This window comes from Pelophylax lessonae (assembly GCF_965119305.1).
Source record: "Pelophylax lessonae genome assembly, chromosome: 3".
Taxonomy (NCBI): Eukaryota; Metazoa; Chordata; class Amphibia; order Anura; family Ranidae; genus Pelophylax; species Pelophylax lessonae.
The window spans coordinates 103,424,716-103,485,663 of record NC_138770.1 but is presented as its reverse complement, the minus strand read 5'-3'; the positions used below and the strand labels follow the sequence as shown (position 1 = coordinate 103,485,663).

At 46.6% G+C, this 60,948-nt stretch overlaps 1 pseudogene across 1 annotated transcript; it reads left to right on the top strand.

The window, feature by feature from the left end:
* The first annotated feature begins 2,379 nt into the window (after positions 1–2,379).
* LOC309550397 (piggyBac transposable element-derived protein 4-like) lies at positions 2,380–44,273 on the top strand (annotated as a pseudogene). The gene is made up of 3 exons: positions 2,380–2,640; positions 39,645–40,179; positions 44,156–44,273. The product of its transcript is annotated as a piggyBac transposable element-derived protein 4-like (transcript).
* The last annotated feature ends 16,675 nt before the right edge of the window (positions 44,274–60,948 follow it).

Sequence of the window (60,948 nt, the reverse complement as noted above, 5' to 3'; positions counted from 1 at the left end):
GGACAGAACCTTACAGCTCCAAGCTAGCAAACAGTAGTTCGAGTCCCAACGGTCTCCAGGATATTAGCACCTGCAAAACAGGGGTAGAACAGGGGAAGGAAAAAACAAAAACAGGGGGTAGCAGGAGAGAGGAAAAAAATCACAGGTACTTCCATCTCCAGGCCGGGGGCAGAGCCCCCCAAACAGCATCCACCGGGTCATCATCGCAAAAGGGCACCTGAGAAGAATCCTCAGGCCACACCATCTTCCGGAGGCATCTGACGAGGACGAAGGGAATGCTCATTGTGGTCAATCCACGAGGAAGCTTCCGACGGATCCTCAAAGAAATGATGTTGACCCCCAGCAATAATACGGAGCTTCGCAGGATACAGCATGGCATAAGAGGCATGTAGTTTCTGCAGACGCTGTTTGACCGCGAAGAATTTCGCCCTGCTCCTCTGCACTTCAGCGGAGAAATCCGGGTAAAACGAGACCCTCACCCCATTGTACTGTATATCCCGCCGCTCTCTCGCCAGTCTCAGGATAGTCTCTTTGTCTCTATAATTAAGCAAGCGGGCAAGCATGGTCCTCGGCGGGCGGCCCGGTTGCAGGGGACGAGGGGGAACCCTGTGGGCCCTCTCAACGGCATAAAGAGGGGAGAAGGCATCCCCACATCCCCAAAAGGTTTCTTTGAGCCAAGAGTCCACAAAGTCCGTGGGGTCTCTCCCCTCCACTTTCTCAGGCAGACCCACAATGCGGACATTGTTCCGCCGAAGGCGGTTCTCAACATCCTCAGCCCGCTGTTCTAGGGCCCTGGTCATGCCAGCAGTATGGCGGGACTCCCTGGTCAGGGGGGGTAGCTGGTCCTCCAAGTCACTCACTCTCCCCTCCACAGCCGTGGTGCGCTCCCTGACCTTCTGGAGGTCTTGCCGAAGAAGGGACACCGCTTCTGTCAGGCCCCCAAATTGCTTTTTGAGGTGGTCTACATTGTTGTTGCATCTGTTTACTGCCCGCAGGATATCTGCAAGTGTGGGCTGCTCCTCCACTTCCCCGTCACCCTGCTCCATCTCCTCCTCACCCTCAACAGCACAGTCTTCCACTCCAGAGCCACCCACACCCGGGCTGACAGGGCCAGAAGCACCCGCACTGGTACTGGCATCTGGGGGTCTCCCTTTCCCCACCGAGCCAGGGGACTTCTGTGCATAGTAGCGCATATCGCGCTGCGGCTCTTTGGGTGGGTGTTTCGGGGGCTTGGTGGACTTACTGGAGGTGGCGGGCTTCTCGGATCCTCTCGTCCGCTGCGGCAGGCCGTGCGCGGCGCCATCTTGGGGCCCAGACATCCCGGAGTTCTCCCGCAATTTGCGGCGGAGCATCGCCCGAAGGCCAGCCGGAGGGAGCACAGGTGTGTGCCCGACGGTACAAGGATGCTGTCGGTACCCGGTGAGCAGCTTTGGAGACCGGGGAAAGGATCGGTGTTCGGATCAGAGCGGGAGCTCAGTGAGATGCGTCCTCTCACATGCCGTTCCTGGCCACGCCCCCCCAGCACCTTATTTTGAATGCATTAATGGACTTATAACTTTGGACTGCACTTTACTTTGCACAAAATCACTTTAACACTTAGCATCTTGATTATAGCACTTTCTATTGTGATATATATTAATTTTTATCGTCATATTTTAGCACTAAGCATATTGCACTTTATATTGTGATATATATTAATTATTTATTGTCATATTTTATCATCAAGTGCACTTTATATTGATCACTATTGGAGAATTATATTTAAATTATCTATCACTTTCCTGGTAGCGCTGTCATATAACATTTTCATTTTATCTTGGTTTTTTACCTAAGTGGGCAGCAGCTTCAGGTAGCACTATTTTATACAATATCATTTTTAGCGCGGGTTTTAAGTTTATGTTTACACATATCAAGGGGGTGAATAAGGTTCAGGACTCAGGGCAGATTTTTATTATGAATCCAAAATCAAGTACACAGGTACATGACCTCCAAACTAGTTGAGGAAAGCTTAAAATGAATCTTAACCTCCCTAGCGGTATTCCTGAGTGTGGCTCGGGGTAAATTTACAGTGCCAAAAGCAGTAACCCCGAGCCACACTTGGGATTACCCCACAACACAATTAAATTTACCCGCTGTGTGCTTGGCCGATGCCGTCACCTGTCTTCCGCTTCCCTTCCCTGCGAGCTCCGCGACGCAGGGGGGTGGCACCGGCGGGAGATTCAAAAAAATAAAATAAAACAAATGACATGATGCAGTGTAATCTGTTAGGATTACAACTTTGTATCATGCCATTTCAACACAGGTTTTCACCTAGTGGTTTTTCCAGTGCCCTGCCCGTACTTTTTGCTGTACTTTGTGCCTGGAATATTGAGAACGTCCATGGCGTCCAAAAAGCTTTCTTTTAGCTCAAAAGCGCTTTAGGACGAACTGGAAAACAGCGACCGTGAATCGGAATTATTTGAAGAAATAAGCGATTGCGATTCTTGGGAAAATTCGTCATCAGATACTAAAAGTGACGACAGCGATGATTCTGCAACTGAGCTCAGAGATGTGTGAACTTGGTGCTCTATTGACTGCGGTACGTATCAGGCAGTGCCCCCAAGATTCCCATTTACTGGAGCACCTGGTATGAAAGTTGACGTTAACCATAACAACCCCTTGGCATACCTACAATTATTTCTGACCGTTGAGGTTATTGAAAAAATAGTTACTGAGACAAACCGGTACAAAGAGCAACAATTGGCTACACATCGGAAGTTTGCAAGATGCAGAAAGTGGGAACCAGTGACCAAAGAGGACATTTGGAAATTTCTGGGCCTAATAATTTTTCAGGGAGTGGTGGAGAAACCCCTGTAGAAGTGGTATTTGACAACCAATACATTACTTGTCACTCCATTCTTTGGCACGGTCATGTCAGAGTACAGATTCTCCCTCATAATGAAATATCTCAACTTCGAAAACAATGAAGAATTTGATGAAATTTATTATTATTATATTATAACTTGATTGAGTGTTTCAAACTTTATCATACCCGGGATGTCTACTGGACTCTTGTTTGGACAGATTTAAGTGAGTTACTCCTAAGAATTACAGGCCTAAAATATAAAACAACATATTTCCATGCAAAAACAATGTACCGCTTTTAGCACACAAATTCTGACATAATCAGACACCGCCAGGGAGGTAAAAAGTAAGGGTAGTTGAAATTTGGGAAAAACTTCCAACAAAGTAGTGGGCCATATATATATATATATATATATATATATATATATATACAGTACATATATATATATATGTATATATATTTATGTATATATATATATACAGTATCTCACAAAAGTGAGTACACCCCTCACATTTTTGTAAATATTTTATTATATCTTTTCATGTGACAACACTGAAGAAATGACACTTTGCTACAATGTAAAGTAGTGAGTGTACAGCTTGTATAACAGTGTAAATTTGCTGCCCCCTCAAAATACCTCAACACACAGCCATTAAGGTCTAGACTGCTGGCATCAAAAGTTAGTACACCCCTAAGTGAAGGTGTCCAAATTGGGCCCAAAGTGTCGATATTTTGTGTGCTCACCACTGCCTTAATCCTCTTGGGCATGGAGTTAACCAGAGCTTAACAGGTTGCCACTGGAGTCCTCTTCCACTCCTCCATGATGACATCACAGCACTGGTGGATGCTAGAGACCTTGCGCTCCTACACCTTCTGTTTGAGGATGCCCCACAGATGCTCAATAGGGTTTAGGTCTGAGGACATGCATGGCCAGTCCATCACCTTTACCCTCAGCTTCTTTAGCAAGGCAGTGGTCACCTTGGAGGTGTGTTTGGGGTCATTATCATGTTGGAATACTGCCCTGTGGCCCAGTCTCTGGAGGGATGGGATCATGCTCTGCTTCAGTATTTCACAGTACATGTTGTAATTCATGGTTCCCTCAATAAACTGAAGCTCCCCAGTGCCGGCAGCACTCATGCAGCCCCAGACCTTGTCTTTGTACTCCTCACCTGGTTGTCGCAACACACGCTTGACACCATCTTAACCAAATACGTTTATCTTGGTCTCATCAGACCACAGTACATGGTTCCAGTAATCCATGTCCTTAGTATAAACTTGCCTGCATGCGGCTTTGTGGCCCATGTGGGTTCCTATGCAGTGAGGTCACCACTGGAATAAGCATTCCAATTTCCAGCTCTCTGTTCCTGGGTTTGGCCAAGATACATGGGATGTCAGAACTTTTTTTATATCCTAAGAACTTCCCATGCAATTGGAGTAGTATTAAATTTCTTCTGCCAGAGAAAATGAGGATCTGTGATTTCAGAGGCTCTTTGAGCATTCATTTTTCCATAGTACCTTCAGCTGCAGAAGTCAGTTAGGACTTGTTTTTAAAGCTCTTTAAGCCCCCGTTCACACTGGTCGCCGTAGGTCGCCTGCCATACAGAAGCTATGGACCCGTTCTAATAGGAGCGACACAAGTCGCTCCGACTTAGAAAAAGGGTCCGGAGCTTCTTTGGGGCGACCCGGAGCGACCTGCATAGACTTCAATGTTATGAAGTCCGTGCCGGCTGCTCCGAGGTCGCGGGGCGAGCAGCGCGCCGCGACCTGTGAGGTTGCTCGGCAAAGTCGGGTCGCTGCAATGTGAACGGGGCCTTACTGATTGGTAACATATGTAAATACTTTACTGTACATGTTTACTTTAAGGGTAAATATTCAAAACTAAAGCACTTAATCTTTCTCTCCTTCTCCCTACTCAGGTGCATTGGACAGTTGAATTAAGCACTTTCCGGGTCCCCATCAGGAGGTGTTTGCAGACTATGAGCATGTGAAATCTTTCATCAGTGAAGAAATTAACTCTTACAGGAGATCCCTAGATCCAGATTCCCCCTGAGACTTCATAGACAGCTTCCTCATTCAGGCCAACAAGGTAATGGGATGTATACATGAGGCTTTTGCGTAAAGTATCAATAAATACTCTAATACTGATGGCCCATTTAGGCTTTTACTTTGTGATAATGTGCAGTACAATAAACATAATCTGCTGCACATTGTTGTGCCATTTGTTTAGAATGGTACCCAAACACACAACTACGATTTTCAAGAGAAAAATAAGGTGAAACTCCAGCCAAGAATTTTAGTTCATAAATATCTCACCCAATACCTATTACCATCTTGCTCAAGTTCGATAATATATCTGCAAAGGTATCTAGAATGCACACATAAAGTATAATACAGAGGTGGTTGTTAGAGGTAAAGAGCAGTGCTTCAGTGATCCATCTATTCTATTCTGAGACCCATCCAGACACTTTTTTGTAGATGTACATTTAGGTCAACCAAAGGGGTGACAAATATAGAAACTTGAAAAGATAATCTGTTTCTGCCCTATACAACAATAAAACTTCATACTAGGAAAACTAGTGAATAATAGTGGATATTCAAACTTCAAACCAGATCAATTTACTCAACCTGATTATGAAATTAAATGGTCCCACTCTTCCTGGTATATATTTTAACTATGGAGAATGCAGAAGGAGAAGTGGGAACACCGAAAACATCAACATGGTTGGAAAAAGAGCCAGTAATTATGGCATAGAGTGCTTGCTGCTGGAATCCCCAAGAGGTATGAAGTGGATGTAAACTCAGAATCTATTTTTCAATATGTTTTGACATCATGTTTAATAAGTGTGTTGTGAATGTGTTGAAAATGTTTTTACTTGAAGCTGCTGCCAGTAAAAGCATATCCTGTTGCAGACTGACATTCCTAACCAGGGAAGGACTGGGCCAGGGGGGCAATTGCCCCCTGGGCCGCTCTGATGCCCCGTAAAAATGCTGCACTGCTTCTGCCACAGACATGCCTAAATGATTCCTGGTGAAGAGAAGCAAAAAGTCCCCCCTGCTGACCTACTGAGTACAGGATGAAAGCAAGGACAGAGCACAGCCCCCCCCCCCCCCCCCAGTATGGGTGGTGTAAACTGTGTCTGAGCAGAAGCCAGTTCCATGCCCCACTGGAGATTCTGCCCCGGCCACCCCCAACCGAGCTGTCCCAGATCCCCCCAACCGCTCCCTGCTGGCCAGGTTGGGAACACAGATTTGGGCGGTGGGTAGAGAGTACCTGGAGCGGAGCTTTAGCCTGGAATGGTGGTCAGAAGGAGGCCGGGAAGAGGGAGAGTGGGAGGGGGCCGAGTCGCTGCACCATGGGCTTCTGGACTGTACTTGCCCCCTGGGCCGAAAGTTGTCAGTCAGCCCCTGTTGCTAACCACTGTCTCACAATTAGCAGCAGCATTGTCAGTCTTTCATTTTACTTCTTTAGTTGGCCCTTGGGCTGCCAATCACATCTATCAGATAGGCAGTCCAGCAGCCAAGTGAAGTAATTTCATCTGATAATCTGGGGCTCCAAAATAAAAAGAGTGAAGCGGGCAGTCATGTTTAAGGAACCCCTCAAGGGTGGTAAGGGCGTGCCCAACATCGCTACACTTCTGAGGGTGTCCTTTGCTTGCAACTGCATTCACAGTTTTTGGTGGACAGAACTTTTGACTCTGGTGGTAGCTCCATGTCCCTTTTTTTCCTCCTGCCTCTTTGGAGGCCCCTTGGATGGGACAAATTGGACAGTTTCTTCCCCTACAACTGGGGCACTCCTTGTTATTACATGGACACTTTTTAGTTTATCAAGGAGCAGGGGCTGCATAGAGTTAAGCCCGACTTGTGGAAGCCAAAAACTATCTACAAGTTGATCCGAGCCATGGACACCATGGAGACTGTTCCAGGCCTACCCTCTATTCAAAGGGACTCACCAACAGGCATGAAGATCTGGCATAGATAGCAATCCAGGGGGGGTTGCCTCTCAGTACATTTATGCATGCCAAAAACCTGTGCAGATACAGGCACTGCCCATTTTGCATCATCCAGGAGGAAACTGCTTTGCATGCTTTCTGGGAGTGCCCCTTTGCACAAAGCCACAGAACTCAAAGACTTTTTGTACCATAGTCTGCCCTCACACACTTTGGTGCGATGAACAGACTTTTTTTGGAACTTTTTCCCCAGGAGGACATTGACAACACCTTGCGGGTGGTGTACTGCTTTAAGGATGCTTTATGGTGCGCCAAAAGGCTCCTTATCCACCAGCAGGAGAGGATGTCCATTGAGGACTGTTGCAGACTGGTCCACAGTCTGCTCAGAGACTATAACCTGATGGATTTCAAGTAGAAAGAGGAGGGCTAAAGATTTCCCCTTCCCCCACTCTCCCTTGTGTGTCTTTGTCCTTTTAAAAAATCTTTGAGCCTGTGAACTCATTCCCCTCCCCTATCCCTCTTCCCTACCCCCCCCCCCCATCACACCTGTTGCCTATTAACCGGTTGCCGACCGCCGCACGACTATTTACTGCGGCTGTCAGCCCCGGGCAGGCACAGTGACGTATATATATGTCACTAGCCTGGGAGCCAATAGCAGGCGAGCGCGCGCCGCCGGAGGCGCTCTCCCGCCTTGGCTCGTTCACGGACACCTCTGTGCGTGTGACCGGCGGACCCGATGTCCGCTGGTCACTCGCGATCATCCGCTGTGAAGGGAGAAAGGCAGGCGGCTAATGTAAACAAAGCCGCCTGTCATTCTTCCCTGTGTAAAAGCACTGATCTATCGGTCCTGCTATGTAGGACCGTTGATCTGCGCTGTTAAACACACAGCCACATCCCTGCACAGTAAGAAGCATGCCCCTAGGGACACACATAGTCACTGCATCTCTAATAAAGATAACCCCTTCCCTGCCAGTGTCATTTTTACAGTAACAGTGCATATATATAGCACTGATTACTGTAGTAATATCACTGGTACCCCCAAAAGTGTCAAAAATGTCAGTCAAGGGCCTGATCTGTCCGCTGCAATGTCGCAGTACCGCAAAAAAAAAAACGTAGATCGCGGCCATTACTCGTTAAAAAAAAAAAACAACAAAAATGACAAAAATCTTTCCCTTAGTTAGTAAACGCAATAACTTTTGCGCAAACCAATCAAAATACGCTTATTGTGATTTTTTTTTACCAAACATAGATAGCAGAAAACAAATTGGCCAAAAATTTTTAAAAAATTTGATTTTTACATTTTTTTGGGGGGGAATTTCATATAAAAAAAATGTGAAAAATATTGTTATTTTTGCTAAATTGCCGCTCTTTTTTTGATTATAGCGCATGATCAAAAAATCCCACAAGTGATCAAATACCACCAAAAGAAAGCTCTATTTGTGGGAAAAAAAGGACGTCAAATTCCTTTAGGTACAGCGTCGCACGATCGCGCAATTGTCCGTTAAAGTCACGCAGTGCCGAATCGCAAAATACCCCCTGGTCAGTAAGGGGGTAAAATCTTCCGGGGCTTAAGTGGTTAAACAGTATTATGTTTAAAAAGATGCATGCCTTGATGTGTACCTAGTAATGTGTTTCTAGTAAATGCTTTCGGGGTAAGCAGCGTCATGCGTGATGTGATGGTTCGGGGTAATTTTACTCCGCACAACACATTAGGTATCATACCGCAGAGTGAATGTATTTATTGTATGAGTAGAAATGTAAATGTAGTGTATTTATGCGCTGCTTTGCAGTACAGGGTAAAATGTACACCGATTTTAAGTATTTGTTTTTTTTATATTTTATTATGCAAAATAATGTATACCTTTTCAAAAAAATTCCATCTGCTAATGTTCTCCTTGTTCTAAACTTGAAAGAAAATTAAGCTCACTAGGTATTGGAAGAAACAATACAGTTACCACAGTTAGACATTATGGCAGCATTGTTTCTACTGAGCTGCAAGGTCTAGCTTCTGTCTTGCACGCTGGCATTTTTTATTAACTTTTTCTCACTTTGTATGCCACTGCACTTATTTTTGTGTCACCTTTAATGCCTGGTTCACACTGGTGAAACATACGCTCCGACGTTGGGAGCACATGTCGCATGACGTGAGAACCGTCTTAACTGGTCTGACTTGTGTCAGTTTCACTTTGAAAAAGGTTCCTGCGCTACTGTGGTCCGACTTGGGTACGATTGCAGCCCATTGATTTGAATGTAAGTCGCATCCAAGTTGAATCATCATCTTAACTGATCCGATTTATGGCATGCGACTTGTACTCTGAGGATCTTGAAGAAGAAGCCTACGCCAAAATTAAAAAAAAATAAGACAGCCCCCCTGCAGGTCAGGAAAGGGGGGGGACGAGAGAGCGCCCCTGCTGGACCATACCAGGGCACTTGCCTTTAACATGGGATGGGTGGGTGCTTTGGGGCAGGGGGGCTCTCTGCCCTCCCCCGTATCCCAAAGCACCTTGTCCCCATGTTGATGGCCTCTTACCAACATGCCTGGGCGGTGATTGTGGGGGTCTGCGGGCAGGGGGCATATTGGAATCTGGAAGCCTCCTTTACCAGGGCCGAGGAGGGGACCATGACACACCCTAGTGCACTCTTTTGGTTCATTTTGGTGTTTTATTTTTATGCATTCCACCATGGACTCGGAAAACAATGTCCTTTGTCCAGGCTTTTTTCCCCCCTTTATAGTTTTTACAAACATACTGTCCTAAGGGGACAATGCTCACTCACTGTAATGCAGCATTGTCACCCAAGAACAGGAAATGTGTTAGGACTACAAACACCCCGTTCTTTTCACAATAACTTGGGGGGGGGGGGGTCCTGTAGTTAAGAGGAGAACTGAAACATTGTAAATGCTAGCAGTAAACTTCTTATGCTCTCTGTCAGCTCACAAGCTTTCTGGCAGATGAAAGTGTTTAATAGTTTTATTATGAATGTTCAGTAAAAAAAAAAAACTTTTATAATTCTGTTTGATAATATGTTGTGCCTTTAAAAGTCTTGAATGGTTAGTGTGTATAGTATAGAAATCTTGGGGATGAAGGCACAGTTATTCATCACCTCCCAGCTTGATATTTTTTCTTTTAACTTGTTCTATCATATATAATAAAACACTGTCAATGGTATTTTTAACAGACCAAACGGGAGAAAAAAAGAATGCGTTAGCGATATTTATATGTTTTAACAAGGTGAATCATTCATTGGAGGCACATAGATTTACAGTGACTTTACATACTGTAAATAAGGTCAGGATGAAGGAACTTTAAACGTTGCCTTTCTCTGCTGGATATGGGTACAAAATGTTCTAGTAAACAATTAACTTGAAAACAATTTGACCTTTTTTTAAGTATACATTTACCAGCCTATCACCAATTGGAAATGTACTGTATATCTAACCCGCAGCGAGGGAAGAACCTATAGTGTGTTTTCTGTACATGGCTATTTCTGTAGAATTTATCAGAAAGTACTCTCTTATGTTACATATTATCATAGGTTTCTGGTCCATAATTTCATGTTTTTTATCTTAACAAAAATATTGCAGATGCTTTTTAACCTCCCTGGCGGTATTCCTGAGTGTGGAGTTAACTTTCAGTACCAAAAGCAGTAACCCTGAGCCACACTCGGGATTACCCCGCAATGTTACTCACCTTAACTGCGATCCTCCCCGTCCTCCTCCCCGTCCTCCTCACTCTGTGCACAGCCGATTGCCAGCATTTGCCTTTCGGTTCCCTCCCTTGTAAGCGTTGCGACGCAGGTGGGAGGAACCGGCGGCAAATTCAAAAGTGTAAAAACACTAAATGACATGATACAAAGCTGTGATTCTAACGGATTACACTGTATCATGCCATTTCACCACAGGATTTCACCTGGTGACTTTTCCAGTGCCCTGCCTGTTCTTTTCCAGTGCTTTGTGCCTGGAAAATTTTGAACCACCATGGCGTCCAAAAAGCGTTTTTTTTTTTTGTGCAAAAGCGCTTTTAGACGAACTGGAAAACAGCAACAGCGAAACTGAGTTACTTGAAGAACTCAGCAATAGCGATTCGTGGGAAAATTCATCATCAGGTACGGAAAGTGACGACAGCGAAGATTCTGATGTCTCTTTCTGGCACATAGCTTGTGGAATTTGGGAAGTATATCAAATGATTCTTCAGAATTTCCAGTGGAGCTATGTGCCAGAAAGAGACATCAGAATCGTCGCTGTCGTCACTTTCTGTACCTGATGACGAATTTTCCCACGAATCGCTATCGCTCAGTTCTTCAAGTAACTCCGTTTCGCTGTCGCTGTTTTCCAGTTTGTCTAAAACCCCTTTTGCGCAAAAAGAATGCTTTTTGGACACCATGGTCGTTCTCTATTTTCCAGGCACAAAGAACTGGAAAAGCACAGGCAGGGCACTGGAAAAGTCACCAGGTGCAATCCTGTGGTGAAATGGCATGATGCAGTGTAATCCGTTAGGATCACAGCTTTGTATCATGACATTTAGTGTATTTACACTTTTGAATTTGCCACCAGTTCCACCCCCCTGCGTCGCAACGTGCCGGCATCGGCCGAGCACACAGCGGGAGGACAGCGGAAAGACGGCGGGGGATCGCAGGGAAAGGTGAGTTTTAAAATGTAAAACAACAGAGTTCTATGCAAAACAACGTACCGCTTTTAGCACAGAAATCTGGACATAATCAGCCCGCCAGGGAGGTTAAATATATAAACAGTATATATTACCTAGATGGATGCTGCATCTGTCCCCCAGCGCCTCTACACTGAGAACTGAGCAATCGAACACCGCTGATCGCTCAGTTCTGACAGCTCTCTGCTCTGCCCCCTCCTCGTTCAAACTGTATAAACAGTAAGAAAGCGAGGCCAGAACACATTGGCCCCATAAAAGACGACAAAGGAGATTTGGCCACAGAGGACAGGGAAAAGGCGGTAGTGTTAAATAATTTCTTCTCTTCAGTCTTCACATAAGAATTGGGGGGGCTACACTAACCCAGCTTGTAAGGTCGAACTAAACAACACACCTCAGGAAGTGCCGCCATGGCTAACAGAAGATAGACTTAGAACTAAACTAGAGAAACTTAACATAAATAAATCACCGGGACCGGATGGCTTGCACCCGAGGGTTCTTAAAGAGCTCAGCCAGGCGATTGCCAGACCATTATTCTTGATCTTTAAGGATAGTTTACAGACGGGTATGGTACCAGCTGATTGGAAAAAAGCCAACGTGGTACCAATATTTAAAAAAGGGCAGAGATATATCCCGGGTAACTATAGGCCGGTCAGCCTAACATCAGTAGTCTGCAAGATTTTTGAGGGGATGTTAAGGGACCACATACAAGACTTTAGTAATGAAAATGGTATTATTAGTAGTAATCAGCATGGATTCATGAAAAATCGTTCTTGCCAAACCAATCTATTAACCTTCTATGATGAAGTGAGCTGCCACCTAGATAAAGGTAAGCCTGTGGATGTGGTGTATCTGGACTTTGCAAAGGCCTTTGACACCATTCCCCACAAACGCTTACTGTTAAAACTAAGGAAGGTAGATATGGACCATAAGGTGAATACCTGAATAGAGAACTGGCTCCAGGGGAGAGTGCAAAGGGTGGTGATTAATGGGGAGTACTCGGATTGGGCGGGTGTGGAAAGTGGGGTCCCCCAGGGTTTATGTTATTCATAAATGATCTAGAGGAGGGGATATCTAGTACAATCTCAGCATACTAAACTAACCATGGCAATATCTTCTATACAGGATGTGGAAACCTTACAAGCGGACCTGAACAAAATAATGGGGTGGGCAACTACATGGCAGATGAGGTTTAATGTTGAAAAATGTAAAGTAATGCACTTGGGTGCCAGAAACCAGAATGCAAGCTACACACTAGGGGGGGGGGAACCTCTGGGTGAGTCTAGGATGGAATAGGACCTGGGGGTACTGGTAGACAACAGGCCGCTGCAAGCAAAGCCAACAGAATACTGGGATGTATAAAAAAGGGGATTCACTCCAGAAATAAAGAGATTATTCTCCCTCTCTACAAGACTCTGGTCCGGCCACATCTGGAGTATGCTGTCCAGTTCTGAGCACCGGTCCTCAGGAAGGATGTGCTGGAACTGGAGAGAGTCCAGAGAAGGGCAACAAAAATAATTAGGGGAATGGAGGACATCAGCTATGAGGAAAGACTACAAGCACTGAACTTATTCTCTCTGGAGAAGAGACGATTGAGGGGGGATATGATATCAATGTACAAATACTGTACTGGCGACCCTAGCATAAGGAACAAACTATTCAGAGAAAGGGAATACAATAAGACACATGGCCACTCACTAAAACTAGAGGAAAGGCGGTTTAACCTTAAAATACATAGGGGGTTCTTCACTGTAAGAGCAGTAAGGATGTGGAATTCTCTTCCGCAAACAGACCACAACATACAGGGGTATACAATGTACGGTTAACAGCAAACATACACACATACATCATAGGTTGAACTGGATGGACTGATGTCTTTTTTCAACCTCACTAACTATGTTCATTGGAACGCTGGTCTGTGGAGGGGCGGGGGAGTGGCTGGCTGCAAGTAGCTGAAAGGCTGAGCCAGGTGTCAGTCCAGGCACCTGGCTGATCCCAACGCCGTGATCATGATGATGCTGTGCCTGGACCGATATCTGTGATGTCAGTAGAGAGCGGACTTCAGCCCGCTCTCTGCTGAAAATGGGTCAAAGGAGTGCAAAACGAACTGCACTCCTGTGATCCATAGGAGATGTACAGCCAAACGAGCTTTGGCTGTACATATCCTTTATTATATCTTAGACAATTTATATTTTCTGAAAACAGAGGAATAAAGAGATAATTGGAGTTTGTTGTTGCCATATTTGTGCATACGTTTATCAAACCTTGTACTGGGCAAGTAGGCATTAGTAATGTACAGTAGAGCATACAGAGTTGCATGGACAGAAATAAAGCACACAAATTATGTAAATTAAGAATGCTTCAGAAATAGAAGTCGTATTACATTGCGTAGGCCGAGGGGGGCACAAAAAATTATCAGTGTTAGCAGTGATTTTTGCGCCCTCCGCTCAGCCTGTGCCCCCGGCGCCCCCAGGTAGCGTGCGGCTCCAATCCCAGAGCCCTGGTGCAGGCTCTCCAGAGCTCTGTCTCTGCCCACACATGAGGCCGGTCAGCGGTCACATGACAGTTACATCATTAACCACTATACGACAGGCCACCGCAGATTTACTGCGGCAGGCAGCCGCTACTGGGCAAACCAACGTAGTACTAAGTCGCTCGCTCAGGAGACTCTAGGGGGCGAGTACGCGCCGCTGGCGGTGCACTCCCGCCCCCACTCTTCAGCCGGGGAGCCAGTGCATGTGGCAGGTGGCTCCGATGGCCGCCAGCCACTCGCGATTTCCCGCAGCTGAGAGAGAAGGACAGATGGCATTCTCCCTGAAGTGATCACAGAGGCAATGTGATCCTGCTATATAGGATTGCATGTATCTGTGATGACTTCACAAACCACGCCCCCTGACCGTTAGAATCACGCCCCTAGGGACACATTTAACCCCTTGATCACCCATACTGTTAACCCCTTCCCTGCCAGTGTAATTTTTACAGTAACATTGCATAATTTTAGCACTAATTACTGTAGTAATGTCACTGGTACCCCCAAAAGTGTCAAAAATGTCAGTTAGGGGGCCGATCTGTCCGCTGTAATGTCGCAGTCCCGCAAAAAATCGCAGGTCGTTGCCATTACTAATAAAAAAATAAATAAAAATCATATAAATCTTTCCCGTAGTTAGTAAACGCAATAACTTTTGCGCAAACCAATCAAAATACGCTTATTGCGATTTTTTTTTTACCAAAAATATGTAGCAGAAAACAAATTGGCCTAAAATGTTAAAAACTTTGATTTTTAAATTTTATTTTTTTTGAGAATTTTATATAAAAGAATGTGAAAAATATTGTTTTTTTTTTTCAAAATTGTCGCTCTTTTTTTGTTTATAGCGCAAAAAATAAAAAAAATCGCACAGGTGATCAAACACCACCAAAAGAAAGCTCTATTTGTGGGAAAAAAAGGACATCGATTTCATTTGGGTACAGTGTCGCACGACCGCACAATTGTCCGTTAAAATCACGCAGTGCCGAATCGCAAAATAGGGCCTGGTCATTGAGCAGCTAAATCCTCCGGGGCTAAAGTGGTTTATTGGCTCCAGTGGTGGCAGGCTGAGGCTGGAGATTAATAATAGATAAAAATTCAGCGCAACTGTATAAAATAATATAATAGAAAGCTGCTATGCACTAAAGGATCAATAAACCAAAAGTCCCAATAACAAATATATAACAAAAAGTGCAGCGCTATCAAATATGGATTATGAAGAAGATATCGAGGAGAGCAGTCCACAGGTGAAAATTATGGTGAAGCATGCACAAGATATAAACATTCAGTGCTCTTCAATGTGCTGGTAATCCTCCACCCAGTCTCATTAGCCTCTCACCTCACACTTAGCCCCTGTGTCACCAGACGGGCTAGTAAGACAAACTTTCTCCAAGGATATCACAAATATAGATCAAATCAGTATTCCTCTTCATCAGAAGATAAGGCTCACAGGTAACAGATCACAGGTCCATAAAGCGGGTCACAGGTCCATAGGAAAACAAAGGTCCGGACATAGTGCATTACCGCAATAAATTACTTTATTGAACATAGCATAAAATCATAAAAATTACCTTGTAAAGCACTATACAAGTGCATGTGATGAGCAGATTGTATTACACACAGCGGTCTCGACCGCAATGGATGGCGGGTGACGTCACCGGCCCCTCCCCCTTCGCACGCGTTACGTCCCACTGCACGGGACTTCCTCAGCTATTGGTAAGGGAGAAGGACAGGGCTACTTATAGTCACTCATAGCCATCAGACCCGGAAGTGCAACCAAGAGAACACCTCAGACAGGAAGTGAACACCTCACACAGGAAGTGAACCCCTCACACAGGAAGTGAACCCTTCACACAGGAAGTGAACCCTTCACACAGGAAGGGATACTCTGTTGCCCCGGGGACAGCCAAAAAAACAATAAAGACGCCAGGACTCTAAATGCAAGCTACAAAGCAGATATACAGGAATCAACTGGCGGTGATCACCTTCTATGAGCACATATAAACATATTAAAATAATGGCTAATTGCATATACATAACTGATCAGACCTGCTGAATCAGATATAATATTTTAAAATTTTAAAAGCGAATTACTTTTATAAAATAGGATTTCATGGGCTGATCTCAACTGAATAGTTTTAGAAACACAACCCAGAATCTGCGGGAAAAAAGGGGCCAGGACCTCAAAACCAGCCATCCATATAACACAAATAATACACCACATACAAATCGGTAATAATGAAAAAAATAATAAATAAAATAGGATTAATATATATAAAAATAAAACAAAAACAAAAATGCAAATACAGATACTAACGGTCAGAAATAAAACAGTTTAGATCGAACTCCACGTTAAGACCTCTGGGGGCAGACACCTTAGTTTCGTGAATCCAAAAAGATTCACGTCGGCTTAACTGGCGTATAAAATTCCCTCCTCGCCAGTGAGGTTTCACGTGTTCGATGCCCCAAAATTTAAGACTACGTGGATCACGGTTGTGGACATTCCGAAAATGTCTTGACACACTGTGTGTTTTTAAACCCTTTTTGATATTACTCACGTGTTCTCGGAGCCTAACTTGTAGTTGAGGCTGGAGATTGCACTGTCTGTCAGAGGAGCCTGTACTGCCGACCAGCACCTGTCACCCCCCTCTCACTCCCTTTCACCTCCCCTCTCTCCCTGTCACCCCCTCTCTCTCCCTGTCACCCCCTCTCACTCCCTGCCACCCCCTCTGTCTCCCTGCCACCCTCACTCTCTCCTTGCCACCCACACTCTCTCCCTGTCACCCCCTCTCTCTCCCTGCCACCCCAATCTCTCCCTGTCACCCCCTGTCACCCCTCTCTCTCCCTGTCACCCCCTCTCTCTCCCTGTCACTCCCTCTCACCCCTCTCTCTCCCTGTCAGCCCCTCTCTCTCCCTGTCACCCCCTCTCTCTCCCTGCCAACCTCTCTCTCTCTCTCTCTCTCTCTCTCTCTCTCTGTCACCCCCTTCTCTCTTTCTTTCTCTGTCACCCTTCCTCTCTCTCTCTCTCTCTCTCTCTGTCACCCCCTTCTCTCTCTCTTTCTCTCTCTTTCACCTTCCTCTCTCTCTCTCTCTCTCTCTCTCTGTCACCCCCTTCTCTCTCTGTCACCCATTCTCTCTCTCTCTTTGTCATCCCATTATCTTTCTCTCTCTATCACCCCCTTCTCTCTCTGTCACCCCTTCTCTCTCTTTTTGTCATCCCATTCTCTCTCTCTCTCTCTCTCTGTCACCCCCTTCTCTCTCTCTCTCTCTCTGTCACCCCTTTCTCTCTCTCTCTCTCTGTCACCCTCTTCTCTCTCTCTGTCACCCCCCTCTCTCTGCCACCCCCTTCTTTCTCTCTGCCACCCCTTCTCTCTGTCACCCCCTCTCTCTGTCAAACCCCCCTGTCTCTCTCTCTGTCAAACCCCCTCTCCCTCTCTCTCTGTCAAACTCTCTCTCTTTCTCTCTCTCTCTCTCTCTCTGTCAAACCCTCTATCTCGCTCTCTGTCAAACCCTTTCTCTCTCAGGGGGGGGGGGCACCGATACAGCTCTTCGCCAAGGGCGCTGGAGACCCTAGGTACACCTCTGCCTGTCATCCATCCTGTATGTACCTCTGTTGACTTTTGTGAAGTCTCAATAAATGCATCTCTCTGGGAGAACTGGGTCGTTGCAAGAATAACTCGCATTATAGTAATAATTAATTAATACTACCACTACTATTATATCACTACAGAAGTGTTAATAGTTTATTATTAGGGTTGAGCGGACACCTAGATGTCCGTGTTCGACGGGTTCGGCCGAACTTTAAAAAAAAGTCCGGGTCCATGTCCCGGACTTTTACCGAACTTTTCCCGGACACCGAACCCCATTGAAGTCAATGGGGACCCGAACTTTAAGGCACTAAAATGGCTCTAAAACACCAAAGGAAAGGGCTAGAGTGCTGCAAATGGCAGCAAAACGTAATTAAGAGCATGGCAAGTGCTCTGCAAACAAATGTGGATAGGGAAATAACTTAAAACAACAAAAAAAACCAGAAAAATAAAACAATGTTCTTCTTCATCTCTGAAGGACGAGGCCCATATGGAGTAGTAGGGAGGTTGAGGTGGTGGTAGATGTGGCGGTGACATAGGCATGCGCACAGGGTGTGCCGGGTGTGCCTGGGCACACCCTAATCACCTAGGGCACATAGCATTGCCAGTGAGGAGATGGGAAAGATCTCCCTCGGACCTGCTCTGCTCTATTTCTCTTTGCCTACAGGTACATGGCCCCGATACATTACTCTCCCTGCTGGCAAACACATGCATGTGTATTTCAACTTTGGGGTGCACACCTTAATGCAATAGGCTGCGCACACCTATGGGTGGTGTAGGTGGAAGCGGCGGTGGAGGAGGACCCGGGCCGGATTAAGAGCATCATGGGCTTGGTGCTGAGGATTTTGAAGGGCCTTAAGGGCCGTGCCTTGCCATGCACCCAGAGGAGGAAGGGTGCAGCCATGCATGCCTAATTCAACATGGGATGCTGTCTCTGAAGCCCATAAACACATCCATGCATCGGCAACTGTCCCTCCTTGTCCGGCCTTCGCGCTGTGTGGGGAGGTTCTGAGGGTGCTGCCTGGGGAAGCGAGCATAGAAGCCAGACTTCTGTGTTTACAAGTGACAGAAGAGCGGTAACAGTGAATATGGCCAACCCGGGGCCTATATAAAAGGTAGGGGCCTGGAGCTGCAGCTCCAATAGCCCCTACGTTAATCTGGCCCTGAGGAGGAGGACGAGGTAGCCAACACTGCTTCTTTTCACAAATTTTAAATGAGGGTACACCCCAAAAGAGTGAGAAAGAGCAAAAATGGAACAATGGGTGGGTAAGGTCGGTATCCATTGCTATTCTGCACAAGGTACGGAAAAGTCCTGTGGGATCCATGCCTGGTTCATTTTAATGAACGTGAGCTTGTCCACATTGTCTCTGGACAGGCGGCTGCGCTTGTCTGTTATAACGCCCCCAGCCGTGCTAAATACCCGTTCAGATAATACACTGGCTGCAGGGCACGCCAGCACCTCCAAGGCGTAAAGGGCAAGCTCAGGCCATGTGCCCAATTTGGAGACCCAGAAGTTGAAGGGGTCAGACCCCTCATTCACTACATGTAGGCGCGTGCACACATACTGCTCCACCATGTTGGTAAAATGCTGCCTCCTGCTAAGACGTTCCATCTGAGCTGCTGGTGCTGCTGTTTGTTGTGGCGTGCTGACAAAGCTTTTCCACATTTCGGCCATGCTAACCCTGCCTTCTGAGGTGCTGGCGGTGCCCTGGTTGCGTTGGCGACCTCCTCCTCCTCCTCCTCCTCCTCTGCCTTGTGCTTCCACTGCGGCCCCGCTGTCAGATGGGAATGCCAGCAGCATGGCGTCTACCAGCGTGCGCTTGTACTCGCGCATCTTGCGATCGCGCTCCAGTGAGTGAATTAAAGACGGTACGTTGTCCTTGTAACGGGGATCCAGCAGCGTGGCCACCCAGTAATCAGCACAAGTTAGAATGTGGGCAACTCGGCGGTCGTTGTGGAGACACTGCAGCATGTAATCGCTCATGTGTGCCAGGCTGCCCAGAGGCAACGAAAGACTGTCCTCTGTGGGAGGTGTATCGTCCGTGTCCTCTGTATCCCCCCAGCCACGCACCAGTGATGGCCATGAGCTGGCCTGGGTGCCACCCTGCTGTGAACATGGTTCCATCTCCTCCTCCAGCTCCTCCTCCTCCTCATCCTCCTCATCCTCCAGAACTGTGCCCCTGCTGGACAATTGTGTCCCTGGCGTTTGTGTGTGCAGGAACCCACCCTCGGAGCCCCTTGCGAATGACTGCCCTGAAAGCCTTGGAAATGTTACCTCTTCATCCTCCTCCTCCTCCTCATCCTGTGCCACATCCTCTTCCATCATCGCCCGAATTGTTTTTTCAAGGAGGCATAGAAGTGGGATAGTTAAGCTGAGAACGGCGTCATTGCCACTGGCCATGTTGGTGGAGTACTCAAAACAGCGCAACAAGGCACACAGGTCTCGCATGGAGGCCCAGTTATTGGTGGTGAAGTGGTGCTGTTCCGCAGAGCGACTCACGCGTGCGTGCTGCAGCTGAAACTCCACTATGGCCTGCTGCTGCTCGCACAGTCTTTCCAGCATGTCAAGGTGGAGTTCCACCTTGTGGGCACGTCACATATGAGGCGGTGAGCGGGAAGGCCGAAGTTACGCTGCAGCGCTGCCAGGCGAGCAGCAGCAGGGTGAGAACGCCGAAAGTGCGCACAAACGGCCCGCACTTTCTGCAGCAGCTCTGACATATCGGGGTAGTTTTTAAGGAACCTCTGCACCACCAAATTCAGCACATGCGCCAGGCAAGGGATGTGCGTCAAACCGGCTAGGCCCAGAGCTGCTATGAGATTTCTCCCGTTATCGCACACCACCAGGCCGGGCTTGAGGCTCGCTGGCAGCAACCACTCATTTGTCTGCTGTTCCATGCTCCTCCACAACTCCTGCCCGGTGTGTGGTTTGTCCCCCAAACAGGCAAGTTGTAAAACTGCCTGCTGTCATTTACCCCTGGCCGTGCTGAAGTTGGTGGTGAAGGTGTTACGCTGTCCGGATGAGGAGGCGGTAGAGGATGAGGAAGCGGAGTAGGAGGAAATAGGAACAGGAGGCAAACTGAAGCGCCCTGCAATCCTCGGTGGTGGAAGGACATGCGCCAAATTGCTATCCGCCTCAGGCCCATCCGCCACTGCATTTACCCAGTGTGCCGTTAGGGAGATATAACGCCCCTGACCGTGCTTACTGGTCCACGTATCGGTAGTTAGGTGGACCTTGGCACAGATGGCGTTGCGCAGTGCACACCTGATTTTTTCCCCCACTTGGTTGTGCAGGGAAGGGATGGCTTGCCTGGAAAAGTAGTGGCGGCTGGGCACGACGTACTGTGGGACAGCCACCGACATAAGGTTTTTAAAACTGTGCGTCTCCACCAGACGGAATGACAGCATTTCAAAGGCCAATAATTTTGAAATGCTGGCATTCAGGGCCAGGGATCGCGGGTGGGTAGGGGGGTACTTCCTCTTCCTCTCAAGTGTTTGGGAGATGGTGCTGCGATGATCCTTGCATGTACTCATCTTGAGAAATAAGTGGTTGGGCATCGCTGCACTCAATCTCTTCCACTTCTGGGGCAGGGCTAGGTGGATGGCCCTGGGAAACCCTGCTGACAGAGTCATCAAAAAGAAGAAGAGACTGCTGTGTGGCTTGGGGCTCAGACTGCTTGCCTGATTTGCAAGGGGGTGAGGTGAAAGACGGTTGGACATCGGCTGCAGGTGCCAACTGTGACCTTTCTGCAGTAGACTGGGTGGGAGACAATGTGAAGGAACTGGAGGCACTGTCAGCAGCAAACCAATCTCCTATCGCCTCCACTTGTTCTGGCCTCATCACTTCTAGGGGCGTATGATGCCCTACCAAATACTGATGCAGGTTCTGTCGCCTACTCACACTTGAGGAAGGCGTTTCACTTGTGCGTGTAGCTGGCACAGATCGACCACGTCCTCTCCTTGCAACAGGAGCTCTACCAGCAGCACCACGACCCAGGCCACGGCCCTTATTTGACGGTCTCCTCATATTTCTGTAATTTAAGATCTTGCCCTAGAAAGGTTTTTATTGAATAGCGGAATAGGAAATATGATCCAAAAAAGTGTATGTATCTCGCACGTACAAAACCACACTAGGCCCCAATTACTATTGTTTCTACCCCTAAAAGGATGGATGAGGAGTAGGAGGAGTATGGAACAGACAGCACCCTCAAATCTTCAGAAGTATGAGATGAACCTCAAAAACTTGGAAAGGTGGATCTCACACGTACCGACACAGACTATCCCGCAATTCAATTGATCCTCAAAGGTTTTTATTGAATAGCGGAATAGGAAATATGATCAAAAAAAGTGTATGTATCTCGCACGTACACCACCACACTAGGCCCCAATTACTATTGTTTGTACCCCTAAAAGGATGGTTGAGCAGTAGGAGGAGGATTATGGAACAGGCAGCACCCTCAAATCTTCAGAAGTATGAGATGAACCCCAAAAACTTGGAAAGGTGGATCTCACACGTACCGACACAGACTATCACGCAATTTAATTGATCCCCAAAGGTTTTAATTGAATAGCGGAATAGAAAATATGATCAAAAAGAAAGTGTATGTATCTCACACGTACACCACCACACTAGGCCCCAATTACTATTGTTTGTACCCCTAAAAGGATGGTTGAGCAGTAGGAGGAGGAGTATGGAACAGGCAGCACCCTCAAATCTTCAGAAGTATGAGATGAACCCCTAAAACTTGGAAAGGTGGATCTCACACGTACCGACACAGACTATCACGCAATTTAATTGATCCCCAAAGGTTTTAATTGAATAGCGGAATAGAAAATATGTTAAAAAAGAAAGTGTATGTATCTCACACGTACACCACCACACTAGGCCCCAATTACTATTGTTTGTACCCCTAAAAGGATGGTTGAGGAGTAGGAGGAGGAGTATGGAACAGGCAGCACCCTCAAATCTTCAGAAGTATGAGATGAACCCCAAAAACTTGGAAAGGTGGATCTCACACGTACCAACACAGACTATCACGCAATTTAATTGATCCCCAAAGGTTTTAATTGAATAGCGGAATAGAAAATATGATCAAAAAGAAAGTGTATGTATCTCACACGTACACCACCACACTAGGCCCCAATTACTATTGTTTGTACCCCTAAAAGGATGGTTGAGGAGTAGGAGGAGGAGTATGGAACAGGCAGCACCCTCAAATCTTCAGAAGTATGAGATGAACCCCAAAAACTTGGAAAGGTGGATCTCACACGTACCGACACAATCACGCAATTTAATTGATCCCCAAAGGTTTTAATTGAATAGCGGAATAGAAAATATGATCAAAAAGAAAGTGTATGTATCTCACACGTACACCACCACACTAGGCCCCAATTACTATTGTTTGTACCCCAAAAAGGATGGTTGAGCAGTAGGAGGAGGAGTATGGAACAGGCAGCACCCTCAAATCTTCAGAAGTATGAGATGAACCCCAAAAACTTGGAAAGGTGGATCTCACACGTACCGACACAGACTATCACGCAATTTAATTGATCCCCAAAGGTTTTAATTGAATAGCGGAATAGAAAATATGATCAAAAAGAAAGTGTATGTATCTCACACGTACACCACCACACTAGGCCCCAATTACTATTGTTTGTACCCCTAAAAGGATGGTTGAGGAGTAGGAGGAGGAGTATGGAACAGGCAGCACCCTCAAATCTTCAGAAGTATGAGATGAACCCCAAAAACTTGGAAAGGTGGATCTCACACGTACCGACACAGACTATCATGCAATTTAATTGATCCCCAAAGGATTTAATTGAATAGCGGAATAGAAAATATGATCAAAAAGAAAGTGTACGTATCTCACACGTACACCACCACACTAGGCCCCAATTACTATTGTTTGTACCCCTAAAAGGATGGTTGAGGAGTAGGAGGAGGAGTATGGAACAGGCAGCACCCTCAAATCTTCAGAAGTATGAGATGAACCCCTAAAACTTGGAAAGGTGGATCTCACACGTACCGACACAGACTATCATGCAATTTAATTGATCCCCAAAGGATTTAATTGAATAGCGGAATAGAAAATATGATCAAAAAGAAAGTGTATGTATCTCACACGTACACCACCACACTAGGCCCCAATTACTATTGTTTGTACCCCTAAAAGGATGGTTGAGCAGTAGGAGGAGGAGTATGGAACAGGCAGCACCCTCAAATCTTCAGAAGTATGAGATGAACCCCAAAAACTTGGAAAGGTGGATCTCACACGTACCGACACAGACTATCACGCAATTTAATTGATCCCCAAAGGTTTTAATTGAATAGCGGAATAGAAAATATGATAAAAAAGAAAGTGTATGTATCTCACACGTACACCACCACACTAGGCCCCAATTACTATTGTTTGTACCCCTAAAAGGATGGTTGAGCAGTAGGAGGAGGAGTATGGAACAGGCAGCACCCTCAAATCTTCAGAAGTATGAGATGAACCCCTAAAACTTGGAAAGGTGGATCTCACACGTACCGACACAGACTATCACGCAATTTAATTGATCCCCAAAGGTTTTAATTGAATAGCGGAATAGAAAATATGTTAAAAAAGAAAGTGTATGTATCTCACACGTACACCACCACACTAGGCCCCAATTACTATTGTTTGTACCCCTAAAAGGATGGTTGAGGAGTAGGAGGAGGAGTATGGAACAGGCAGCACCCTCAAATCTTCAGAAGTATGAGATGAACCCCAAAAACTTGGAAAGGTGGATCTCACACGTACCAACACAGACTATCACGCAATTTAATTGATCCCCAAAGGTTTTAATTGAATAGCGGAATAGAAAATATGATCAAAAAGAAAGTGTATGTATCTCACACGTACACCACCACACTAGGCCCCAATTACTATTGTTTGTACCCCTAAAAGGATGGTTGAGGAGTAGGAGGAGGAGTATGGAACAGGCAGCACCCTCAAATCTTCAGAAGTATGAGATGAACCCCAAAAACTTGGAAAGGTGGATCTCACACGTACCGACACAATCACGCAATTTAATTGATCCCCAAAGGTTTTAATTGAATAGCGGAATAGAAAATATGATCAAAAAGAAAGTGTATGTATCTCACACGTACACCACCACACTAGGCCCCAATTACTATTGTTTGTACCCCAAAAAGGATGGTTGAGCAGTAGGAGGAGGAGTATGGAACAGGCAGCACCCTCAAATCTTCAGAAGTATGAGATGAACCCCAAAAACTTGGAAAGGTGGATCTCACACGTACCGACACAGACTATCACGCAATTTAATTGATCCCCAAAGGTTTTAATTGAATAGCGGAATAGAAAATATGATCAAAAAGAAAGTGTATGTATCTCACACGTACACCACCACACTAGGCCCCAATTACTATTGTTTGTACCCCTAAAAGGATGGTTGAGGAGTAGGAGGAGGAGTATGGAACAGGCAGCACCCTCAAATCTTCAGAAGTATGAGATGAACCCCAAAAACTTGGAAAGGTGGATCTCACACGTACCGACACAGACTATCATGCAATTTAATTGATCCCCAAAGGATTTAATTGAATAGCGGAATAGAAAATATGATCAAAAAGAAAGTTTATGTATCTCACATGTACACCACCACACTAGGCCCCAATTACTATTGTTTGTACCCCTAAAAGGATGGTTGAGGAGTAGGAGGAGGAGTATGGAACAGGCAGCACCCTCAAATCTTCAGAAGTATGAGATGAACCCCAAAAACTTGGAAAGGTGGATCTCACACGTACCGACACAGACTATCACGCAATTTAATTGATCCCCAAAGGATTTAATTGAATAGCGGAATAGAAAATATGATCAAAAAGAAAGTGTATGTATCTCACACGTACACCACCACACTAGGCCCCAATTACTATTGTTTGTACCCCTAAAAGGATGGTTGAGCAGTAGGAGGAGGAGTATGGAACAGGCAGCACCCTCAAATCTTCAGAAGTATGAGATGAACCCCAAAAACTTGGAAAGGTGGATCTCACACGTACCGACACAGACTATCACGCAATTTAATTGATCCCCAAAGGTTTTAATTGAATAGCGGAATAGAAAATATGATAAAAAAGAAAGTGTATGTATCTCACACGTACACCACCACACTAGGCCCCAATTACTATTGTTTGTACCCCTAAAAGGATGGTTGAGCAGTAGGAGGAGGAGTATGGAACAGGCAGCACCCTCAAATCTTCAGAAGTATGAGATTGTGTTCACTGTACCCCACAAAGATTGTGTTCACTGCACCCCACAAAGACTGTGTTCACTGCACCTCAAAAAGGATTTTGTTCACTGCACCCTAAAAGGATTTTGTTCACTGCACCCCAAAAAGATTGTGTTCACTGTACCCCCCAAAGATTGTGTTCACTGCACCCCACAAAGATTCTGTTCACTGTACCCCACAAAGATTGTGTTCACTGCACCCCACAAAGGATTTTGTTCACTGCACCCCAAAAAGATTGTGTTCACTGCACCCCAAAAAGGATTTTGTTCACTGCACCCCAAAAAGGATGTTGTTCACTGCACCCCAAAAAGGATTTTGTTCACTGCACCCCACAAAGATTGTGTTCACTGCACCCCACAAAGGATTTTGTTCACTGCACCCCAAAAAGATTGTGTTCACTGCACCCCAAAAAGGATTTTGTTCACTGCACCCCAAAAAGGATGTTGTTCACTGCACCCCAAAAAGGATTTTGTTCACTCCACCCCAAAAAGATTGTGTTCACTGCACCCCACAAAGATTGTGTTCACTGCACCCCACAAGGATTGTCTTCACTGCACCCCACAAAGATTGTGTTCACTGTACACCACAAAGATTGTGTTCACTGCACTCCAAAAGGATTGTCTTGACTGCACCCCACAAAGATTGTGTTCACTGCACCCCACAAAGATTGTGTTCACTGCACCCCAAAAAGATTGTGTTCACTGCACCCCAAAAAGGATTTTGTTCACTCCACCCCAAAAAGATTGTGTTCACTGCACCCCACAAAGATTGTGTTCACTGCACCCCAAAAAGGATTTTGTTCACTGCACCCCAAAAAGATTGTGTTCACTGCACCCCACAAAGATTGTGTTCACTGCACCCCAAAAAGGATGTTGTTCACTGCACCCCAAAAAGATTGTGTTCACTGCACCCCACAAAGATTGTGTTCACTGCACCCCACAAAGGATTTTGTTCACTGCACCCCAAAAAGATTGTGTTCACTGCACCCCAAAAAGGATGTTGTTCACTGCACCCCAAAAAGGATTTTGTTCACTGCACCCCAAAAAGATTTTGTTCACTGCACCCCAAAAAGGACGTTGTTCACTGCACCCCAAAAAGATTGTGTTCACTGCAGCCCAAAAAGATTGTGTTCACTGCAGCTCACACACAGAAAAATGGATGTGGATCACTGACACCTGCCTATCTCCTATCCCACACCACACAGCAATATCGATTGTAGTTTGTAGAACACAGTTTCCCTAAAATTCAGCAGCAGCCTCTCCCTAACAGGATTGAGAAGAGATCGTAGATCGGGACTAAGTGCAGACCCCACACAGCAATATCGATTGTAGTTTGTAGAACACTCTGACCCTAAAATTCAGCAGCAGCCTCTCCCTTACAGGATTGAGAAGAGATCGTAGATCAGGATTGAGTGCAGACCCCACCCCCCACACAGCAATATCGATTGTACTTTGTAGAAGACACTGACCCTATAATTCAGCAGACTCTATCCCTAAAATGCCTACAACTCGCCCTGCCTAAACACTCCGACCTGTCCCTCAATTCTATCCGGACACAAACGGTTTTTTCCTGCCTGTCTTTCCCAAATCAGCAGCCAGCACATTGATGTGTGCTCTGTCCCTGATCTAAGCAGCAGAATGAAGACGCTGCGGCTGCCTGGAACTTATAAAGATTTGGTCACATGCTTCAGACGGCCAATCACAGCTACTGAGACATTTTCAGGCATGGCTGGGATGGCTTAAGGCACACCAGTTAAACGATTGTTGATTGGCTGTTGAAAGCCCGCCATGAAAAGAGCGCCAAAGCATGCAAAACCCGGAAATAAAACGACTGAACACGGATTTTTACCCGAACATACAGTAAAGTGTCCGTGTCCGTGTTCGGGTACAAAAAATCCAATTATTCGGTACGAACACGAATAATACAGTCCGTGTTCGCTCAACACTATTTATTATCAAGAGAAATCCAAATCAATGTGCCAGAAAGAGACATCAGAATCGTTGCTGTCATCATTTTCCGTACCTGAAGACAAATTTTCCCACTAATCCCTATTGCTCAGTTCTTCAAGTAACTCAGTTTCACTGTCGCTGTTTTCCAGTTCCTCTAAAAGCGCTTTTGCGCAAAAAGAACGCTTTTTGGACGCCATGGTCATTCTCAATTTTCCAGGCACAAAGAACTGTAAAAGCACAGGCAGGGCACTGAAAAAGTCACCAGGTTAAATTCTGTGGTGGAATGGCATGATACAGTGTAATCTGTTAGGATCTCAACTTGGTATCACGTCATTTGGTGTATTTTGCATTTTTTAAATTGCTGCTGGTTCCACCCCCCTGCGTCGCAACGCTCGCAGGGAAGGGAACCGGAAGACAGGTGCCGGCATCGGCTGAGCACACAGCAGGAGGACAGCGGGAGGATGGCGAGGGAGGACGGCGGAGGAGGATGGCGGGGATCACAGGGGAAGGTGAGTTTTAAAATATAAAACAACAGATTTCCATGCAAAACAATGTACCACTTTTAGCACAGAAATCCTGACACAATCAGACTGCTAGGGAGGTTAACATTGTTTCTTGACATTACCGCTCATTGTTCCTGATGTTCTGTGTCAGTCTTGCTGAACCCTGCTCGTTTGGGCAGGATTCGGTTGACTGACATAATTATATCTGCCTATTCACTGAGTAAAAAGTCAAAGCTTACTTATGCTGTGTCAGTGTGTTTTTAAAGGTATATACGCAATGTCAGAACCTAGAGTGTCAGGTGGGCTGGACAGTTCACAGGGTCATAGTAGTGCTAAGGAACACTTATCAACCAGCAACCCTCAAGGGGGTAGTGCTACATTTGGGGGCTCGTCCGGGATGTCCTCCACTGCTACAGTCCCTAGTCAGCCCTGCTATGAGCCAATGACAGAAAAGGCGTAGAACCTGGCTGCTGCAAATGCCTGGGGAATAGCTTAAGGAGCTTGGTTGGAGCGAAGTACTGTTCTGGAGGTCCCAGGAAGTGAAAGTACGGAGAAGGAAATCCGGCAGTGGGTGAGGGCCTTAGTACCAGAGCAGAGGGCCTACCTATTGGACATGGGGGAAGATTATGAACTGGACTTCATACAAGTACTACTGGAGTGGCAAGAAGATGTGCCTGTGCGTTTCCATGAGGAGGAGGTGACTCTAATGAAGGGGGGTCAGGGCTCAAGCATTCTCCCAGCTGGAGAAAGAGGTAGCACCGGAAGAAGGGCCACTGCCTTTACAAGCTACTAATGGACCAGTGCGTACTGATTCCAATGGAGCTGGTGTACCTCTTGCTTCATTCCACACTGACATGAGCGGATTAGTTGAGAGTCTGGTGAAGAATGGTTCCAGCAGTGCAGGACAGGGCTATAGGAGGCTCCGGTTCTTTTCAGGCCAGTTACCGACTCCGACTGGAGAAGAAGACTTTGAATGCTGGATTAGTCAAGCCACCCAGGCAGTAGAGGAGGAGTGTGCCAGAGGCTGTGAAGAGGCAATGGCTTAGCGAGAGCCTGAAGGGCCCAGCAGTTAAAGTGATTCAGAATATGAGGATGGGCAAGAAGGATTGTGTAGCCATGGACTATATCGATGCCCTGTATGCTGTTTTTGGAAGAGTGGAAAGAACTCCAGACCTGCTATACAAATTCAACCATACCAACCACCAGCGAGGGGAGAGATTGTCCGATTACATCTCTCGCTTGGAAAAAATGTTGCATCAGATCATTTTGAAGAGGGGCATAGACCCCGAGGATGCTGATTAAGTACGATTGGATAGGGTGCTGCAAGGGTCCGTCCAAATCACCCCATTGTCTTGAAGTTGCTGTTAAAAGGAGCTCGAGCTACCCCTATTTACCCAGAAATGATGAGAGAAGTAAAGGAAGAAGAAGCTGTGCTAGAAGAAAATAGCCAAGGGGCCAGAGAGCAGCTGGTGGGAGAAGGGAAGAGGGAGAAAGCTTCTGCCCGCCTAGTCTATGTGGAATCTAGTTTCTCAGATGAAGAGAGTGAAGCAGACCTGGACTTAGGCCGACATGACAGTTCAGATAGTAAGAAGTCGGATGACAACCTGAATTCAGCTGATTTGATGATTCAAGTAGCACAGGTCCAAGCTAAAATGTGTCAGGCATTAATGCAAGTGATAGAAGCTAAAGGGAAAATTCAGGAACCTAGAGGCAGCCCTAGGGGATAAGGACCCCCTACTTTCAGAGATAGAGGCTGTTTTGACTGTGGAGAAGTCGGGCATCTTCAGGCCAAATGTCCCAAGAAGGGGGCTAGCCCTGAACTATTGGAAGAAGTGCTGAAGGCCTTACAGAAGCTCTTTTTCCCAAAGAAGGCAGAAAACTTCAGGGGACCTTAGTGAAGGAGCCAATTGAGCATCCCGAGACTAAACAGAGCTACAGCACTAGTAACATTTCAAAAAGATGGCGGAGGACAGGGTCTTCTATACGGTCCTCTCCTTCTACGCCTTGTAAAGAGAAAGGTTGCCTGGATTACCTGTGTATCAGATTCGTCCTGAGGGAAAGACTGGCCCAGTAAAGACTTGGCATTGGAATCACCTTTTACCTACTTCGGCTGCCATTTGAGTACCCATCGCTCCTTGTCCTGATGTACCTCACCCTCCTGACTTGCGATCCAGGACTCAGAGGGTGCCAAGGTGCACTGCCTCAGAAGAGAGGGAGGAGGATAGTGATAAGTAGGAAATTACTTTTGACTGCTTATGGGCCCCTTCATTGGAAGATACTTTTAAACTTTCCCGGCCTTTATAGGATGATGTTCAGATGACGCACTCACCTGTGAGAGAGAGGTGCCAATTGGGGGAAGTAAGGAGATCTACATCGTCCCCTGGAAGAGAAATTGGGGAGATTCAACCAGAACCTATTGAACAGCTTGAATCACCAAGTGTTGAAGAAACTCCAGTTATACCTTCATTGACTAACCCTGAACCATTCTGTACTGAAGAAAATTCAGGTTTACCTCCACTGGATGGTGTTGAACCATCCATTGTTGAAGAAAGTTTGGTCTCCCCACCATTGAACAACAGTGAAATTGTATCTGACAGCTTGGAAAAACCCCAACCTGGGTGTAGTTTTTGGAGCCAGGGGCATGGATCTGAGTCTGCAGAGAATGTGTGTTCCAGACTCCAAATGGGAGATTCATCCGCCTAAGAGACTTACATATAACACCCTTGGGGAGAGCTCGGATGAACTTATTGAAACTACTCAACATTCCAGTCAAGCACTAGGCTCCTTTACCAAGCCTTTGGTAGAGGATGATCCCGTTCCACCATCTGACACTGCTAGGTGGGCCACTAATTTATTATTGGCCTGCTGTGAGAAGGACTCAACTCTGTATAGTTTGTTATTTGAAAAACCTTCTATCAGTCAGTTCTTAGCTACTGTATATTCTACTTAGTGAAGTTACTGTTTTAGCTTCTTTCTGAGCTGAAATATAATTAACCACTTACCGACCGCCACACGACTATTTACTGTGGCAGTCAGCCGCTCCTGGGCAAACCGACGTAGGGCTACGTCACTCTCCCAGGAACCTGTAGGGGGTGAGCGCGTGCTGCCTGAGGCGCGCTCCCGCCCCCGCTCGTTCACAGGGATCCCCGTGCGTGTGACCGGTGGCTACGATGTCCGCCGGCCACTCGCAATCTCCCGCAGGAGAGGGAGAAAGGCAGATGGCTGATGTAAACACAGCCGTCTGTCATTCTCCCTGATGTAAGTACAGAGACTATACGATCCTGCTATGAAGGATCGTATGTCTCTGTGGTTACATCACAAGCCACGCCCCCCACAGTTAGAATCACGCCCCTAGGGATACATTTAACCCACTGATCACCAATAAAGTTAACCCCTTCCCTGCCTGTGTCATTTTTACAGTAACAGTGCATAGGTATAGCACTGATTACTGTACTAATGTCACTGGTACCCCCAAAAGTGTAAAAAATGTCAGTCAACGGTCCAATATGTCCGCCGCAATGTCGCAGTCCCGCAAAAAAAATCGCAGATCGCCGCCATTACTAGTTAAAAAAAAACAATAAAAATCACATAAATCTTTCCCGTAGTTAGTAAACGCAATAACTTTTGCGCAAACCAATCAAAATACGCTTATTGCAATTTTTTTTACCAAAAATATGTATCAGAAAACAAATTGGCCTAAAATTTTAAAACAATTTTGATTTTTACATTTTTTTTGAGAATTTCTTATAAAAAAATGTGAAAAATATTATTTTTTCAAAATTGTCGCTCTTTTTTTGTTTATAGCGCAAAAAATAAAAATCGCACAGGTGATCAAATACCACCAAAAGAAAGCTCTGTTTGTGGAAAAAAAAGGACGTCAATTTCATTTGGGTACAGCGTCGCATGACTGCGCAATTGTCCGTTACAGTCACACAGTGCCGAATCGCAAAATAGGGCCTGGTCTATGAGCAGCCAAATCATCCGGGGCTTAAGTGGTTAAAAAACAAATCCTGACTGTGTGGGTGGGGTAAGAAGACCCTCTGTAGTGTTTAATTTTGGAGTAGAAAGGGGCTTCTTGTTTTATCCTAGGTAGCCCTCTTACTGTAGGAAGTGTTTGCTGTATGGACATACCAGTGTGATTAGGAGCAAAAATGCTGTTTTTGTTGGAAGACTGGGCATTTTGCAAAGGACTGTAGGGCTGGAAGCATGTGCAATATCTGTAAAAAGGCGAGACATTTAGCAAGACAATGTGAGAAGTATCATGTTGCTAAAGATTTATTTGTGAATTTTGTGATGGGGAGGAAAACTGGACAAGAAAAGAATAAACAGCCAAAGCCTAATGTAGGTATTTGGGAGGAGGATGCTGGGCAGGGTTCCGCTAATATGCATTATGCAGTCCCACCTGCAGTGGTGTATTTAGGTTTTGTGCTGCCCTAGGCCGGACTAAATTCGTGCACCACCTAATGTAGCTACAACCCACCCCTTCCTGTCAAGGCCACGCCCCTTCCTGTTTTGCACACCCGAGCCAGCTTGCCACAGTAAAACTGCAGTGGGTGGTTGGCAAGTGGTTAACCGCTCCTGGAGCCCCCACTAGGCAGCGGAGATGCCAATCCACAGGGCCGGCGGCCGCAATTGCAATTGAGAGAGGACGGTCAGCTGTTGTAAACACAGCAGACCGTTGTTCTCTCTGAAATGATCACAGAGCGCCTGTGATCCTCCTATTTAGGATCACAGGTCTCTGTGGTCATTTCCCAAGTCCCTCCCCTTACAGTTAGAAAACACCCCCTAGGCTCACATTTAACCCTTTGATCACCCATGGGTTGACCCCTTCCCTGCCAGTGTCATTATTAACATTAGCATATTTGTTAGCACTGATTACTGTAGTAATGTCACTGGTCCCCCCAAAAGTGTCAAAAATGTCAGTTAGCCGCACTCTCCGTCGCAATTTCGCAGTCCCGCTAAAAATCACAGATCACTGCCATTACTAGTAAAAAAAAGTTAAATAAATAAATGAATTAAATAAATAAAAATTACATAAATCTTTCTCCTAGTTTGTAAACGCGCAAACCAATCAAAATACGCTTATTGGGATTTTTTTTTTTACCAAAAATATGTAGCAGAATACAAATTGGCCTAAAAGGATAAAAAATTTAGATTTTTACATTTTTTTTTGGGAATGTTATGTAGCAGGATGTGAAAAAAAAGTGTTGCTCTTTTTTTGTTTATAGCGCTGTAACGGACCGTTTCAGCAGACAAGGGGTTAAAATCCGTTTAGGCGATATGCCCCTTTCTGAGAGAGCAGGCACAGCTACTTGCAGGAGATCACACTCCCGAACTGGATACAATATAGCACTCCAACCTGGAACCTCACGAATAGCTGCTAGCAGACGAACAGGAGAAGCATACATCAGCTTACATTCCTAGCAATCGGTCTCCAACAGCATACAGTGAATCCCCCCAAGGACGAGACAAAGCTCCGTGTGGAAGGTCAAGCAGTGGAATATTTATTGAGGGCTACCTGCCCCCGTATTTATACAGGTCTCCCACCTGGTGGACACTCCCATAGGGAACCAAATGGAACACTGTAACACAAACAGACATGTATCACATTACAGACTCCCAGAAGCAAAACATCCCCACAATGCATCCTGGCTTCCTCCCTTAGTAGACAGCCAGGTGAGCTCATTAACATGTTTATCAATAGTCTCAGTTAATCAGTAGACATTCCTCAGGAGGGGGCTGCTGGAAACAATCCCCCCCTCTCTCTCTCTCTGCAGCTAGAACTAGTTTTCACAGCGAGACTCCATTACACGCATGGGGACCCAAATACAGTATTCTGCTTTAAAATATATAAAGTTACTTTTTATACACTAAACATAGACATGTTACATATCCCCAGATAGCTCAGGTCTGAGTGCACATTATTAGGTGAATGGCACTCAGACCCCACGAATACAGTTTAATCGCCATGGAGCCAAAGTCTTTTAAAACCTGGTCCATAGTCCAAAGGCAGCAGGCGGGCAACCAGGCTCCTCCAATGCAATGTGGCGAGGTTGGTCTCGTCACATCTCTCCCCCTTTCCAAAAAGACTAACAGGGTACCTGACCTCCTGCCGGTCAGTGCCCTCGTTAGTCCAGCAGCCCACCCACAAAGCAGAAAAAACAGTACAGCCCACCCACAATAAATGGTCACTACACCTGGGTAGAGGAGAAACTTGTCCATGTCCAAGTGCCTCACCACGGCTGTGTAGGGGACTGGTAGGCTGCCTTGGTGGGTTGCTGAGTGGGCAGAGACCAGCGGTACTCTGTCCTGGTGCCAGCGCTACCACAGAAGTAGCCTGGTTGGAGACGGGTTGTTGGAGGGGGAGACCGCCTGTCTCCCCTTTAGATACACCACCATACTGCTGTGGGGGAAGACCGACTGTCTTCCCTTTGGCTAAACAGCCCTGTTGCTGGGGGTCAGGACCGACTGTCCCTACCCCCTGTGCTGTGAGTGCAGAGACCACAGTCCCATCTGCACTGTTGGGGGGCTTACTGTCTCCCCCTGGTACGTTAAGCTGCTGCTGTGGGATGGAGACTGGGCTCCCAATTCCCAACAAATCAAACTGTCCATGGGGAGAGGGGGTAACAAGCTCCTCTCCCAAATATACTTCCAGCCCCTGGGGAGGGAGACCGTCTGTCTCTGCTCCCAATACAGTGTCCTGTTGCTGGGGAAAGGAGACTAGGCTCTCTGTTTCCTGCAGGACACTCTGCTGCTGTGGGATGGAGACTGGGCTCCCAATTCCCAACAAATCATGCTGCCGCTGGGGAGGGAGGACACTGCTCTCCTCTCCCTGCACTTCACACTGCCTTCCTGGCATATCACTCTGCTGATGGGGGGCAGGAACCACTACCTCTGCCCCCTGTAACTCAGCCAGCTGCTGGGGAGGGAGGACGCTGCTCTCCTCTCCCTGCACTTTACACTGCCGCTGGGGAATGGAGACTGGGCTCCCAATTCCCTGCAGGACCGGTGGAGAGACCTCGGTCCCATCTCTACCGGCCACCTGGGGTTCTTCCCAGTAAAACTTTACTATGTCATCCCCTCTGAATGGGTCTGGCTCTGGGTCTGTCCTGCTGCTCTCCTGCTGAGCCTTCTCATAGTATTGGAACAGCTGCTGGTAGCCCTGTTCTAGCTCCATCTCCCGGGTCACCAGGTGGACCAGGTCTTGCTCAATTTCATGAGCGTCGTCCCAGTCATACCTGCTCTCCCTCCACTCCAAGAGATCATTGAACCGGGCTTGTGTAGGGCTCCCAAATTCCAGCTCTGAAAAAGACTCCCATAACAAGCCAGGACCATCAAACTCCTCTCCCTCTGGCTTGTCATGCTCGGCTGTCCAGGGCAGGTACTGTGCAACACACCACCACAGCGCCTGGTAGGCATCCTCCAGCCACATCTCCTGCCATACCCGGAGCTCCAATTCTTTTACCCATTCCTCCCGGGGCTGCTCCCCCAGGAAGGGCATCCGCAGGGCTACACGCTTCTGCAACCGCTGGTCTTCCTTGGGGAGTCTCTCACCCCGCTGGTACTCCACAATGCCCAGTGCCTGGTACCAGATGCCTTTACGGACTGCATCTCGGTCATCCATGGCACCCTCATCGAACTCCACTGCTGGTTCCATGCTGGTGCTGTCAGGGTCGCTGTACTGGGACATGCGTTGCCCTCAATTGTAAAATCCAGAGCAATGGTGTCTCCTGTAGCTGTCCTTCTGGCTGTAGGAACGATCACGCCGCTTGCCACCAAATGTAACGGACCGTTTCAGCAGACAAGGGGTTAAAATCCGTTTAGGCGATATGCCCCTTTCTGAGAGAGCAGGCACAGCTACTTGCAGGAGATCACACTCCCGAACTGGATACAATATAGCACTCCAACCTGGAACCTCACGAATAGCTGCTAGCAGACGAACAGGAGAAGCATACATCAGCTTACATTCCTAGCAATCGGTCTCCAACAGCATACAGTGAATCCCCCCAAGGACGAGACAAAGCTCCGTGTGGAAGGTCAAGCAGTGGAATATTTATTGAGGGCTACCTGCCCCCGTATTTATACAGGTCTCCCACCTGGTGGACACTCCCATAGGGAACCAAATGGAACACTGTAACACAAACAGACATGTATCACATTACAGACTCCCAGAAGCAAAACATCCCCACAATGCATCCTGGCTTCCTCCCTTAGTAGACAGCCAGGTGAGCTCATTAACATGTTTATCAATAGTCTCAGTTAATCAGTAGACATTCCTCAGGAGGGGGCTGCTGGAAACAATCCCCCCCTCTCTCTCTCTCTCTGCAGCTAGAACTAGTTTTCACAGCGAGACTCCATTACACGCATGGGGACCCAAATACAGTATTCTGCTTTAAAATATATAAAGTTACTTTTTATACACTAAACATAGACATGTTACATATCCCCAGATAGCTCAGGTCTGAGTGCACATTATTAGGTGAATGGCACTCAGACCCCACGAATACAGTTTAATCGCCATGGAGCCAAAGTCTTTTAAAACCTGGTCCATAGTCCAAAGGCAGCAGGCGGGCAACCAGGCTCCTCCAATGCAATGTGGCGAGGTTGGTCTCGTCACAAGCGCAATAAATAAAAATCGCACAGCTGATCAAATACCACCAAAAGAAAGCTCTATTTGTGGTGAAAAAAAGGACATCAACTTTTCTTAGGGTACAGTGTTGCACGACCACGCAATTGTCCGTTAAAATAATGCAGTTCTGAATTGCAAAAAATGGCCTGGTCATTAAGGGGGAAAATCCTCCAGTCCAGAAGTGGTTAAAGCGTGGAGCAGTTTGCAGTACATGAACTTTCACAGCATGTGAACTGTTAACCTTCCTAACGGTATTCCCGAGTGTGGCTCGGGGTTAAATTTCACTGCCAAAAGTGGTAACCCCGAACCACACTCGGGGTAGCGCTAGGAAGATCGCTGGATCCTGGAAGAGGGGTTACTTACCTTATCCATGGGATCCAGCTATGTATCTCGGCGGTGTGCAGCGGCGTCACGTTCGCAGGGGGGTGGAACCGGCGGAAAATTCCAAAAGTATATGCACAAACACACTGATACACTGTAATCCTTTTGGATTACATTGCCAAGATGAAATAAATTGACCTTTAATTGCCCCCAGTGCTTTCTCCATTGCACTTCCTGCATTTTTCCTGTACCTTGTGTCTGGATACTGCAGAGCAACCATGGCATCAAGCAAGCGTGCCGCAACCTCAAAAGCGGTATATGACCTGCTGAGCGACAGCGATACTGAATCGCTTGCAGAGTGGAGTGATAGCGATTCGTGGGGAAGTTCATCATCAGATGCAGAAAGCGATTTCAGCGATGATACTGCGACTGTGCCCAGCGATGTGCGGACTTGGTGCTCGATCTACTGCGGTACGGAGCACGTAGCGCCCCCAAGGTTCCCGTTTACCTAAGCACCTGGTATCAAAGTGGATGTTGAGGATGACAACTAGGGATGATCGAACTTTTGAAAATTTCGGTTCGGCCAGAACATCCGAACTTCCCGAAAGTTCGGCCCGGATTTCAGAACCCCATTGAAATCAATGGGACCCGAACTTCGGTAATCAAAAAACACAATTTTTAAGCCCTAAAACCCAATTAATGCCCCTAAAAAGTGCCTAGGGTTCTGGGTCATGCCCCATTAACTATTAATCACACAAAAAAAGTTCTTAAAAATTGTCATTTTTGATAAAAAAAGCCAATTATTGAAAAAAAAAAAAAAAGAGAGAGATTTTTTGATTTTGACTTTGGATTTAGTATCTGGGGGTCTAAAAAGTGTACATGTGAAGTTTCAGCTCTGTAGCATGTCCAGAACCATTAAAAAAAAAAAAAAAGATAATTTTTCAGTAGAACAGGGATGTGGGACACACCTATATGATCTTTTTTTCTGGTTTTGGACATGCTACAGAGCTGAAACTTCACAGGTACACCTTTTAGACCCCCCCCAGACACAAAATCACACAAAAAAAGTTCCTAAAAATTGTCATTTTTGATAAAAAAGCCAATTATTGAAAAATTTAAAAAAATTTAAAAAAAAAGAGATTTTTTGATTTTTACTTTGGATTTCGTATCTGGGGGGTCTAAAAAGTGTACATGTGTAGTTTCAGCTCTGTAGCATGTCCAGAACCATAAAAAAAAAAAGATTGTTTGTATTAGAAAACTTTCAGCACAGGAGGTTGGCTTCGCTGCTGTAACACCTTGCCGGTTTAATAGCAGGCATTTTTTTTGGGTTCTTTGCAGTCAGGAAAAACATCTGAACTTGTGTATAGTGGTACTGTGCACAAGTTCTGATGTTTTGCCTGCCTCCAAAAACCCCCAAAAAATGCCAGCAAAAACACACCTGGGCATTTTTTTTTTTTGACGCTAGCGTTTTTTTTGGCATTTTTTGGGGTTCTTTTGAGGCAGGCAAAACATCTGAACTTGTGTATAGTGGTATATATACACACATAATTATATGTATATAGACACCTAGCCATATATAGGTGTGATAGTAGCTGAAATATATTACTGTAAATGATTTCATTAGCGCAAGCATATATTTCTGCTACTATCACACCTATATATGTCTAGGGGTATATATACAGACATATATGTGTATATATACCCCCTATACACATGTTCAGATGTCATGTCTGACATCAAACATGTCCTCAAAAAAGCACTGGCAGTGGCAGCCCCTGCAGCATGAAAAATGCTTGGCTGGTGAGAAGCCATATTCCTGTGCCGAAGCAATTCAGAGAAATGATCATTTCTCTATAGCGGTCACCCTGCTATGGAGGGGTTTTGTCACCCTTCCATAGCAGTCACTGTCAGTTAACCCTACACTACACTACACTAGGGTCCCTTTACACTTAACACTTTCCCTACAGAAACTAAATTTTTGAAGCTAACTTAAGTGTAAAGGAGCACTCTAACTACACTAGATATCCCTTTTCTCACACTAATAAATGCTAAATGACACTTTTTAAGTAAAATTAACAGAACTGCTTCCACTCTCTTCCATGTCTAGTATAACAATGCTAGGAATATGGCGGGGGCGATATTATATACTGGGGGGCGTATTCACTAATGATTGGTCTAGGGACCCCCTAGTCACTCCAATCACATTCCTAGCATTCTCCTGCCCCCTTAATTGGCTTTTGCTAATGGTTCTGGTCCAATCACGGGCTTTTAAAGCCCATTTCCTGAAGCATTGCATTTTGGTCGGTTCTGGTTGCCAAATTCCGAACTTTTTGGGCAAAAAGTTCTAAATTCGGCCGAACCTCGAACACCCAATGTTCGGGCCGAACCGATGGTGGACCCGAACCGTTCGATCATCCCTAATGACAACCCCTTGGCATACCTCCAACTCTTTTTGACCAATGAGGTTATTGAAAAGATTGTTGTGGAAACCAATCGGTACCAGAAGCAACAAGCCGCAGCGCATCAGCGGTTTTCAAGGAGCAGGATGTGGGAACCCGTGACCAAAGCGGACATCTGGAAATTTCTGGGCCTAATTATTCTGCAGGGAGTGGTGGGGAAACCCCTGCAGAAGTGGTATTGGACCACCAACAAATTACTGGCCACTCCTTTTTTTTGGCACGGTTATGTCGGAGTACAAATTTTCGCTCATTATGAAGTATTTGCACTTTACTAATAATGACGAATTTGACGAGACTTCTCATCCAGCTTCCGAAGCTCAAAAAGATTTGGGACATTTATCAACTAATTTTGAAAAATTTCCAGCAGTCCTATGTCCCAGAAAGAGACATTTGTATGGATGAAAATCTAATGGCCTATAAAGGGAGACTCAGCTGGATACAGTATATTGCGTCCAAGAGAGCACGCTTTGGCATAAAGTCATTTATGCTGTGTGAATCCAGCTCTGGATATATTTGGAATTCGATCCTATACACCGGGAGAGGAACTAAATTCAACGAAAGATTCAGCAGCTATGGAATGGCAACCGCTTCAGTTCTGACGCTGATTGAGCCTCTGCTAAATCAAGGATACTGTGTAACCACAGACAACTTTTATACATCCCCAGAACTGTTTAAGTTCCTTCTATAACACAAGACGGATGCATATGGGACCGTTAGAGCTAACCGGCGTGACATGCCCCCCACCTTTGCCAACAAAAAGCTCAAGCCCGGAGAAATAGTTGCCTGGCAGAAAGGAAAAATGTTGGCACTGAGATGGCGCGACAAAAAAGATGTCTGCCTGATGAGTACCATCCACAACATCTCTACTGTCATGGTACATACAAAAGGTGGAAAAGATGTTATGAAACCGCAACTGGTCATGGATTATAACAACACCATGGGAGGAGAAATGGGACTACTTAAAAGGTGCATTATTGAAGGCAACAGAAAATTGCATTAGACTTGTCAGTAAAAGCAAAAAAAGGAAGAGACCACTGTGGTACTCAGCAGAAGTGGCCCAAATCATTAAAAATAAAAAGCTAGCATTTTGTAATTATAAAAAAACCCAGAGCAATGAAGATAAGGAAATCTACAAGATTAGGCAGAAAGAGGCCAAGCAAGTTATAAGAACTTCTAAAGCGCAGGCAGAAGAAAAACTAGCTCAGTCTATGAAAAAGGGGGATAAGACATTCTTCAGATATATAAATGAAAAAAGGAAATTAAAACAAGGAATAACTAAATTAAAAACAAAGGACGGAAGGTATGTAGAAGAGAATAAAGGACTAGCCGACTGCCTTAATGAATACTTCTGTTCAGTTTTTACAGAAGAAAAAGGAGAAGGACCTCCACTTGAAAGGATGACTAATGAATCGTTTGATGCATGTGTCTTTACAGAGGAAGATGTTCTAAGATTGCTGTCTAAAGTGAAGACAAATAAGTCACAGGGTCCTGATGAGATACACCCAAAATTATTAAAAGAGCTTAGTGGTGAGCTGGCAAAACCATTAACAGATTTATTTAACCAATCTTTAGTAACAGGAGTCGTCCCGGAAGATTGGAAATTGGCAAATGTCGTGCCCATTCACAAGAAAGGTAGTAGGGAGGAATCGAGCAACTATAGACCAGTGAGTCTGACATCAATAGTAGGCAAATTAATGGAAACCCTATTAAAGGATAGGAATGTGGAACATCTTAAATCCCATGGATTGCAAGATGAAAAACAACATGGGTTTACTTCAGGGAGATCATGTCAAACAAATCTTATAGATTTTTTTGACTGGGTGACTAAAATAATAGACAGTGGAGGTGCAGTAGACATTGCATATTTAGATTTTAGTAAGGCTTTTGACACTGTCCCACATAGAAGACTTATCAATAAACTGCAGTCATTGAGCATGGACTCCCATATTGTTGAGTGGATTAGGCAGTGGCTGAGTGACAGACAACAGAGGGTTGTAGTCAATGGAGAACATTCAGAACAAGGTCATGTTACCAGTGGGGTACCTCAGGGATCTGTACTGGGACCAATTTTGTGTAATATCTTCATAAGTGATATTGCAAAAGGCTTCGATGGTAAGGTTTGTCTTTTTGCTGATGACACAAAGATATGTAACAGGGTTGATGTTCCTGGAGGGAAACGCCAAATGGAAAAGGATTTAGGAAAACTAGAAGAATGGTCAGAACTCTGGCAACTGAAATTTAATGTGGATAAGTGCAAGATAATGTACCTGGGGCGTAAAAACCCAAGGGCAGAATATAGAATATTTGACACAGTCCTGACCTCAGGAAAGGGATTTAGGAGTAATTATTTCAGAAGAATTAAAGGTGGGAAGACAATGTAATAGAACAGCACGAAATGCCAGCAGAATGCTTGGATGTATAGGGAGAGGTATAAGCAGTAGAAAGAGAGAAGTGCTTATGCCGCTGTACAGAACACTGGTGAGACCTCACTTGGAGTATTGTGCGCAGTACTGGAGGCCATATCTCCAGAAGGATATAGATACTCTAGAGAGAGTTCAGAGAAGAGCTACTAAACTAGTACATGGATTGCAGGAAAAAACTTACCAGGAAAGGTTAAAGGACCTTAACATGTATAGCTTGGAAGAAAGAAGAGACAGAGGGGATATGATAGAAACTTTTAAATACATAAAGGGAATCAACTCGGTAAAGGAGGAGAACATATTTAAAAGAAGAAGAACTACCACAAGAGGACACAGTTTCAAATTAGAGGGGCAAAGGTTTAAAAGTAATATGAGGAAGTATTACTTTACTGAGAGAGTAGTGGATGCATGGAATAACCTTCCTGCAGAAGTGGTAGCTGCAAATACAGTGAAGGAGTTTAAGCATGCATGGGATAGGCATAAGGCTATCCTTCATATAAGATAGGGCCAGGGACTATTCATAGGATTCAGATATATTGGGCAGACTAGATGGGCCAAATGGTTTTTATCTGCCGACACATCCTATGTTTCTATGTGTGGACAGAGCTGACCAGGCCATGACTTTATCCGGCAATGCGGAAACAGCAGAAAAAATATTATAAAAAAATATTCAGGCATCTCCTGGAACAGTGTTTGTGGAAAGCATTCATTCTCCTAAAAAAGAAGAGTGACAGGTTTGTGGTTCATGCGGACTTTGTGTGGAAAATTGCTGAGCTCATATTTCTCAGGCACCAAACACCAACAGTAAGTTGATCCGGACGCCGTGCTGCTGGTGTTGTGAACCCTGAACGCCTGACCGGTCGTCACTTTATGGACCACATTCCACCAATGGAAAAGAAGTCTGCACCCACAAGGATGTGTGTGGTTGGCTGTTCCAAGCGTGACGACACTGGATGGAAAATCAGAAAAGAAACGCGGTACTACTGTCCTGACTGTGACATTGGACTTTGTGCTGTACCCTGTTTCAAAATTTTCCACACCCGGGACGTTTACTGAAGCAATATGACCACTAATATTGCATCCTTTTGGTGAAAAATTCAAATGTGAGGACTGTCTCAAAAGGTAGTGCTACTGGAAAGATTGTAGATGGTAGTGTTGAGAGTTTGTGGGGTCAGAAAATGACTGATCAATTGCTACACTTCCCCATTCCCTAAAATTGTGATTTGTGTGTGTGCCCTGTGTTTTTTTTTTTTTTTTTTCTTCTGATCATTAAATTATAACAAAAGGTAAAAATTTTGTTTAGTTTTGGATAGAGGGATTAGAACGCTTGTCAGTCTCTTTTTGCTGTCTGTGCCCCCATTAGGGTGATTTGTCCTCTCTATTTACTGTTATTTTCTGTTTACCATTATCATTGAAAGTGAAAGTAAAAGAAAAATCCAAATTTTGGGATGTCCCCAGAAAAGTAATCGAGAGGAAATCTTCCAATAGGAACTCTAGTTTTGGTGACCTGGGGGGCCCCAAGGAATTCCCTTAATTTTCAGGGATTTCCTCTCACTTCCTGTTTGGCTTTGGGACAGGAAGTGAAGGGAAATCTCTGCAATCGGACACAAATGGCAAAAAAATCTAACAGAGGTTATATCCCCCCCTTGCTCTATCCAAAAATGAAAAATAAATGGAAAATTGTATCATACTTACTGTAATTTTCCTTTCCTGGTGCCTATCCATGGCAGCATACAGGTGATAGAGCTCCGCCTCTACTCTGCCTTCAGGACTAGTGAATAGCTTAAAAGAAAGATGCCCCCCTACTTCCAGCATTCTCCTGTGATATAGAATACCGAGGGAGGGAGCGTATGCTGTCATGGATAGGCACCAGGAAACGAAAATTACGCTAAGTATGATACAATTTTCAGTTTTCCTGGTGCCTCCATGGCAGCATACAGGTGATAAATAACTAGCTCAGACGGGTGGGTTAATGCTGAGAAAAAGTATTTTTTAATTGGGTAAACACATAGCCGCTTGGATTGCTTTCCTTCCAAATTCCACAGTCGTAAGAGCTCCTGGGTCAATATGGTAGTGCCTAAGGAACGTATGGCGGGAGGACCAGGTGGCGGCCTTGCATACTGTTTCCAAGGAAACATTAGCCCTTGCTGCCCAAGAAGCTGAGACTGCTGGAGTTGAATGAGCGTTTACTCGTAAAGGAGGGACCTTACAACCCAAGAGGCTAACGTCCTACTGGATGCCTCCTTTCCTCTGTTCCTGCAAAAGGGAACCACAAAAAGTCTTTGGGAGTTTCTGAAAGATTTGGCAGAGTCTAGATAGGCTCTGAGTACTCTCGAGAGGTCCAAGTCATGACAGGAACCGGAGTCTGTATCCAGAAATACTGGTAATGCCCAAGGTTCCAGAAGATGACACGGAGTTGTGACTTTGGGAGTAAAACCGCGAAGAGGGCGAAGCTCCACTCTGTCTGGGAAGAAGGCAATGTGGTCATCTCCTATTCCTAAGCCGTGCAGCTCTGAAATCCTTCTACCCGAGGTGATGGCTAATAGGAATGCGGTTTTAAGGGTTGGATTCCAAAGTGATGCCTCTTCTGTAGGGGAAAATGGTTGACTCGATAGAGCTTGGAGTACCAAGGAAAAGTCCCACTGAGGAAATGGACGTCTAACAGGTGGTCTGATTTTCAGGACTTCCTTGAGAAAGGTTATCACCAAAGGGTCCTCAGCCCACCTTTTACTGGTTGCGGCTGATATGGCTGCCACTTGCACCTTGAGAGGACTTAGGCCAAGTACTAGGTCAAGACCTGTCTGGAGAAAGCTGAGTACATCAGATGTGGAAGGAGAGCCTGGGTCCACACTGCATCCTGCGGCGAAGGATAAGAACTTGTTAGACACCTTCGAGTGTACTGCGTTTGCGGACGGTTTCCTAGCTTTCATTAAAGTGGATATAACCTCCGAGGAGCAGCCTAGGACCTGAAACCTTTGCCTCTCAATCTCTAGATTCGAAGGTCCAGCTTTTGGGGACTCGGGTGGTTCAGTACTTCTTGGGATAGAAGATGAGGAAAGGGGGGAATTCTGACTGGAGGGTTCACAGAGAGATACATGGCTAGGGGAAACCACGGTCTCTTTGGCCAAAATGGTAGAATTGCCAGAATTTGCACACGCTCCCTGAGGAGTCTCTGAAGAAACCTCAATATCAAAGGTCGGGGGGGAGGCATAGGCTGTGGTGAAAGTCCAGGGGCATGATAGGGCATCCACTGCTTCTGCCTGAGGATGGGGAAGGCGAGAGAAGAACCTCACTAATTTTGTGTTCGCTGAGGTGGCAAACATATCCACCTGAGGGGGATCCTAAAGATTGTAGATCTGATTGAAGATATGGGGATGTAGGGCCCATTCGTTGATGTCCACAAATGATCTTCACAGCCTGTCTGCCTCCATGTTCCAGCTGCCTGGGAGGTAAACTGCCCTTAGGTCCAAAAGATTCCTTTCTGACCAAAGCATAACTGGCTCCACTTTCCCGAGAAGAGACCTGCTGCGGGTTCCGCCCTGTCTTTGTAGGTAGGCGACTGCTGCCCTGTTGTCTAGATGGAGAATTACTCTTTGATTCTGCACCAGAGATGCTAATGATGTCAGAGCCAGGAAGGCCGCTCTCATCTCTAGGACATTTGAGACCACTCCTTTTGTTGGGTAAGACCATCTTCCTTGTACCCTGGTTCCCTCGCAATGAGCTCCTCAGCCTAGGCCACTGGCGTCGGATGTAATTGTGATCCAGGGAAATGAGCCTAGATGACGAGCGTTGGATAGGTTCTTCCGATCCGTCCACCAATGCAGGCTCCTGCGCATCAGGCTGGTTAGGAGGATTATCTGGGAGAGACACTGTCTCTTCCACTGTGACAGAAAGCCTGTCTGGAAATACCTTAAGTGCCAATGGGACAGAGGGACTACGGGAGTGCACGATGACATCATGCCTTTGAGGCTCAGGCATTGGGATGCTGTAGGTGGGGAGATTTTATGACCCTTGTCATCCTCTTTGTATTAATTTCTGCCTTCTGGGAAGGCAATGACACAGTTCCCAGTTATGCGTTGAAAAATACGCCTAGGTAAATCATCTGTTGATTAGGAACAAGTTGACTCTTTCCGTGATTTATGAGCCAACCTAGCTCTGATAGGGATTGTAGGAGCATTTCCCTGTGGGAAATGAGTTGCGCCAGGCTGTTGGCTAGGAGAAGGACACCCAGGTAGTGGTGCACTCATAAACCTTTCTCTTGTAATGGTACCAATGCTGAAATGAGGATCTTTGTGAACACACAAGGTGAGGTGCAGAGGCCAAGGAAGAGAGCCTGGAACTGCAGGTGGACAAGACCTACCGCAAACCTCAGAAACCTCTGGAATATTGGATTTATTGGAATGTGAAGGTAGGCGTCCTGTAGGTCGATTGAGATCAGGCAATCCCCTGGCTGGACTACCTGGATAATCGTTTGTAACGACTCCATCTTGAAGCTTTCCAGGTCTATGTACTGGTTGAGTTTCTTCAGGTCTATTACCGGCTTCCAGTCGCCTGTCTTTTTTCATACCAAAAAAAGAGGGGAGTAAAAACCTGTAAAGCGTTCTGCTACTGGAACTGGAATAGCTGCTCCTTGCAGCTGGAGTAATGTTATATAATGTGCTAAAGCTTGAGCCTTTTGAGGCGACGTTGGGATCTCTGTTTTTTGAAAGGAGGCCCAAGGAGGAAGGTGAAAAAAAATTCCAGGAGTGTCCTGAATGAATTGTTGACAGGACCCGAGGATCCTGGCAATGCGTGACCCAACAGGGAAGAAAGTGTCTCAACCTCGCCCCCACCGGAAGGACCTGAGCCCATCTGGCGTCAAAAAGGTTTTGTGGTTTCCTGAGGGGTGGTTAGGGACCTGTTTTTACGAGAACTAAGGAAGAAGGACTGAGTGCCCCTCCAGGGTCTTCTGCCATCCCTCTGTGGTCTCGGATTTCTGAAGTCTCTGACGTTGGATGGGCGGAATCTAGCCATGTAGGCTCTGGGGTTTCTGACTTTCCGATCCTGCGGCAAAAGACCTGACTTTCCTCCCGTCACTCGTGAGATGGCTTGGTCTAACTTCTCTCCAAAAAGTGCCTAGCCGTTGAAAGGAATCTTACACCAATTTTGTTTGGATGTCAGGTCGGCCGCCCAAGGCTTTAGCCAAAGGGTTCTTTTTGCCATGACTCAGTGGCAAAAAATGGCTCTGGACGAGCAGCGAATCGTATCGATAGCTGCCTAGCCAAAGAAATCTGCTGATAACCTGAGCTCTTCCAGCGCCTTGATTATATCCTCTCTGGGAACATCCGGCCGCAAGGCCGTTTCAATGTTATCCGTCCAGGGTCTGATGGCATTAGAGACGGAAGTAAGGGCAATCGTGGGTTTGCATGCTGCCCCTGCTGTGAGATAGCCCCTTTTGAGGTCTAAATCGATCCGCCTATCTAGGGGATCCTTAAAGGAGGCAGAGTCGTCCATGGGGAGGGTGACATTTTTGGCTAAACGGACTATAGACGCATCTATTACCGGCATGGAATTTAGCTCCTGTGAATCTGATTCAGCTAGGGGATAAAGTTTATTGAGGCGGCCTAGGGAAAAAATTTTGTCCATTCTCTGCCACTCATCTTGGATTACCTTTCCTGATTTCTCCCATCAAAGGGAAAACAACTTGCTTCCTCTTGAGAAAGGGGAAGTACCTCTTGGATGTTTGAGGGGGGTCTTCTGCATCTTCCCAGGGGATCGCCGTTTTGACCGCCTGAATGAAGGGAGGTACCATTGCATAACTGAACCCAGAGGGTTCAGATTCCTCTGCAGACTCCTCTGAATGCTGATCTGGGGAGGCCTCCCTGGCTTGGTGGCCCAAGGGAGGCAGAGGAATACTGGCTGCTGAAGGGCCTGGTGCATCTGAATCCTGAGCCTGGGCGACTGGCGGGGCTGATTGAGCAGGAACTAAGGCTGCAAGCTCCAAGAAGAAATCCTTCATGGTCTGCTTGAGAAGGTCGGCAACTTGTTGACTCTCCGATTCCCGATCAGCCGCGTAGTCCTTCAAACAGCTCCTGTAGACTAGTTTGTCTGGTAGCGGGGTAGCCCCACAGGCCCAGCACTTCTTCCTTAAAGAGTGGGAAGGAGGAGAAGGAGAATGGTGATGCCGTGACCTCGACCTGTCATGGGATCTGTTCCGAGATGAACGGGACCTTTGATCCGGGCTGTAGTCCTCATGATGTCTGGAGGATTTCCCAGACCTCTTGGAGTATGCGGGACTGAGGAAAGAAGCAAGAACAGGTATTTCCATTACTCCAGCTGTGCTCTCTTTTTTTTTTTTTTTTTTTATACTTACCAATAGTTGGTCACATACCTATTTCAGGGAGGATCTTGATTGCGAGATGAATGGCTCATGATGGGATGGCAAGAGGATCAGCTGGGGGGAAAAAAAGGAAAGTAACGAGAGAGAAAAGATCATTAAAAAATTATCCGAATATTGCTGGCGTCCAAGAAAATGTTTTTGCTTTTTTTTACCAGCAGGGCTTAAAGGCAAAGAGAAGCAGGGCGCCACTGAGCAGGAGAGGCCCAGAACTGCTCAGAAACGCAGATTGAATAAATTGAACAATTAGGAGGGAGGGGGGAAGCCCAGGGATCACCCTCCCCTCTAAAAAAAGTTTTAAAATAAGAAGGGCAAAATTGGCCATCTTTCCCTTAACCAAGATGGCCGCCAGAGCGACGTGGTGCTGTGCATGCGCACTGCGCACCCGGCCCGAGACAGAGAGAGAGAGAGGGAGGCGGTGCAAAGGGGCAGAGAGCCGCCCGTAGGAGACACTGCAGAGCGGCCGGTGAAAGAGCTGTACACACTGGAGGCAGGGGAGACAGGTAAAGCTTGTAAGGACACTGGGGCAAAATAAAAGAAAAAAGGCACTTTGTAACAGATCAAGGCTGGAAGTTCGTGGAAGGCAGGAAAGGGAAGAAGAGGGGGGGGGCATGTGTCGAGAGGATGTCACTAAGAGGAAGGGAGGCATGACTTAAAGGGGAACACTGCTCAGGAGCATAAAAGAGGGAAGATAAGAAGAAAAAAGAAAGGCATGACAAGGAGCTGATCCTCTGGCGACTCCCACCAAGCCAGACACCTAAAAATTAGAGGCAGGATAGCGTTCCTGTGAGGAAACCCTGCAAGTAAGGACCCAAAGATACACATAAGTGGGCTCCCAGTCTTTTTAGTGCTTTGAGCAACCCGAGAACAGGGACTGCGCATGGGAGAGGCTCAACCCGGCGGAAGCTGCCACAGGCAGAGGTATGGACATTCTGCTAATCTTCACCAGTCAAGAAGGTATGAGGAAAAAAAGGAGAATGCTGGGAGTAGGGGGCGTCTTTCTTTTAAGCTATTCACTAGTCCTGAAGGCGGAGTAGTGGCGGAGCTCTATCACCTGTATGCTGCAATGGAGGCACCAGGAAAATGTTTTGCCTATAGTTCTATTTTAATATTTTGTACCTGAATTGGAGGTGGGGGTGCAGTTTGGTGGTGGAGTGTGGAAATTGAATTGCTCAGTATTAGAGGATGAGAAGGCTGTTAAGAAATTTTTTTCTTTTTTTTTAATCCTTAGTTGTAAGGAAAAGGAAATTTTAAGATATGCTAAGGTGGTAGGATTGGATGAATTAGCAGATTGCGACTTTAAGAAAATTGGCCTTGAGAAAGCAGGAGGAGAGGCAGGAGGTAGAAAGGAACTTGATGTAGAGGTTGCATTTTTTTTTATCAACACAGGAGGATGGGGTTGGAGATGGAAGAAGAGTTGAAGGAGGTACAGGAAGAGAGAAACAAACGTTTAGGAAGAGGGGAAGAGGTATTATTTTTAGGGAAAAAAATAGGAATATGGAGAAAAATGAAAAATGTTCTAAGCTCTTTTTTAAGAAAGCTTTCAGCCCCAAGCAGATCATGAAGACTATCGTGGATGGAAAGGAGGAGGTTGGTGGAAAGAAAATGGGGGAAACGGTTTAAGGCTTCTTTGAGAGATTGTATGGCGGAGAGGTGGGAGCTAAACAGGAGGAGGTGGAGGAGTACTGCAGTGTCCTTCTAGAGAATTTGAGGGTGGGGGAGGTTGGTTTTCTGGCTAAGGCAGTTGAAGAATTGGAAGTGGAGAAGGTATTAAAAATTATGGTGGTGAACAAGACTCCTGGAAGAAATGGGATTCCAATTGAATTCTATTTCAAATTTTGGGCTACTCCTAAGGTTCATCTGGTGGAAGCATTTAAGGTGCAGCATTAAGTCGGGGAGGTTTAGACTCGAAGGAAGGAGTTATAGTATTGATTTACAAATTTGAAGATGAGAAGGATATTCGCTATTAGCATCCAATAACCCTTTTCAAATTGTAATTGCAAACTGCTTGCTAAGATCCTGGCTAACAAGATGAAGGAGGTTATGGGGAGTGTAATTGGAGATTGGCAAGTGTGTGCTATTCAGGGTAGGTTAGGAGGATTGCGGGTAACCTTGTTCTGTTGATTGAATTCATTATGCCCAGGTGAATGATTTAATTTACCTTTGGCAGTGGCAGGAATAGATCTTGAGAAAGCCTTTGATCAGATGTCTCCTCAATTATATGTTCTAGGTCTTATGCCCCTTTCACACTATCCATCCGTCGGACAGACTCAGTTTTTCTCAGCGGGGGATCGATCCGCCAATCCCCCGCTGAGCAGGAGGATGACAGCTGTTCTCCACGCTGTGTGCGGAGACACAGCTGTCAGTTCCCCATACATCTCTATGGGGGAATCATCTGATCCCATCCGATCCCATCGGCTGGACAGATGGAAAATAGGGTTTCCATCCATTCAGATTTGACGGATCGGATGTCAGCAGACATGTCTCTGCTGACATCCGATGCCCCATAGGGATGCATGGGGGGACCGTTCAGATCCGTCAAAAAAACTGAAAGGCGGATCTGAACGGTCCGCCTTTGTGAAAGAGCCCTTAGACAAGATGGGCTTCCCAGGTGAGGTCTTCAGGATTGTAAGATGCCTGTATGCTGAAGTCAAACCAGTAAGGTTTTGGTTAATGTAATTTTGTGTTACCCTTTTCTTGTTAAATTGGGGGTGAGGCAAGGATGCCCTTAATCCCAGGTCGTTTTTATTTGTGTTATGGAACCTTTGCTGCAACATGTCCATAGGGATAAAGTATTTTAGGGTTTCTTTGTACCTGAAGGAGATGGAGAGAGGATGAATTCTCTCTGCTATATGGACAATGTAAGCTTCTTATGTAAATCTCTGGGAGATTTGGGAAGGGCATGTTGTTTGGAAATGCAGCCGGTGTTAGAGTGAACTGGAATATAAGTTGTGCCTATCCCTTTTATTTTTTTATTTTATTTTTTTATTACGTCCTACCCAACTTCTATATGACTCCGATATGTCCTCCTAGTATTGCTTTCCCTAATTCCCCCAAATTCGTATGTTGTCCCTAGTAGTCTTTCCATTTTTCCCACTTTTTTGAAAAAATTGTCTACATATTCTTCGTCTCTGCTACACAAGAATTCCATATCGTATATGTATTTAATTCTCCCACACCATTGCCTGACAGTGGGGGCTTCAGCTTCTAGCCATCTTATTGGAATCGTCCCTTTCTCGGCAATAAGAAATTTTGGAATTATTGAATTTCTGTAGGATTTTAGTGATGAATTGGTTTTATAAATAAACAAACCCAGGGATCATCCACAACTTCCTCGCCCGTAATTTGGTTGATAAGATGTTGCATCTTTAACCAATATACACGGATCTTGGGACATTCCCACCATATATGAAAAAATGATCCTTCAACCTGACATCCCCTCCAACACCAACTAAATTTCTCAGGGTGGTAACAGTGTGCCCTGGCTGATGTAATATACCATCTTGATAGGCACTTGGAATTCAAGATGTGATATTCACATCTCTAGCGGTCAGTGTTTGTCATGTCACTTAAAAAAAGTAATTAGTTATAGTTACTAGGTACTTCTCATAAAAAGTAACTGAGTTAGTAACTGAGTTACATCAGTAAAAAAGTAACTAATTACCAGGGAAAGTAACTATTGCGTTACTTTAAAAAAACAATCAAATATGTCAAATAACTTGTATGCCCCTTGTATGGGTGGTATTTACTGAGTGGTACCTGCGTGATACACTGGTACGGTACCTGAGTGGTATTTGCTGAGTGGTACCTGCTTTGTATTTGCTGAGTGGTACCGGCTGCGTGGTACACTGGTACGGTACCTGAGTGGTATTTGCTGAGTGGCACTGGTGGTACCTGAGTGGTATTTGCTGAGTGGTACTGGCTGGCTGCGTGGTACACTGGTACCTGAGTGGTATTTGCTGAGAGTGGCACTGTGGTACCTGCGTGGTATTTGCTGAGTGGTACTTGCTGAGTGGCACTGGTGGCACTGATACCTGAGTGGTATTTGCTGAGTGTTTCTGGCTGAGTGGTACACTGGCAGTGGGTATCTGAGTGATATTTGCTGAGTGGTTCCTTAGTGGGTATTTGTTGAGTGGTACCGGCTGACTGCATGGTGGTGGTACACTGGTACTGGCAGTGGTACCTGACCTTAGTCTTCCTTAGTGACTCCAGTCCTGACTAAATGGTACCTGCTGCTGCTGCTGGTGGTGGTGGTGGACTGGTGGTGCTGGTGCACTGGTGGTGGTGTGCAATGGCGGATGGTGGTGTGGCACTGGTGGGGGTACTGGCAGTTTGGTACGGTGGTACCTGACCTGAGTCTGACTCCTGAGTCCACTCCAGTCCTGACTGTGATATTTTATGTTTTGTTTTGGTACCTGCTGGCTGCTGGTGGTGGCTGCTGGTGGTGTGCACACTGGTGGGGTATAAGTCTTGACTGTGGTGTTTTATGTTTTGTTTTGTTTTTTTTTTGTACCTGCTGGCTGCTGGTGGTGGCTGCTGGGGATGTGTGGCACACTGGTGGGGTCTGTCTGTCTCCATCCTCCAGGCTGTCTGTGACTGTACTCTGGCTGACTCCTCCTGTGCTGCTGTCCCTCCTGTGACTGTCCTGCTCCTGAGCGCAGAGTGCAGTGGCTGGGCCTGTGGATGACTGGACGGTGGTGGTGGTATATATATATATATTTATTTATATATCGCCAGGGTACCTGCTGGGCGCTGGCTGGCACGCTATATCTCCAGACTCCAGTCTCTCTCCATCTCTCCACAGGGCGGTACAGTGGCAGGGTCATAGAGGAGTGAGGAGTTACACTACTGCCATCTAGTGGCGGTAGATATAATTGCGGTAAACCCGCCCAAGTAATGGGAACAGCGTTACCATGAGGGGAAAAGTAATCAGTTAGATTACTAGTTACCCTCTAAAGTAATGGTGTTAAGTAACGCCGTTTACTTTAACGCAGTTACTACCATCACTGCTAGCGGTGCAGTGTGCGGCTCTCAGCACAGTTTTCACCTCGTGCTCTTCTAATCTAATTGCTGTTTCTTGCTCCCATTTTTCAATAAAAGGAAGTTTCCTCTCTACCTCCAGATCGGTTAACATCTCGTATACTAGAGACAGACCATGTCTTACCTTTGTTAACAGGTTACAGAATTTTTCCATGGGATTCCACTCTTTTTCCGATCTGAGGGGATGAGGCAAAGATCCAATTAAATATGTTAATTGCATAGGATTCCTTATTTAGCCTCAGCTTCCTTAAAGTGTTAAGTTCATAAAGTGGCCTAATCTTTCCTTTGTGTATTATATCTTTTAATCGTAAATCACCTAGCCCACCACCAAATCGTTTCTCTAACAAAGGTAAAAAAAAAATGTGTGCCCACTAACGTTTTTAACAAAGGGTTGTATTCCCATCTGGCCTGCTTATAAAAATCATCCCAAGTTTTGTATACAACTCTCGTTAAATGGTGTGTCTCTGAGTTGTGCCTGTACCTAAGTCAGTCCTGTGATGTTTCAGCTGCCAAGGGGAAAACAATGGATACTGTTGAGGTTTTGGGGGATTTGATTTGAAAGAAATCTCTTAATTCAGAGATTGCTGCAAGGTGTGTTGGGAAAATTTCCAAGAAATTGAACCTGTGAATGTTGTGACTTCTATCTCTGATTGGGAAGACTTTGGTAATGAAGGCCGACATTCTACCCTTATTGCTATATTTTGGCACAATGTTTCCCCTGTATAAGATGGATAAAAAAAATTGTAAGGTTGTGGTTTTCTCTTGGGGATCTAAGATAGAAAGGGTGCAGAGGACTGCTGTTAAGAAGCGTGAGAGTTTGGGAGGTTACAACTTTGCTAATGTGGAGACACTCTTAGGCATGCACTTTTGATGGTCTCACTTCAAAGTGTTTTCAGGTGGTGAGAAGGCATTCTGCTTTGGGATACCTGATAGGTTAGTCTGTAGTGAGAGGGGGATGAAGTGCTCAAGATCTGACAAGACCTATGGCCTTGGTATCCCCGTTTTGTTTTTCTAATTTGAAGTGGTGGAATGATTCAAATGGTCTGTGTGATTCGGATGAAGAAGCGGTGGAGAAAAAAGTTATCCAGGTGGCTAAGGAGAGGGGAAGTATTCTCAAACATTACTGGTTTAAGCCTATTAATGCGGAGTTCCGGCCACAAAATCGACATAATCGATTTTGTGGCCATCCACTTGCTTTTCGTCACCTGAAAAGGAAATGGATAGTTATGATTTTTTTTTTTTACTTACCTTGTATTGTAGAAAAATATACTCACCTTTCTTCCACTTCCTCCCTCGGCGGCCTCGGCCCGCGCCGTCACTTCCGGTTTGCAATGATTCCTGGGCGCTGAACGTCATTGCTCCCAGGAATCAATGCGCTGGCACCGGCCCCACTCGTCACTTCTGGTGCGGCGCCGCATTCCCTGCTAAACAGCTTCTGGGCATGCCCAGAAGCTGTGGAGGAATGCAGTGCCGCACCGGAAGTGACGAGCGGGGCCGGTGCAGGCGCATTGTGTAAGAAGAGGACACGGAAGAGGATGCAGAAGAGGATTGCGCTGGCTTCAGCTGCCCACATCCAAAATGGCAACGCTGGAGAAGAAATTTTAAAGGTGAGTATTTCTTCTTGCAGTACAGAGGCTATCCATTGTGGAATGTACTAGCCCTGATTGAAACATTTTTTTCATGGCCGGAACTCCGCTTTAAGGAAGAGGGATGTTTGAAGAAGCTTGGGATGAAAGGGGTCACCACAAACAAAGGAAGATTGTTTGGATGTCATACCGTGTGCTTGTTGACTATGTCCTTTCTAAAGGCTAGAGATCTGGTGAGGACTAATATGTCTGAGGGTAGTATGTGGTGGAGTTGACACACTGAGATGTGTTTTGGGAGTGTGACTTTGTGAAGAGAGTGTGGGGAAGGTTGGAGGGGTTTATGATGAAAGTATTAGGGGTGAAGGGTGTAATAGTTGGTCTCGGTTTGTACGGATTGCTGGGTGGTGGGAAGGATGTGCAAAGAAGAGGAATGAATTTCGGCCATTGTAAAGGAAGTTGTATAGGAGGAGAGGTGTGGGTACAAAAAAGTTTTATACTGACAGAGGAAGAGTGTGTGAAGTGGTGCTTTGCCAGGTTATACTATGTGTTGATGTTGGATAGGAATTTTTTAGGGAAGGAGGAGGCCAATGAATTTTGGAGTTTTGGGAGGTGGAGGCTAGGAGGAGGTGGGGTATGTTTTTTTAGGAGATGGTTTTTATGTATTGTCCTAATCTTTTTTTTATAAAGGTAAAGCCTGGATGATGTAAGGAATGCTGCTCCCTTAAAAAGCATTGCTGGAGAGATGTCAGAGTATGCGATTCATGGCAGTGGGTAACAAAAATAAATAAAAATGTTTCTTCAAAGAGACTTTCCAACCAACACAAAGATCTGGCATGGATGGCGATGTTTTGTTCGTATGTGAATGTGATGTATTATGACATTTGTAGTACGGTGTTGGTGAATGGCTGGAAAACTGACCCTTTCCCTGTTCTCTCTGGGGTCAGACAAGGCTGCCCTCTCTCACCTCTGCTTTTTGTTTGCTGTATAGATAGGACGTTGAGAAACACTTGTATCTATCCAAGCCATTTGGTCCTTGTGGGGTACCCTCTGCTCGGCCTTGTAGCATCGTCGATTAAATTCGGCTTCACCTACTTGCTGCTATTGGGCTTGAGGCTTAGCCCCCACAAGGAACGAGATTGCGATCTTCCCTCCTCCCCCCCCCCCACTCTGCGCTACTACCTTCGGGCAGTAGGCGCACAAGGGCCTTTTTAAAGGCTACGAAAGAGTGAAGACGCCGAGGAATAAGAAGGAAGCCGCCGAAGTTTGCCTGAAGCGACTACCGACGAACTCCTCCGTCATGGGGAACAGCACCGGGAAGAGAAAGCACGTCCCCGCCACTTCAGCCAAGACTCTGGGAGAAGTCGCTTCAACCTCCACCCCCACCCCGGCGGCCGTTAGCCAGTCGGGCTCAGCAAGGCCAACCAGGTCCGCAGACGGGCTTCCTACCCTGGAACCCTGGATGAGGCAGACAGTGGTGCTGCAGCTGAAGGAGGTGGACGGAAGAATCCCCGACATGACCCCGGAAATCTTCGGCAAGAAAATGATCCTCGAGCAGGGGTTCAGCAAGGTGGAGACCCTGTCCGTACAGACCTTCATGAAAGGTATATTTTATATAACTTTTGTGTCTCTACAGGTCTGTAGAAGATACTGGGAAGCGGTGAGGAATTGTAGCCCGGAATCCCCTTTCCGCAACTTTGTTGCGAACACTCCCATTCAACGGGACGAAAGGCGGGTAACGGTGTCTATGAGGAACCCCCATACCCCAGGAAAAGACATCGCCACCTACCTCCAGAGGTTTTGCATCGTGGCCAAAGACCCAGTCCGAATCCTCAATGTCAACGGCTTCTGGACAGGTAAGTGGGCAGTTTCTTGCAGGTTAAGGAGAGAGCCTTCGGGGGATCTCCAGCACCTGAAGCCCTACTTCTCTCTGGGAGCCTCCGCAGGACTCCTGTACTACGCAGACATGCCCCAGACCTGTCACAGGTGCGGCAAGCAGGGTCACGTAGGTATGGGTTGTCAGGAACCTTCTTGCAGGTTCTGTCGGGCTACAGGCCATGAGACCAAGGATTGCCCGAGGTCCAAGACCTGTAACCTCTGCGGATTGGCGGAGCACATCTACAGAGACTGCCCCCAGAGATCCCGGTCCTACGCTGGAGCCCTGATCAAGGGCAAAGCTCCAGACAGCGCTGGGAAAAAGAAGCCAGGGGAAAAGACAGTGAAGGAACCGCGGAAAGCCACTGGTGAGTCCCCCCTCCCCAGGCCCCTACCACCTCCTCCGACCCATCCCTCCCCACCCCCTCTGAGTACGAGGTGACCCCACCAGCCCCTCCCCCCTCCCAGACCCCCCCGCCCTGTCCTCCATGGAGGATTTCCCCACCCTGCCCACCGCCACCCCCACCAGCAAAGGCTGGAAACGGAACCTAGATAGTCCGACAACTGAAGAACCCACCAAGCTGCCCACCGTGGCCCAGCAACATGACATCGCTGGACTGGACCCAGTGGTGGAGGACCTCGAGGACCTCGAGTCTGCGGGGGAAGACGAAGGAGAAATGCAGGAAGGTAAGGATCTGGCCCCCCCAGGGACTGACCTCACCCAGGACCTGATGGACAGCATCCTCGAGGAGAACGGTCTGAACCAGGACTCCGGACAGGCACAAGAGGCAGTGGAAGAACCACCCCCCCCTCAGGGGAGGTAAGTTCAGCCCACCTGCTAGCTAGCCCCTTCATCTCCTTTACATGATGGCAGAGATCTCCATCTTTTCCATTAATGTTAGGAGCATCAAGGATGCGTCTTGAAGACAGGTGGCACTGACTTTTCTTTCCACTCAGCAGAGTGATGTCTACATGCTTCAGGAGTGCTCCCTACCCTTCTCGAGGAGGTACACTCATCTGTCCTCCCAGTGGACCCATGGTCCCTCCTACTGGTCCGGGGGTGTCGATTGTAAGTCTGCAGGGGTAGCCATTCTTGTCAGGGGTGGTCGTTTCATGGTTGACTCCGTCCAGGAGCTCGTCTGTGGCCGTCTTTTGGTCGTAGACGGCTCATGGGCGGGAGAGCCAGTTAGGCTCATCAACGTGTACGCCTCCCCAGATAAGAATGAGCGACTGGAGCTTTTCCAGACCCTGCGGACCCAACTCGTCACCACCAGGGCAGTAGTAATCGGCGGTGATTTTAACTGTCCGATTGAGGAGGATGGGCGCAGCTCCAGCATGTACGCAAAGCTCGACACCACGTCTAGGCTGCTCAAGGAGATGATTGCGGAGGCTTCCTTGAAGGACGCCGTGGGATCCATAGGGAAAGGTTCCGTGAACTATTCGTGGCGCCGTCCAGATGGATCTGTGCGTTCTAGGATAGACTTCGTGCTCACCTCCAAGACAGTCAGACATCGCGGGTTCTCCATGATCCCCTGCTTTTTCTCTGACCACAGGGCCATTCACTTTCGGGGTGACCTGGGCGAGGGCTTTGCCCCCAGTCCGGGCTCCTGGAAGCTGAATGGTACCCTGCTGGAAAATGAGGAACTGCTTGAGGAACTCAGGGAGGCCTACATTACCTGGAAGGAGGACAAGAGGTTCTTCGGAAAGGTAAGCGACTACTGGGAGTTTGTGAAAGTCAAGCTACGCAGCTTCTTTCAGGCAAGGGGACGCCAGCAAGTGTGTGTCAGGAAGAGGGAACTCAGGAGACTGCAACGTCAGATGCAGTCCCTGCAGGACCTTCACCACTGCGGCTGGGACGTTAGGCAGGACCTGGAGGACACCAAGAAGAGCCTGAAAGGACACTTCGAGGAAGAATCCAGGCACCTCGTCTTCCGTTCCAAGGTGGAGAATCTTGAGAAAGGTGAGAAATGTAACTCTTTCTTTTTCAGGAAACTTCACTCAGGACACACTCCCTTGTCTGAGCTGCGGGACGAGACCGGAACACTCCAGAAGGGGAAGGAGGCTGTGATGCAAGTGGTCAGCGACTACTACACCAACCTCTACTCCCCAAAAGAAACAGATACGGCTGAGGCCGACAGGTTCTTGTCAGGTATCACTAACCAAATTGATCCTGCAGGTATGTCGGCAATCAACGCCCCCTTGGCGCTGGAGGAGCTGCACTCTGCCATCAGATCCTTTAGGCAGGGCAGGACCCCGGGCTGCGACGGTCTCCCAGCGGAGCTCTATGTAGCGCTGTGGGATCTTGTTGGCCCGGACCTGCTCGAGCTGTACGAGGAGATGGTGGTGGAGGGCACAATGCCTCCGTCGCTGAGGGAGGGGATGATCACGATTTTGTATAAGCGTAAGGGGGAGAGAGGGGATCTGAAAAATTGGCGTCCCATCTCTCTCTTAAACGTGGACTACAAAATCCTCGCTAAGGTTCTGGCCAACAGGCTGAAATCAGTCATCGGACAGATCATCCACCCGGATCAGACTTGTGGCATTCCTGGCCGCAGGATTGCGGACAGCCTTGCGCTTGTCCGGGACACGGTCCAGTACATTCGAGGCCGCCGTGTGCACGCGGCCCTGGTCAGTCTTGACCAGGAAAAGGCCTTTGACCGTGTCTCCCATGAGTTTATGTGTAGAGCTCTGCGCAGGTTTGGTCTTGGGGACATGTTTTGTTCGTATGTGAATGTGATGTATAATGACATTTGTAGTACGGTGTTGGTGAATGGCTGGAAAACTGACCCTTTCCCTGTTCTCTCTGGGGTCAGACAAGGCTGCCCTCTCTCACCTCTGCTTTTTGTTTGCTGTATAGAGCTCTTTGCCGAATGCATCCGACAGAACCCAGAGATCAGAGGGATCACCGCACCGGGACCGGACAGAAGGGTTGTCAAGTGCTCACTCTACATGGACGACGTAACGGTGTTCTGTGCTGACCAGCGCTCCATCGACTCGCTTGCCCAGACCTGTGAGGACTTCGGCAAAGCTTCAGGGGCAAAAGTCAACTGCGGGAAGTCAGAGATCATGCTCTTCGGAAAGTGGTTCCTGCCTTCTTCTGCATCCATCCCTTTCAGCATCAAGGCGGACTTCATCAAAATTCTTGGAGTTTGGTTTGGAGCTGAGGGCGCAGCCCTGAAGTCTTGGGAGGAGAGACTGTCCAACTATGGAGCCTCAGAGAACTCACCATCGAAGGGAAAACACTGGTACTCCGCAACGAGATCCTCCCTGTGTTGCAGTACCTCGCCCAGGCCTGGCCCCCCCGGGTCAACACCTGCAAGGCCATCACCAGGGCGGTGTTCCACTTCATCTGGGGCTCCAAGATGGACAGAGTGAAGCGAGCAGTCATGTTCAAGGAACCCCTCAAGGGCGGTAAGGGCGTGCCCGACATCGCAACACTACTGGGGGTGTTCTTTGCCTGCAACTGCATCCGCAGAACTTTGGTTGACAGAACTTCGGACTCTGGAGGCAACTCCATGTCCCGCTTTTTCCTCCTGCCTCTCTGGAGGTCCCTTGGATGGGACAAATGGGACAGCTCCATCCCCTACAACTGGGACATTCCTTGGTACTACTTGGACACTTTCAAGTTCATGAAGGAGCTGGGGCTGCATGGAGTTAAGCCCGACTTGTGGAAGCCAAAAACTATCTACAAGTTGATCAGAGCATCGGACATTGCTGAGACTGTTCCAGGCCTCCCTTCAGCCACATGCAAAGTGGTCTGGAGGAATGTTTCTTCAAAGGGACTCACCAACAGGCATAAAGATCTGGCGTGGATGGCTGTCCAGGGGGGATTGCCACTCAGGACATTTATGCATGCCAGAAACTTGTGCAGATACAGGCACTGCCCTTTTTGTATCATCCATGAGGAAACGTCTTTTCACGTTTTCTGGGAGTGCTCATTTGCACAGAGCCTGTTGAGGGCCTT